General features: G+C 37.1%; 2 protein-coding genes and 1 pseudogene across 2 annotated transcripts; all 3 read right to left on the reverse strand.

Moving 5' to 3' along the window:
* Positions 1 to 8,399: 8,399 nt before the first annotated feature.
* On the reverse strand, positions 8,400 to 10,134 carry LOC114539741 (calcium-responsive transcription factor-like). Its single transcript, XM_028560349.1, has 5 exons — positions 9,565 to 10,134; positions 9,346 to 9,459; positions 9,092 to 9,244; positions 8,612 to 8,935; positions 8,400 to 8,417 (listed from the first exon to the last, which is right to left on the reverse strand). The coding sequence occupies exons 1-5, from the start codon at positions 9,637 to 9,639 to the stop codon at positions 8,400 to 8,402; spliced, it is 684 nt and encodes a 227-aa protein (XP_028416150.1). The 5' UTR covers positions 9,640 to 10,134.
* A 1,681-nt stretch (positions 10,135 to 11,815) lies between these two features.
* Positions 11,816 to 12,711, reverse strand: LOC114539742 (annotated as a pseudogene).
* A 28,900-nt stretch (positions 12,712 to 41,611) lies between these two features.
* Positions 41,612 to 42,208, reverse strand: LOC114539743 (probable GH family 25 lysozyme 3). The gene has a single exon (XM_028560350.1). It carries the CDS (start codon positions 42,206 to 42,208, stop codon positions 41,612 to 41,614), a length of 597 nt encoding a protein of 198 aa, XP_028416151.1.
* Positions 42,209 to 72,089: the final 29,881 nt, after the last annotated feature.

Consider the following 72,089-nt stretch of genomic DNA (forward strand, 5'->3'; position numbering starts at 1 on the left):
CGGAATACTTCGATAGTTCGTTTGAACGAAAAACTTAAATGAAAAAAAAACACAAAAGAGCGCGAAAAGTCAGGTTGGGAGCTTATTCGTATAAACTCCTCGGTTTTCATTGGCTTGTACTTACGGGGATTAGGAACGTATACCCGAAGAAAATTTCCTCCACTACGGCATTTACCCATTACGTCATTTAATCTGTTTTAATTTGGTTTGGCACAGTCAAACAAAATGAACCTAAAATACTATATATGTGTACTAGTATACGTAAAGAACGCTCGATATTATATCGAATGTAAAGGTATGATTTTAATCGCCAGATATTAAAAATCGATAAAAAACGACATCGCACATGCAAGGATTTAGTCGACTGACTAAAATCGTACGACGAAAATTGTGTCGTGTGCGGCCCGGCTTTAGAGGGATATATAAAAGTTCTGTGCATCGGTTCCACTCATAACAATGGGTAGGCTACTCATTTTAAAATTGCTGAAATTTAGTATGCTTCTAATTTTTATGAACATAAACGCTAACTCATATTCATTTAAATCTATAGTGAACCAAAGTAGTGTTAATCAGTTAATTTTTTGTTTACATTTAGAAGGTCTGGATATATCCAAATGGGAAGAATTAAGGGGTGGGGCTTTATAATTTTTAGGGATATTTTAAAGGTATGGTACAGTCCCTAACTTAAATAAATGCTTTGTTTGCATTTTAAAGTACTCAATGTCTTGAAATATCAATAACAGTCAGAATATTTAACACTATTTTGATTTTGCTTTTGTTCTAAATGAACATAAGTTAGAGTTTATGCTCAGAAAATAAGAAACATGCTAAATTTCAGCCATTTTAAATCAAGTAACCTACAAATTGTCTGGGCTGTAGCTAGAAGCTTTATTGGGGTACATGTGTATATTAATTCAAACATTCATCTTATGGAGACTGATTTATTTTGTAGGCTATTGTTCCTGTGGTAGATAAACATGAATATGACTATACTCCCCTTCCCCTGCCCCTATGAAGCAGCCCAGCTAAGCCCTGCCTATTGTTATGGGAAGAGTCATTTCCACAAGTCTAAGGCAAGACCATATAGGGGGGGATGACAAAGGGGGGCATGTAAATTTTAAAATACAGAAAATTCAGCACTCTTTAAACTGGGTAAGAGGTCTTTTTTCAAATCATTTAGTGACTGTGAAAAATAACAAGGACAGGAGCAGTTAGGAAAATATTTCAAGGCGGGAAAATATTTCTTAATTGTTGTAATTAATGCTTAGTAAATATAAAAAGGCAAGTTCTCGTCTACAATTGATGCAAAGTATGAAATCTTATCTCACACCGTCAACCTGTGTTAAGGGCTTTGCTAGACAGTGATAGTTCCATTGTTAACCTATAGCTGCACTACTCACTCAGCATATACTAGAACACAGATTTCCTAATTGGAATGTCTACAAAACAGAATGAAGGGGATGATCATAATCATAATTTTATTTTTTTATTATGTATGTAAAAACCTAACAAGGTTGAATCAAATAATAACAATGTATTTACCCATGCAGTTATGTTGAATAATTTACATACGATGTAAACATTCAAATTATATGGTCAGACTAAAATAAGAAGGACCAGTAAGCACCAATACTCTGTTATCAAGGTAAATTGTCTGACATTTATATGAACACAGAAATTTTCTCATATGCATAGCGTGGCAAAATTGTCGGGCTATAGCTTCGCCACTTCACCCTGAGTGTATTAAAACCTGCACTCCACTCACTTCATTTATCGGACAAACAACGTCATTATTGACCATAAAAATCTCTTACCCAAACAAAGTAGTATCGTTCGCTTCGCTTTATACGACTCCGATTGTCTTTTTATCTTGTTCGTGCCAAAACAGACATACTACAGCCAGTTGAAAAAACAAAAATCGCCAAAAATGCGACGCCATTTTTTTTTGTTTTTGATGAAGGTATTCTTCCTTTAAAGTCTCCTGGTTAAAACAAATTAACCAGGAAACGGGTTACAAGTATTCCTGGTTTAAAAACATGAAATAACCAGGAATTTCAACCAGGATTACCGAGTTTAACCCAAATAGGGTTATTTCCACATCAACCAGGAAATTTTAACCAGGATGTTTTTAGAGTGTATATTTTTACCTGGCTTGGGGCTTCGTGGAGGTTTCAATCCCTTGCTTATTTCATAAAACATCAGAATATCAATTTCCTCAACAAGCCGATCAACGCATTCACTAATGCATGAACTGGATGCGGCCAGTAGAATTGACATTCAATGACCGTCGAACTTCTTCTATAATCTATCGATGTAATTGAATTTAAGGTGGCTCCCTACAGTTTTACGAATATTGAAAACTAATGATTTAGATTGAAATTTTTGGCAGGAAATTTCTTGCTAAGCGAAGTGAAATTTTCCAGATATATTAATCAACATTCTAACAGTCGAAAATTGTCTTTGAGTATCACGTCATTACCGTTGTTATGGTAACAATGGCGATTCAATATGGCCGTCATTTTACCTATTTACGCATTTTACTCGAAAACAAGTTTGGTTACCCCAATTTTTTATTTTATAAAAAGTTTTCTAACAACAAGTTTTTCTTGAGCAAGTTTAAAAAAATTCTATAGAGCCAAAAAATTTCTATAACGAAAAATCACGTTTTTTAATTTTTAATAATTTTGGCTCTATAGAATTTTTTAACTGCTTCAAATTTTCCATTTTTTTGTAAGAAAACTTTTTGTAAAATAAAAAATTGGGGTAACCGAACTTGTTTTCGAGTAAAATGCGTGAATAGGTAAAATGTCGGCTATATTGAATTGCCATTGTTACCATAACAACGGTAATGACGTCATGTTTATGCGCAATTTCTGACTGTTAGAATGTTGTTTAATATATCTGGGAAATTTCTTTTCCTTAGCAAGAAATCTCGTGCTAAAATTTTAAATGAAAACCACAAGTTTCAATATTTTAAAAAATTGTAAGGAGCCACCTTAAATTACTGTTTTATTTTTATGCAGTCACATGATGAGTCCTTTGTTTTTCCTTGCTCGTGAAAAGTGCTGGATACTCATGCCTAATTTCAGCTAAAGGCCTCTTCTCATTAATAAACCTCCTCCGGTGGGGAAATGTAAGGTCCATCGTTGAGTGAATTTTCTCTAAATTGGGGTTTCTCTTGCGAAATTCCTTCTTCATGAAAGTGACATGTGCTTTCATTGATGCCTTATCTTCTCCCTCAGAGGATATGCTGGCTCCCAATTTATTCCTCCTCTTCTGAGAGACTTTTTAACAACTTTAGTGTTGGAGTCCACTGACTTTCTTTTTCGTTGAAGAACCAACAGGTCCTGTGCGTGCTTTCTTTCATTCCTAAATTTCTCATAAATTTGAGAATACGAAGAATCCTGCAAATGTATAAAGGAATTTGAATCAGTGCATGGGGCCATTTCACTATCTATATCTTTCCTCTTTTTCTCTCGTTCTCTTTTTTTAACACACCTTTGCGTTACGATGCATTCACTTCTGAAAGATTTCCAATTGATCATTTAACTGGGCAGTATTAACGTATATGTGACCCTCCACGGGAAACATACATTAACGCTTTTCCGTTAAATGGGCAAAAAAATGGATTAGATTAAAAAATGGATTACCAAACGAATGCCGTAAAACGTTTTCACGCTTCGTTAAGGCGTTTAAACGGTTCGATAAAATTGTTTAATGCTTTGAAGAAAGCGTTTTACGCTTTAGAGAAACCGTTTGCACGGATACGAATAACCGTTTTTATGGGCCATTATCTGTGTAAATGGATAGAGGAATTTACCCGTTTTCACGGATGAAGCCGCACTATTCTCGGGAACCGCTTGCTAGACATACACTGGGTTTTGAATCATGCGTCGGTAAAATGTCAACTCTCTATAATAATAATAATAATAATAAATGTCATTTTATATAGGGCCATTAGAGTTCAATAGCGCTTTACAGAGGTAAAAGCGATAAAACACCAATTAACAATATATACAAATAAAACCAGACAAATCAAACCTAATTACTAAAACTAAGATTAAAAAGCCATGTCTTAAGGTGTTTCTTAAAAGCACTATATGAGTCTATCTTCCTCGAATCAGAAGGCATTGAGTTCCATAAGGTAGGTGCAGAGATGGAAAAAGAACGTGCTCCAAACGTCTTGAGATTAAACTTCGTTTGACAAAGAAAACCTTGGTCCGCTGAGCGAAGGGTCCTGGTGGGAGCATAGGGTGTAACTAGCTCACAAATATAAGGTGGCATCAGTCCCTTAAGAGCTTTAAATGTTATAATCAAAAGTTTAAATTTGATTCTTTGTTCAACTGGGAGCCAATGTAAACCCTTGAGTAGAGGGGTCACATGCTCAAAATTTCTACATTGAAAAACTCTGTTGTTTTGTTTACTGCACGGGGAACACGATTTTACAGTAACGAGTGGATGTAAACATACGAGGTTTATGTTTAATATATAGTAAGCTATGAGAGAGAGAGCTTCGCTATGCACACCCCGTTTTGATGTTGAGGTACATCGCATATTTGGAACTAGCTAGCTATAGCAACAATAAAGAACAATTGTGTGAATAGCAAAACACCTACACATGCCACTACATAGATATGATACGTGCGATCCAACAGCTTTAGGGCTAATTACACGTCCTTAGTATATGTCATAAATATACTTATGCATGATCGATCAATGTCATACCTTGTTGTGGCAAGCCAAACTGGACAAAAGTTTGTCGAGATCGACGAGATGTGTACGCGATAAACCTGGTCAATGCATGACTCGCAAGGAGGGAAAACAAAAAGTTGTCTTACTGAGTAAAGTCTATATCTATTAGCTGTTGGTTCATTTGACGATCTTGAAGTTGAAGGTCTTGAAGTAGATGGCCGACGGGATTTGTGCGTCTTTCTCTGCTCGCATTACTGCTCGTAAAAGTACGTCTCACCTTCGATTCGTTGTCGACTTGATTCGGTCGTCCTGATATCGCATCAGACAGTTCCCCGATTCTTGAAATCGATTGATATCGTTTGATAACGTTTGATTCGAGATTTTGCCGTTCACGATTACCGTCCAGATTCCCGTCTGCCATATTTGAATGGAGATCGCTAGATAGTATACTCCAAAATAAGGTTTCCGCGCGGAGGTCTGGAAATGAGTTTGTCAAAATTGTCAATATCTTCGGAAATTAACGAAAGCAGCAGCAAAAAGGGCGATCGTGATATATATGTGTGATTTTTATATACGAGCGAAGACTACGTGGTTCAAGTTCCCTTTAAACTGGAACTGGATTTTTTATACGTCTCCCGCTTAGTATTTCAGGCAAGAAAGTGTTTAGTTGTTAGTATATGTTACAACTACAGTCTACTGTGATTGTTTTGTTTAAACGAAATTTTTACAACAATGACAATGTGCATAATACAGTCTATATAAATGTAGATATGTATAAACAGCTATTGAAATAGGGTGTAGAAATTGGTGTAGAAAGAAAAACTCAACACTAAATATTCATGATATTCGCTTTTATTCAATATGAAAAGATCGTAAATATCAAAAGATATATTTATATATATATATTATATATATATATATATATATTATATAATATATATATATATATATATAGTTTTAAAATATATTACATTTATAAGTTATACCATTATATAAAATTAAGTTAAACATTACATAACTTATGGGTCCACCCTCTGGTATGAAATATGAACAATATCATGATTAAAAAATACAGCCCCTAGCAGATTGTCAATAGCTTAACAAGTTAGCCTTAGGTTAACAGGTTCACCCTAAAATATACCTCTAATATATGGAAAGCAAACACTGCCATTTATATTTGTGAAGATGTTCTATCAACATTTCATCAGGATTGATCTTTCTCGAATATGACATGGCTGATTCTTTATATCATGTGGAAACATGGTTAGTTCTTGTTGCTCCAAACATTGTTGTAGGTGTTGACGCATCTCACTTTGTTTAAAGGTGATTGCTCCAGGATATATCCTTTAGCAAGAGCTAGTGCATTTGCTATTGCAAACAAACCACAGTCAACAAAACCTGCTTGCTTTTGACAGCACCTTAGTTCACTTGCAGAAGACCACCTTTTGCCAGACTCTTGTACATATATACCAACTGCTGACTTAAAGGGCGTGTCATTCCAGGATAAAGGGAATCGTAGACAATTCACTGACTGGCCCGATTGTGATACAAGCCAATGTCCAGGAAGGTTTGGATCTGAATTGCATTCAACATTGATGTTATTGATCCTCCCTGGTGAGTTTGCTTGATACTATCAAGGTATCTATTAAGCCATCTACTTTGGTGAATTGGTTTTCAATAGAATCTGGACTGCATTGATGTGATTATCATTTAGAAGGTTGCCTGAAGTCAGTTCATGTTTATCAGCCTGATACAAATTCAAACTAGGCAAACATACCCAGAGCTTTCTTTCTAGATGAAAACAGGACTTCTTACTGGTGAGCTGAGATCAACTACATCTGGCTTTGTAGAGCATCTCTTCTTTGGTCTATCTGAGGCAAGTGGCACATGCACTTTGAAATTTTCTTCATTACTTCAGCATGCCCCAACTCGGCCTGTGTAGGGGTGTTTTTGGGCGACCATATTTTCTGGTTGTAATGTTTTTATCTTTCCCTTTTTCTTTTGACCATTTTTTGTGATGTGTTTTCTCCCTCTTGTGGTTACTGGATTTCTTAACTTGGGTTTTTATGAAATTCCTGCTTCCTGGGGTGCTGTACTTCGTGCCTTCTCTAAAATCCCCTCCAACTCACTGGCAAGACTGGAAAGTTGTTGTTTGTCATCCATTAGAAATGTAAGGTTTGAAAGTTCCTTCATCAAATTGCGGCACTTGAGACGAAGAGCATTTTTGCCACTTGTTCTTTTAGGTGGAAGTGATTTATAATCTTTATTGACCAGTTCAGGGGGTGAAGGTGGTATGAAATCATCATTGTCTCTTTTTTCTGTTGGAGGTTGATCATTGGTTACATTTCCTTGCTGTTTAACAATGTGTTTATTTTCAGGATAACTGTTATCTGGTGGAACAATTTTCTGATCTAATGAAAACAGTGGATTTCCTATGTATTTGGCACTCAGGTTTTCCCATCTCCATTCTGGAAAAGCTTTCATGCAAGCACAAAAGTGTTTGCAAAGAAGCTTGTTGTGTCTCCAGTCCAAGCATGTGCAGTTTGGGAGAGTTTCTTCATCACCAAAGAATAATCTGTATATGTTCCCTCCTGTTGAACTCTTTACATCAAAGACCCCAGGAGACACCATTTGGACCATGTCATTTGTGATGTCACTTTCCCAGCGCTTTATTATATGAGATACCATTTTTGCTGGTCTATTGTGCAAAAATTTGGGAAGATCCTTATGGTATGCACGATAACCATCATGGCATTTCACATTTAACTCAACATACCTATATGGTAAAAAATACAACAATTCTTTACATACTTCACATTTGTGAAATTTAAACAATATTCCTGAGAAATTCCATTAGTGCTGCAATTTTACAAGTAGGCAACTCTTACTTTCTGAACGTTTTTGGAAGAAACTGATCCACAAGGACTTTTAGCATGTCTGTTAAAGAGCATCCTTTGTTCCCAAGCAGATATTCATATTTAAATGCCTTATTTTGTCTCTCAATCCCATTGTTTGTGTTGACTGCACAAATAAAATCTTCAGCCCGGTATGCTTGGCACCATCTCTGAAAATCAAAATTTATGGTTTTTAGTATTTCTCATGTTTGCTGGTTTGACAAGCACTATTAAATAGTTCAGTCATTAGTCATTGATTGACTGGACTTTCTAAGCTTTCCTATAATATGTTGGCTTTGTACCTTTATGTTTGGCAGCCACTTGTTACCAAACCAATTCCTTAGTTTCGGATTACTTTTCCAAAGTCTGCTCTCAGTAAGGCATGTGGTTGATTTTCGACACTCTTCAGATGTGGCTGCATGTGCGATGCTCCGTAATAGATTTAGCAGATGTTGTTTGTCATGAGCAACACCATTGTCTAATTTAGATGTCCATTCTTGCCATGACTTCTCCCGATGAAAATCACAAAGAAGTACTTCTGCATCTGAATAATAAAATGACATTGAGGTGCATCAGGTATATCTACAAGCAGATGTAAGGTATCTGTTCAATTCCGAAATTGGTTTTGAACAGCTGTTTATCTGTTTTTCCTTACCTTCAAAGACTGTTTCGAGAGCTTGAATTTCTTCCTCAGCAAAATCTACCATAAAACGCGAAGGGGTCCATGTGTTAATATTCCACTCCTTGAAAACCATTAATGCTTCCTTTATACATTGTGTGTTCTCGTACTGTATGACAAATGAGCCGACAACTTCATAACAAACATTCGTTCTTACACACAGGAAGTACAATGGAAGGTCATATTTTGTTGTTCTGTAGGTTGCATCCAGCAGACACATTTGGTTACCATACTTTGCGAGGAGATGTCGTTGATCACTGGTCTGATGACAGAACAGTAATGTTTGGGTGGAGTATTCGTCGGAGGTGACGCAGTCATCTTCATCCTGAACACAATCATCTGGTACTGGCTTAGCACAATGGGGACGATAGAGAAATGAGTCTTCTGGATGCTCATTCTTCCATTTTTCGACCAGTCTCTTCAAATTTTCTTGGTCAATTGTGGAGAAATTGTCTGGTTTTCCTTTGTACAAATGATTATAAATGTCCTTGTTAGTAGGATAATATCGCCTACTAGTTTTGTCTGGCGGTTTACATCCCTTGAAGAGGTCACATTGCACGAAAAGCTCGAGGTACCTGCGTGCCTCACTTACTGAGTGGACACCTTCTTGGGCTAGCTCTGAAAGTTTTTCCACTATAACCGGGTCCAGTGGCTCTCTTATTCCAGCAGCCTGTAATATAAAAAATAACCATTACATTAATAATTTTAACAATCGCGCGTGTTTTATAAGTAAATTACAGTACTTTTAAATTCTAATATGTGCCAATCCTGTCGCAATGTTATGTAGGTTTATATATTTTCGGTTTTTGTGGCAATAAAATTTTACCTTTCCCATTATGTGATATTTATGTTCAGATACAGGTGGTAACTTCACGATATAATTCATTTGAACGTCGGCAGCTGCGATTGTGCTTGCCGTCAACCCTTCGTGCAATATCTTTGCTGCTCTTCGTCTGAAGAATAAGCTGTCTTTTTCAATCTAAAGCGTACATTTAAAGAGTGCATTATGGCATCCCAGTGGTTATAAGTGATTATAATTATTTTATCTTTTACGGCCTAAGTAATAGTATAAATTCGGACCTTCATATTTGGAAATTTTGCAATTTGAGTGATGAATATTGCAGCTGGGCATTGCTTCTTTTTTGACGTTTGAGCAAAGGTTCTTTTTTTAGAACTATAACAGTGGTCAGCATTCTGTAAGTGTGTAAAAATAAATTTTCTCAAAGGTGGTAACACAGTTTACCTACACAACGTTAATTATAAATTAGCTTATATATCCATTCAGTTTTGAAATGTTACCTGGCACTCCTGAGCTTTCTCCTTATTTTTTTGTTTAGCCTTTTCATTCTTATCTTTTCCTTGATGGCACCACATCACTTTCTCCCCAACGTGTACAAACGGTATTCCGTCGTATAAAATGCTTGGTCCTTGCTGATTCCCATCCTTTCTCTCCCAGTAGACCTTACGTTTATCTTTTCTTAGTTCTAAACATATCAACTACACGTTCCTGCCCGGGAAATATATTTTTACCACACCTTTACTTCATTTTCATACGTATGTTTACCCCCTCGTAATAACGTTTTGGCTACAAGTTTACCCCCAGGGTCACACAGAGAATTTTAGGGGTCCCAATTCCATAGCAAAAACGCCAAAAAAATAGCAGTTAAAAAAATACCAAAAAAGCTTTTATTTGTGGGTATTTCGTACCAAACGCTTAAATGGTGCTCTCGGCGTTTTATTTTTGGTGTATATTTTCACTCTGAAGGGGCATCACCCCTTGTATTTTTACCTGACCTGCCAAAAACACCAAACTTATCATGATAACTTTTGGAAAGGGACTTTAAGAGAGCTATATACTCCTGTGGTATTCTGCCCCCCCTTAAGCAGCCTTTGTATACACCTCCACCTCCTTCCTTTATCCGGCCTGTTTCACGATAGAACAGCTTTTAAAATGCGTATAATCTACGTACTTTTAAAGCTTAGCTTACCGTTTGATCCAAAGCTTTTGTCGCTGTAATAGACGATGCTGCTGCTCGTCTCCACCTCGTATTTTTAATGAGCGCCTTTACATCGGACTCGCTATGTACAACAGCCGTGTTTTGAACGCTAGTGTCCTCCGAATATTCAAAGGACGACATGCTTTTCGCGCAAATATATTTACATATCAAGGAACGATATTTGCTATGAATATTTATACTCGTGGTAAGTTCCCGCAAAATTTAAAAATCGCGCGACAAAAAAAAGGATCATCCAGAAGTATATTGTCCTTCGTAAGTTGTTCGCCGTCATTTCACGAAGATTTTGACAAACTCATTTCCAGACCTCCGCGCGGAAACCTTATTTTAAAGTATACTATCTAGCGATCTCCATATTTGAATATGTAAATACTTAATCAGCTTTTTTTAATATTTTTGTGCTATATATAGCTATAGAGTCTATAAAGAGTACTGCGGTCAAAATGGCGAACGTAAAGCCAAATCAAGCCATAGGTAAAACGTATGCACGAGTTGTAATATATATAAACTTGCAAACTGGCACCTAGCTTGACATTCGATGTTCAGGACTTTTCCGCTCCTCGATTATCTAAAGAATGCATTATTACATAAATATTATGCAAAATGACATAACACAACATTAAATATTGTCTTGGGGATTCAGTATATAAAACAGGGATGGATAAAAGAACGTTTTCCCCATATTTTTTTTTCTTTTATTCATTAAAAGAAAAAAAACCCTAATCCTGAAGAACGAGTAATTTTGAATGAAGTAGGGCGTCTCAGAGTAGCTGTAGCTCAGGCTTTGAAGGCTCCTCGTACTCGACAAAAAATAGTATACTATTCACACCGGTCCCTCCACGCTCGTCCAAATTAGAATGGGAATAATAACGATCGCGTTTGGTGACAGGAAAGGAAAAGAAACAGGGAGGGTGAGATAAAAATGGGGAGGGTAAACAAACGCGACCGCCGGTAGACGACCGCGGGAGGATAAAACCAGGAAAATCTTCGTGACACCTCTCGGCCCTGAGATGCCTTCTGACGCGAAGAGTTTGAGAAACCGGCGAGAGCACTCTCATTTATACTCGCTTAGAAGGGACTGGTGCGAATAGTATACTATTCACACCGGTCCCTCCACGCTCGTCTAAATTAGAATGGGAATAATAACGATCGCCGAAATACCCTGCCAGGTGGAACAATGCGACCCCACAGTAGGTTTCCCAACCCCGGACCCCCAAACTGCCCATTCTAAAACAAAACTCAACCTGAAACAATACCAAATAACGACAGATTACAAACACACTTGTTGAATACTATTCATAAAAGTAAAATAACTAAAGTTTCTTTACTGAAGGAAACGCAAGAACAAAATCATGTAGGACATTAAGGTCGCTATATTCAGAAGTAGATAGTCGAACAGACGTTTCCTCGGACGACAAGGTCAGATGGACCACCGGGGCGCAAAACATTAGCTAATTTAAGATAATATGATGCAGTTGAAGAGGTCTTCCAGCCCACGTGAGACATGATATCCCCCAATTGAGCTCCTGAAAGAGCTAGCGTGATAGCGGCCCCAGCTCTAAAACTATGAAGGGTTTCGCCTGCGTAGATGGACGCCTCTTTAAGATACAGTTGAAGACGGGATTGCATGGTGGAAGAGGACAGCTGTTTGTTCTGGATGCCACCGCGAGGAGAAGTAGGACGAAAGAGGAAACCGTTCGAGAGATCCAACCCAAGCTCTGAGCAAGACGCCATGTAGGTTCGATAGCCTTTACTGGACAGAGAGACGGATTCTGATGACGACGAACACCAAATAGGTTCGAGGATCCATCCCTGAGAGTTTTCCCCCAAACGTGGTTAAACAAGAGACCATCATCTTGCGGAAACCTCAAAATCTCTTGCGTCTTGACTGTGTTGAGATCATTTGCCCTGTCGCCACTAAAGAAGAGCGTTTTGAAAAAGGCGGAATCCCGAGCAAAGGTGAAAAGTGAGATCGGGGAAACGTTCATAGCGCTCATTTTCCGTTCGAGGTGACGGGATAGGAGCAGGAGCTTGTTCACAAATAACGGAGTAGCTTGCTGCTGAGTGACAGCTGCCTGAAGTTGTTCCGATGTGAAGGCCTTGAGATAACGCTTGACTTCTATAGAGGCGGCGGGATTTCCCAAGTCTAAAGCTATATCCCAGTCCCCTTCGCGGCCAACGGATTTAAAAATAGCACGTAACTTCCCGATAAAAGAATCACAGTTTTGTACGATAGCCGAACTGGACAACCGCAAGGTTTTATCCCATGAAGGCCAAGGTGTGGACAGTTGGATTGGTGCACTTGTGTTTTACCACCGTTATCCTTCCAGACTAAAAACCGCCGAGTAACGTCTAGGGGAACAGCTGTAAACAACGTCTTCCTCGATGGGAGAGCGGACAGGAAACTTTTGAACTCGCTTTCGAGTGACATCTTTTGTTTCTCGTACGCGGTTGAGGTGGAAATATTGTGTAGAACTCCTAGGCGCGCGTCGATTGCCGAAAGGTCGACTTCGGTCAAGACAGGATGCGATACAGGGGCAAGAGATTTTCGACGATAACCACACAATTGACAGAACATAAAATTGTAATCATTAGAATGATGGCACGTTGGACAAGATACTGCTGGTAGAAAGAGGCGTGCGACAGGAGGTAAACCCTAGAGCAAAAACATAAAAATAGGAAACAAACATGACAATCTTTATTGAAGTTATAATGGAAAAAAAAAATTGATCAGTACAAAAAATGAAATCATTTTCAGACCAAGACAAAGTTTGTTCAGGTAGATTTAATGTCAAAACGAAAAGCCCATAGATCCCAAGGCAGAGGCCAATTCGAAGTGAAACCTGTCTTTGAAGGGACAAGGAGAGGACCGGACTGGCCCCTGTAACCAAGAAGGATGCTGGATTGAGAGGCAAAACAGATAACAGACCACCAAGAGCGTCGGGGTAAAATATCGGGAACGACGATGGTGAAAGATACCCCAATGGAACGAAGATACCGTAGGACTCTGGGTATCAAGACTATAGGTGGAAAAACATAGGGGTTGGAAAAAACATCTTCGGGATATTGCGAAGCACATTGGGCAAAAATATTCACCCCGAGACAAGCTGGCGTTGGAAAAGGCGAAAAAAATGGCAGCGGCAACTGATGGCTGTCAACCATAACATTTGAAGGTAGCGCCATAAGGTCAATTGAATGGCCTCGAGCTCCACCGAATTTTTTCCCACGTCTCTGCTGCTAACATGGCATCCTGAAGAGACAAAACACGAGAAGGAGGATCCGCAACGTTTTGGTGGGATGGGATGTGAATGAGGTTGAGGTGAAAATTCGCAGATGAGGCGACCATAAAAAAGTGTCTCTTTGGTAACGATATCTTTCGCTAAATCGTTGTCCCGCCAGTAGTCAGAAATAGCAACGGAAATTTCACCAGGGTTGAGCACACCTCCCCAAGCGTAGGGAGATGCATCCGAGGGAAGTTTGATCTGATAATGTGTCTCTGTTCGCCATGGGAGAGAACCTGTCCACGTTTCGAGAAATAACCAATGCTCAATCTCCCGACGAAGATCTTGCGATATCCGAAGTGCGGATAAGCCTTGGAAATTGCCATGTTAATCTCGTTAGTAAAAAGCCGAGCAGCTGGAACAGCTGCGGAGAGCGATACACATTTTCCAGACAGCTTCTGAAGGAGATGCAAAGAAACGTGCTTACGAGAAAGAATGTCATGTACAAGTAACAAAAACTTTTCTTCTTTGGCAACAAGGCGAAATGTTTGATGTAGAGAATCGCTATCAAAACCAAGGTACGGCACGGACTGCGAGGGAACAAGGATAGATTTATCTAAACCGATAGTATATCCCAAAGTGATGAGAATATAACACACCACGAAAATGGCTACATTTGCCAAAGTGAAATTGCACTGGTCAATCGATGTAGCGGCACGGACGATAGGCGGCGGTGAAGACGCTGAAAAGCGAATGTGGGAGGAATGTCGATCGTCAATATACAGTGAACACGGAATGCCGACGGTGCGAAAATACTGTGAAGCTAGGGAACCGGTGGTATGGTAGACATACGCAGATAACTTCCATCCAAAAGGAATGGTACTAGATGTAAAGTACCAGCCAGCCCACTCGAAGCCAAAATACGGTTTACTGGATTCTGTAATCAGAATATGGTCATAACCAGATTTATCATCACAAACGGTTTGGTATGAACCAGGAGAAACATATAACGTGAGATCGTGGAGATGATCTAAGCGAAAAGGACGGTCCACCATCCAGAGGTTGAGGAAGCGATTATCATTACATAAACGCGGCTTTGATGGCTCAACATGCAGTTAAAGGCATGACAAGGTGCGGCGGCTGTAGTTCGCCCACTTTCCCCCAAAGAGAGATGGCGCCAGAGGCAAGTCGCTGCAGGATAGTATCGGATATAAATTGAGCAAAAGGAATACAAGAGGGATTATTCGGAAAAATTCTTGCAGGCGGCGTGTCCGTATCAAACCATTCACCCTTAAAACCACCTTTGAAGTGGGCAAAATAACGGTTCACATCTACTTTATTGTAAACCCAATCTAAAATTTCAACAGATTGATCTGGTGGGAGGAAGGAGGCCAATTTAGACCATGCGTGCGGATGATCATGTAAACCACCAGCAACAAAAAGGGAAGGGTCGCGGAATGCAAGCAAACCCACGTCAGCGGAACGTTCACCAGCCAGGACGGAATTAAAGAATGCTTCACTCAAGTGAGAGTTATTCGCTGCCATGCCCCGGGGCGGAAGTGCAGTTCCATCAGATCGTACCCAGCTCTCCTGAACACGTGTGACTGATTTCGGAAAAAATAACGGTGTGATCTCCCATGCTGGAAATGAGAGAACCTGGGATAGAGGAAATAAAGATTTAAACTAAAGGAAAAGACAGTACTGAAAACCCCCCAGGGGATGGCAGCTTGAGCGTCAGATAAACCGACAGAGAATTAGGCTCCCTTTCAAACTGCCAAAAAGGAAGAGATGTGACAAGAAAAGGTCTCTTGTCAGGTCAGATCGACTAGATGTGTAAATGCTACTTAGAAGATCAAAGGCTTACAATACAAATTAAATACAACAATACCAGGACTAGCATAAATAATAATTTAATCAGGATGATTACTAAATACAGTCAAGTAATAGTAAAGTCAAAAGTGACGCTAATAACATGTAACCACAAATCATACACGAGGTTTGCATAACGTAATTATAAAGCAATTAAATATAATCAAATAATGAATACAATTAAAGCCAACTGAAATTGATCGAAATTAATAGTTCGTATCATGACGATTTCGAAGAATTATTATCACACGGTGGTCTGGGACGCCGAGGATCATCATACGTGTAAGGTCGATAACGAGACGCAGCGGAACGAGCTCGCCGAAAACAAGTCGATGAAATATGGCCAGGCTGTCCACAGGAGAAACAAGTGATCTGTGAGCGAGGGGGAGCTTGTCGCCGCATAAACGGAGACGGCCGTGATTGCGGGCGCCCATTATCGGGTCTAAAGGCTTTATCCACTCTGTGTACTGCGTCCAAAATTCTACCGTATTCTTTGTCAGCCAACAAGGCGGTAAAATGAGCCTTAAATTGAGTAACCGGGGTCGAAAGCTTCTGACGTAAGGTAGAGGCAATGGCGTCATATGCGGAGGCTTTAGAATGCGACGAGAGCCTGGCGCTGACAGCAAGTTGCTCGGAAAGACGTAGTGCCTCATATTTATCAAAATCCTCCTGACGGCGAAAACCATAGTTTGTAATTTTCGTAAGGAGTGTGGACAAAGATGGAACGGTTTGGGCGTCTTCTAACACTTTAATACGCTCAAGGAGTATCTGGAGCGTGGGGGCCTATGAAATTGAAGTAAACTCAAGTAAATAGAGACCTTTAGCAGGATGTCCAAGGCAGACCGCCAACCGCGGCCCAACGTCAGCCGCTTGACGTAACCGTAATAAAAAGTTTAGCATTAGCTAGAAGTATTTTAGCGAGGAAACTTTCGAAAGGGAAATAAACAGAGTGAGACAAGCGGCAAATACAACAAAGTGAGTCAACGGGCAAAACCTCTTCACAAAATCAATTAAATAAAAGCACTCAAACGTCTCGACTTATAAAATATGCGAGGTAAAACGTTGTAAGACAAATACAACAGAGTGCATCAACCGGCAAAAACATCTCCACAAATTTATTGCATAGGATCACTCAAACGTCTCGACTTATACAAATGCGAGGTAAAACTTTATGAGGCAAGTACAACAGAGTGAATCAACCGGCAAAACATCGTCACAAACAATTCACTAAAAGCACCCAAACGTCTCGACTTATAAAATATGTGAGGTAAACTTTTTAAGACAAATGCAACAGAGTGAATCAACCGGCAAAAACATCTTCACAAAATCAATTCAAAAATCACTGAAACGTCCCGATCTATACAAGATGCGAGGTAAAACTTTATGAGGCAAGTACAACCGAGTGAATCAACCGGCAAAAAACATCTTCACAAATCAATTCAATAAGATCACTCAAACATCTCGACTTATAAAAAATGCGAGGTAAAACTTTTAAAGCAAATGCAACAGAGTAAATCAACCGGCAAACATCTTCACAAAATCAATTCAATAAGATTACTCAAACGTCTCGACTTATACAAAATGCGAGGTAAACTTTTTGAGGCAAATGCAACAGAGTGAATCAACCGGCAAAAACATCTTCACAAAATTAATTCAATAAAGCACTCAAACATCTCGACTTATACAAATGCGAGGTAAAAACTTTGAGAGGGAAATACAACGGAGTGAATGAATCGGCAAAAACATCTTTACAAATCAATTCAATAAAACACTCAAACGTGTCTACTTCTAAAAAACGCGAGGAAATACTTAAATGTAAAAGCAAACCAACCGAACAAAATGGACCGGCAAACATTGCACAAATTCAATTCAATGAAAACTGCACAAAACTACTTATCACAACAACGAAGTAATACATTGTGAGGCAAATACAAATACGAGGTAGCAAGACAAACTCGAAGGAAGGCAACGGCACAAATTTTCTCACACAATTAATTCGGAATAGGGCTCATAAACATAGTGCGACGCGATAAGAATCCAAAAGCTTAATAACGCACCCGTGTAGTTAAAATAGTGGTATTAGGAATTAGGCAAACAAAACAAAAGGGGGTTCGTTTACCCAAACTATGAACTAACATGCAACACCAGGCCCAAACATACCTCAAGTTCGGCAGCCGGTTGAGGAGCCGGAGGCGCTTGATTGTGAATTGGAGGATCGCCCGCCTCTGCCGCTGGAGCTGGTTGTACTTGTGCCACATCTAACAGAGCTTGAGCAGGGCCAACATTATTCTGCGGAATTTGCTCTTGTTCATCCATGAGTGTAACTTGAAGGAGACAGTGTGCCTTCTGACGCGAAGAGTTTGAGAAACCGGCGAGAGCACTCTCATTTATACTCGCTTAGAAGGGACTGGTGCGAATAGTTGTGGAGTTTAGACAGGATGTTTTTCAACATCTTTTTGGGAGCAAAGTCAATGTCCTAAGGCAGTGGAAAATTTTAGAAGAAAAAGATTTCCCAGAAAAGTATTTTTTGTGCCCACTCCATGGGATATTTTGCTTGATCTTCATGGTCAAGGTACCAAATTGCACTATCCAGTGAAAGCAAGACATTTCATCTCTTGGTTTCCGAAAGGATTTACCAGGCTAGATAATTCCATTGTGGAAATACCAAGGGCTCACCAGGAAAAGTTATCTCTTGATATTGTTAAAGTAGCTGCTTGAATTGAAGCCTTGAACTATTTTTTTGTTCTTTTTTTACTTTGTTTGCCAGTCTTACTCTTCTTCCGTTTGACTTTTGAATTTTCATTTGCACTTTCTTGCCTTTCAATTGGCTGGTTGCTACCTTCAGCATAATCTTCCATTTCTTCCTGCTGTCTGCTGACACATTTATCTTTTGTGTGCTTGATAAGTGCTCCCTTTCCCTTTGACCAGAATTCCTCGTTTACTTTAGTGTATCCTCTCTTTTTTTCTTTCTCTACCTTTCAATGCCATCATTCTGTGCTCTTTCCTTAAAACCTCTGCTGGACTATCCCAGTTGTTGGACTTACGGAGTACCGTTGTTCTGGCCACATCGTTGTTCTTTTCAACACCTTAATATCCCATAAAGTTGTTATTAAAGACACGTAAACTGTAGATCTAATGCTAATTAATTTTTTTTTACCACCTTGTCCACTGAATTGCTTTACATTCCCGTACTTGTCCACGGCAGCTTGGATGTGATATGCGGCACAGTGCATATAAGGGGTAACATTTTTCTGTCCATATCCTTTGCGAACATTGCCCAAGGTCAAAAACAGTTTTATCCAATCACGTATCTAAAAATTGCAAGATTATAAGTTTTTCTATCACTTTATTTCACATCGATACGCATTACAGTTTAAAGAAAATTATTATTATTACTGTAGCTTGATGCGCATACATTTGATCCCAAGCTCTCTTTCATTTTTGGCTCACATGAGGAGATTTGGTCGAAGTATATTTGAGAAAAGTCCTACAAAATACAAACTTATATGAATAACTAGACTTTTCCTCCACTTGCACTGCATACATTTGTTGTGAAACAAGGGTGGGAATTGCTCTCTTGGGATATGTGCATTTACGTTGTAAAACTGGCTTTCGGCCACGAAAAGCTAGTAGAAGGTATGGTACAGTACTGTTAGTGCCACTCCTATATGGCGTTTATTAAAATAATACCTTCCATATTTGGATGACTATCCGTGACGAGTCTGGCTGGATTGCCTCACTCGCCTCTTCTAACTTTAGTGGAAGCAGTTTCAGAAGGTTTTTTTTCTCGGCTCCCATAAGTGACGTCCAGTCCATTTTTCCGGCCCCTGTTCACTTGCATCCTTTTTTTCCCATATGTTAAACGTGACCCCGCAACTATTAATGGTTTGGACCAACGTGCGGAGATGGACTTCCTTTTCCTCTCCTCTCTTCTTGAGAAAATCACTCTTGTCATCCCACTCCATTGCGTCTTCAATGAGATTGGCGAGGAGGACATCGGTGATTCTCAAAGAAAGATGAGAGTTCATCCAAAATGATGTGGTCAAAGGGTATATTGAGTAGTGGGGTCTCTACAAAGCCAAATTTACGTGATGCTACAAACGGATGTATATCATCAAGAGTGAACGCCATTGGTGTGGTGTATTCAGTCTCTGGCTTTGACATATCCCACCTAAAATGAAATTATTGTCTTCGTTAATCATTTTTAATTTACGCTAGTGAATTAATTTTTGGTTTCATGCATTCTCTTTATGAATGAGTATTCAACGTTTCTCCTGGCATTCTTGTGCACCTTACACCACAAACATGCATGGTCTGATGTTGAATTCAGACTGCCTGAAGTGTCCCGGAACATTCGTTGGAATGGTCGGGAAAAAGTTCCATTTTTCCGCCAAACTAGACATGCAACGAGTAAACAAGTCACGGTTGCACTCTCCTCTGCATTTCACTCTCTGACCTATAATTTCACTTGTTTCCAAAAACCAAAATTACATGGCATAGTTATTGGCACGGTTATGCGAGATTGGGGTTAGGATAATATTGTAGAACTCTGGGTTATAGTAAGGACCGCTCCTTGGTTAGGGCATTTTTAATGCAAAAAAAACTAAAGATTATTTAGTCGAAGGAAAATGATGTCATATTTGTGGTTGGAAACATGTGACAACCTAATTCTTTTTGGCAATTTTCTCACATCTATACTTGTAGTTAAGGAGGGTGGTAGCCGGTAGGGGGAAATTGCTTCTCTCTTCCATTTCTGTCTTCCCACCTTTCCAAGCGGGCTTGCCAATCGTCCAAATCGATAAAGCGGAGTTTTTTGGTTCATCAAACTGTGCGTGGAGGTGCAAATTGGTGACTGATGAGTGATGTAACAATTTGGTACGTACATCGGTTTTCTATAAACTGATATGTATTTTGTTTTGATTCCTAACGAAAGGATAAATTGGGGTCAGGGTACCTTGTAATCACCACCAAAAAACATTTCAATTGGAACGGTTTTACCAGTTTCGATTTTCAGTGCTCCCTCAGCGATAACTTCGTTTATCTCTGCCCAGCAGTCTCGGAGATTGATTTTCAGGGAATGATAACATTCTTTTCCACACATGACAGCAATTGTATTTGTGCCTGTATTAAAATATAATTATGCATAAATCTGGGAGTTATATACCAATGGTTATTATATTACACTCACTTCTGTATCTAAATTTTTATTTCTTATGGATAACATAAAACCAGGGGTAAATCTTTCCCAAACTAATCTGTCTCCATTTAGAATAACAACAGACTGATAACTTTTTTTACCTATTAGGTCTCTTTAGAAGTATAGTAACTACCTTTAGCAGAGAAAACATCTTCATTATTGTCTAAGAGACAATAACTTAGGATGACATAACTGGTATGTCTTGTCATTCTTGCTCCATCCCCACTAAGTTTAACATTTACACAGTTTGGAAGCTTCCCCTCAGCATCCTATATAATAATGTATGAGCTGCTTTAATTTATTTTCAATTTTTCTAATAGTATACAAATAATACATGTTTATTCAATGGGGCTGGTAGGGAAGTTTCTGCTTCTGGAGTACTGGACAATGACTTTAGTGGGGATTTGGGAGCCTGTGGTGGTGCCGTTTGTGGTGTCTGAGGAACTGTGGTTTGAGAGGTAGTGGGCTCTGGGATAAATGGTTTTAATGAATTGGATTCTGTAGCTGGTGAAGGCTTTACAAGATACTTTTTACCACTTTTGTCACAGAATTGCATGCTGTCAAGCTCAAGTCCAAAATGTGATGCAAACCATAGTGCCTTTTCTGCCCTGGTTCCCAAAGCTTGCATTCGTCTTTTTTGTTGTCTTTGTGAAAGGTCGGCAAAGTCTTTAACATTGTGTGGTAGTTCACTGTTCTTTTCTAGCTGTCGAATATAGTTTTGCATGTTTTCTTTGTCATTTTCCAGGTTACTTTTTTCATTTTCCATTGCTTCTTTCTGTTTAGAATGTTGTACCATAATATCTTCAAATAGAACTCTTTTCTCTTCCTCAAGGTTTTCATATTTTTTCTTCCAGTCTTCCATGCTTGCATTTAAACCCATGAACTCTTTTTCCATTTTTTCCTTTTCCTGTTCATACTCACATGCAGTAATAACATCACTAACCAAAATTGACAATTTTGAAAAATCTTCCAAAAATTCATTTCTTTGGGTTTTAGATCCAGATTTGCTAAGCTTTTTTACTTTTTCCTTGGTTTTCCAGCATAAAATTCTTGCTTTCTCATGAATGTGCTGCGAATCTGCTTTAATCTTAATGACACTTCCAGGGATCAGAGAATTAATTATATCTATGTAATTTTCCTTTGCTGGCTCACCTGGCTGATTGAAAAATGTTGAGCAATAAGGAATTTTTTATTGAGAAGGTATACATTACTTCATATCCTGCAGTTGCTTGATTGCGGACATAACGAAGCTTGTTCTGCAGAGTTTCACCATGAATTTAGTTCCTGGTCAGTAACTGGTAATTCAGACATTACGGAGTTTGTAAGAGTAACAAAATTTAGAAGTAAGAAAAAGTGTTTTTTCATATGAAATTCATATTTCGCGCCTTTTTACGCAGGAATGCCTGGCATCCTGGCCGATGCGATTTACATAAATTATGTGAGCATATATTGAACATATTTTACAAATTGTTCTAATTTATTCTAACGAATCACAAGCGAAATACACACGATATATCACATTCTAAATACCCTAAAATGCGACAAAAAATGTTCGAATATGCCTTAAAACCATGGCAACAAGTCAAGGTTGCCTAGCAAATATGGACGATGAAAAACAATTTCAGTTATTTTTTGAAGAGTTTTTGGGGAAAAAGGACAGTTTTGATGAAAATATAACGTTGAAATTTGCTGATTTTGAAGCTAAAAACCGCAAGAGATATATATTCTTCACATTTTTGCACTGATGGGTGTTCAAAATCATCGCTCGGAGTTTAGAATACCGATAGAACATTTTGGTTATCGTGGCCCGATCGCGCGAAAATCTTACAAGTTCAACGGTCAAAACAACTTTCGACGCTATAAATGGTGTTTTTCTATACTTTAATAGCCGTTGGCTATTTCCTGCAAAACCGCAAGAAGTATTAACATCTAAATATCATCCATGATATCAAAATATCAAGTTTTACGTCTAAAAACAGAATCAGATAGAACATTTTCACATTTTTAAAAAGTTTAGAGGTAAGGCCACATTTTTAATATAACCCTAATAAAGCTGTGTGATTTCGCGTGGCCATATTGTTTCGAATCTCCCGAAGTCTGTGTATCTACCGCGCGTGCGTGTCCAAAATTTCTCGCAATGATTTGGAAACTTGTAAATAAAGTCTTCAATTTCATTTCGGAGTGTGCGTGACATCCCATACAAATCAAGCAAATAACACACGCCATGCGCATCGCGATATATAAAATCGAATCTTTTACGCACAAGTTGGGCCAAATACGCCTTCTTCTCAGCAGAGACGGCATTTCCTAGCTTACTCATCTCACTCTCCAGCTCTAAAAAGGCCTTATAAACATCAGAGCAGGGCACTGCATCACTCTGAAATATCTTCAGAAACTTTTCAATTGGTGCAAGGATCTGGATAGACTCTTCACGCTTAACCACAAAATCAGCATCTGTGATAATTGATTTGACAGCTACACGCTTCTCCTTTTGTTTGGAAGTTCCTTTTAAAACAAAATCACGCTCGGAGACAAGACCATTCAGGATGTCATCTGCTGCCCGCAATGATTTAAAACATCCGTACAAAGTTCCCCAACGCGTTGGTGCAGGCTGAACAAGACCACTTAGCTTGGCCGCTGCAAGTGCCTTTTTCAGCTTAGCCTTAGGTACATGGTGGTTGTAAAAAAATGCAACGACATCTTTGCAATCAATGGCAAACAGCAGTAGATCTTCAAATGGGTATCCATCAGGGTATGCTGCAGGACCTCCACCAGCAGGCTCTTTATTTTTGGCCGCAAATACGTCTTTCACCAGCAGATTCAGGCAATGCGAAACACATCTATGAAAGAACTTGGTTGGATATTTTGCTTCTAGTGTGGTCCACATCTTCTTGTTGGCAGCCGTATTGTCCGTAACTGCACCAACAACATTTTCACCCACGCTGTCTATCACACGGCTTAGGTCTTTTGCTAGCCACTCGGCATCATGAGCTTGTTCCTCAGTATGGACTGCCTCTAAAAATAATGATCTAGCGGGGCATACAGCCATGTAATTGACTACTGGCTCATTGGCTATGTTGGACCAGGCATCGGTTGCAATGCAGACAAAATTAGTATCACTTGACAGCAACTTGTTAACCTCAACCTTTACTTTCTGATAGCACTCTTGGAGAAGTCCCCCTGCAGAATCGTCTGCTAGTTGTTTTCTTGTTGGTACTTTTGCACCAGGTCGTGCCATTTGGATAGCGCGAAGAGGAAAAGTGTTTTCGATTCTCTGAAAACTCTTGCCTGAACAATAAAAGTACATGGCAATCTCGTGGTTAAACTTTTTCTGCTCTGAGGGAGTAAATGCTGGTATGGCGAATGATCTCATTAAAGGCTGAATTATGTGACTAGAACTTGATGAGCTGGAAAATGTAGACTGGGTTGATTTCTTGGCAGAATTTATCAGTTCAGTCCACCAGTCTGGCCGATCACTAACAGCTGTGTCCAACATTATCTTTCTAAACTCCTTGCATTTTCTGAGGTGCGTTTTGCCAGACTTTGTTTTGTGGTGGTGACGTATACTTTGCTTGCAATGTTTGCATAATGCATTATTTAGACTGGTTTTGGAGTGTGCATTGGGTTTGTCAAATGCAAATCCCCAAACAGAGTGAATTGGATGGCCACGTTTTTGTTTACTGAGAGGGGCATCTTCAGTTTTTCATTCGCTTGCTCAGTAGTTGTAGCTCTAAGCTCTAGCTCTAGTGCACTCACTTCACTGTCACTCATGATGGGCTTGATGGCATCTAAAGATGAAAAATATTACATTGAAATACTGCATCTTTGAGATTTTTTATATTCTGCTTTGATGTGGCAAGTGTGGTTTTTATTCTCCCATGTTAGAGACTTTTATATTAATCCTATTATATACTGTTCAATTTATAGTGGAAAAGTTCAATTTGTCACAAATAATTTCACAAATCACAATGTGTTACAATTGCTAAGTGTAGATTGCATTGGGAATCATTTTTTCATTGAAAAGTATTAGGTATTTCTACTTTTTAAAATTTTAAATATAAATCATTACTACTTTAAGTCTTAAACTTTCACTATTTATGACTTAATTTATAAAAGTGTTGTCAAATGTGAAATGTCAAGTCTGTGAGACTGTGACGAAGTTTGAACTTCTTAAAACAATTTAAGTGATATAATATCGGTAGGCTATCAGTAAGTAATATCATAAATACGAATTCACGTACGTTGTCTACAGTAATTTTTTATTTAAATATGTAAATTTTTCCTTGCTCATGTAAACTGTAAGTGTAAAGGATCAGCCATCTTGGATCAGCTAAAATGCTAAGGTAGCTAAAAAGTTTTGTTAGTCACCAGGCTCTCGACAGACAACGTAATTCTCGTGAGAAAATTCTTGCATCTCCTCTTTAATTTTTGAGATGATGCTTTCGAGACTTCAAGTTTGTTAAATATTTTGTTAAAAAGAATAAAAGACAATTTTAAGTCTCAATAGAAATCTTCTTTTATTAATAAAAGACAATAAAAGACAATAAAAGACAAATTAATAAAAGAACAAATGCCATCCCTGATATAAAACCTACCTCCACATGATCAGCAAAACATGAATACATCGCTAAGAGCAGTTGACACCTGAGCTCAGCAGCAATGTTCTCCAGCCAGTCTCTCCTAGCTTGATACTCCTTGTTCAAATACATATTCACAACAGTGGGATTAGGGTTTTTTTCTTGAATTCCTTCTCTAGTGATTTTTAGTGTCTCTGGAGAATCTCATTGTTGTCATTAATACTAACGCCATCCAAAACTTTATTATCTATAAACCATAAACATTAGATGCTAAGAATCAACATCTACAACCCTTATGATCTACACGGCTCCTCATAATTTATGCAGTGATAGAATATTGCAAATAAATGGGTTGAAAACCCATCAGGTTGATGTGAACATCATATATAAGTAGTAAAACAGCCTTTACACTCCATGCTACAAATATACAAAGTCACAGATGAATTAGAATAGTGTACCACCCAACCAATATGATCAAGGAAAACCTACCCTCAATATGCACATGTAAATATACGCAGGTAAAATGCACAATGGTCAATGCATGCACAGTAAAAATAAACAAGAACGTTTTTTATATAATAAATAATATATAATAATTTTAAAAATTATAAATACTTAATGATGACTTCACTTCATGAAAATTACACCAAAATGGTAGCAAAAGTTGCAAGTGTAAACTGCCTTTTACAGATCATAATGGTAAAATTAGAACAAAATAATATCACTCTGCAAGAACGAATTCTCATTCGCAAGGAAGAGCTCAGCCATACGCTGATGTATTATTATGATTATTAAAATCTGCCCTAGTCATAATATATCAGTGTCTTCACTGATGTGCTCATTCCAACAAAACAATTGCGTATCCAATATTGTTCGTTATTCAAAAAACGGTTTTTAAAAGTTCAAAATGATTAGAATAATTCCAAAATCATCCTGACAATAATTCCAAAATTATCCTAAACTATCCTAATTTTAATGTTACACTTAATTTATCCTGGCAATTAGTCTCTCGTTTACAATTTATTTTACGTTATGAGATGCCATTGACGCAGATTTCGTTTATTAAAACAATTTATTTATAAAGATAACCTTTCAAAATTTCAACTCGAAGACTTCCCAAGAGTTCCCAATTTCAAGCTAGTTATATACTTTCTTTAAACGTATTTTGTAATTGACTCAAGTGCGGCCAAGGTAATTGACTCAAGTGCGGCCATTAACTAACAATATGAACAATAACGATATTGTGTTCTCATGTACAGTATTGTACATTGTCCTTGGGTCATGCCGACATATTGTCTAAGATGTGCCTTGTGAATCTCAAGCGGATGTGGTTTAACTTGGAGTGGGATAGTCGCCCATAAAAGTTATAGATTGTTTCTTCACTACACACGATTGTCATCAATGAAAATATACATTTGCCATTTTGCTATGGGAAGGATGAATAGCGGGGAAGGTTGGGGGGATGTCGCATGAAAAACGGAAAAAGGTGGCCTGGTTTGCCACACTTAAACTTTTTTTTCTGTAAAATTCATACAAGAGTTCAACTGCATGTAACTGCATGTCTTTTATTTTATGTATAATAAATACTTGTATTAGTCAAGCCTGTGGACAATACTCTTCCACTGATAAATTTAAGTTGACAATCAGAGTTCAAGACTGGGGCACTGGTTTATTAGTAATAGTAATAATGACTAATAAGTAATTAGTAAAAACTTTTTCTATTGGTTGACTTTGTTAATCAGTGGAAGAGTTCTGTCAGGGAAACTACAGATTCACTAGCATTTCGTATAACAGCACATATTTCTTACTTTTGCGGTTGTTTCTATCAAATTCTGAAACAAAGCAATCTTTTGATTGTACGAGCAAATACATATATGACAGGTGAGGTTTATCCTATCTCCCCTCAATGCTTGTGTTTTATTATATCAAACAACTTTGAAAACGCATACTTTTTCTGCATGTGGCAGCTTTGTGGCCATAGTTCTAGCATTTTCCTAAATAAAAATTATTTTGGTGAATTTTTTATTCCTGATGACTTGTTATCAGGAAGCAATAAATTTTAAATGGATTTATGTTCGGAAATGTCTTCTTTCATTATCGTCTGTTTAAAAGATTGGCCATTTCCCATCTGCCAACCTCATGCATCTCCATTAGGCCCTTCAAATAAAACTTTACGATTTACAGAAATTTAAATTACCCAATTAGCCTTTTTCAAAAGGCATCCTAAACTTTTTTAAGGGTCTTCTAAGCTTTACATGCATTTGAAATACTTATATCGAGAAACACTTATGTACCGTTCATACTTTCTTGCAACTTTTTTTCTCTGTTAAAAATTGAAATGTTGAAAATAATAAACTGATAAAACTTTATAATTTTATATTTAATAACCTCGTTTCTTATTACTTATTTGCTATGGCTTCCACAGTGTGTGGTATATTTTCATGGTAGTTGTATCATCACACAGCAGAGATTGACAGAGGCTCGACTCGCAGTTCCACGCGTCCATACTCGCGGGCGCTAGTAAGCGTTTACACCCGATTCTCTTCTGGTAAGCTCCGAGCACATTTTTAATAAGAAAAAATGGAATTTTTGGCAGTAAAAATGCAATTTAAAAAAATTTGACTGCTTTGGCTAAAATGTTCCAAACGTTTTTTGTAGTGTTATGTAAGAGCTAAAATATATTTTCTTTAGAAAGCCCCGGGAGTTTAAAAATTATATACAGTTTATAGATTATATAGATCGAGTTCTTTAAACTATACTTTCGTTATATTGATCAATCGCATAGACCAAAGGACTATTTTTAAAACGATCTGTTCTACAAGTAGAATTATAAATTATGTCATTATTTGCTCTTGTTTGCCTGTTTTTGATACTGGAATGTTTATCAGGAAGCAGTTTGTGTAATTTATGGCTCGGCTGGATTTATATGGATGGCTCATATTCTTTATGAGATCAATGCATAATTGTTTTCTTCGTTCTTTTAGCGACTTCAATTTACTTTCTATTAGAGCTTCGTTATATTCTTTTCCGGGGTAGATGATCCTAAGTGCTCTTTTTTGGATTCTTTCGATATTGCTACTTTGTTCTTGAGTCAGGTTTCCATGCCACACCTGTGCTCCATACTCAAGAGTGGACCTTATGATAGCACAATAGAAGGATTTTAGATCTTCTTTGCACGCCCCGTAATTCTTGAGGATTTTTAAAAAGTAGAGCCGCTTGGAGGCTTTTTTAATTATAAATTCAGTATTTGTCTCCCATTTCAAATCATTATCCAGCCAGATTCCCAGCGACTTATATAATTTTACCCGAGCAATTGGTTGGTCGCCAATATTAATTGGTGGAATACTTGTTTTTTTCTTTCTGATGTCGAGGATCATCTCTTTACATTTGTTCCCATTTAGTTCCATTTTTTCAGTCTTTGCAAAGTCAACTACACCATTCACGTTTTCTTGGGTTTTTCCAACTGATGTGCCAGATATATGATTTGATACATCGATCACCTCAGATAAGGACGTATCATCCATAAACATTACTGTCTGCCCCTCGTCTGTATCGTTTTGGTTGGTTGTTTCAATCGTTTCCCATTTTGTGATTGAGGGAAGTTGGTTTATTTTAATGATGAACGCGATCGGTCCCAATCTACTTCCCTGGGGTACCCCTTCCAGCCTAGTCCCTAGGCCTCTTAACGTTCCTTATGCACGGCGAGGCGGGAACTGAGAGGCCTAGAACAAAATGTTTTGTATTTTGGCTAAAGTGGGGACTTTTTGTCCCCACTTTCTGTATTGAGGTCAGTTTACGATCTACGACGCGGTTAACTGGCCTTGTTCGACGTCGCTAGTCAAATATTTGCTTGAAATAAGCTACGGGATACTAATTATACTGCCAGGACTTCGAAATATTCATACAAACGTTTCAATGTCATTCCCTGTCAACGCTATCGACTATCAAGTAAACTCGAGTCCGTAGTCCGTACGTACATGTTTATGATTATAATAAGCTTCAATCCGCCAATTTAAATTATTTTCGCTTCCTTTATAACGGTTATTGTTGTAAATTGCAAACATTTACTTTGTAATAACAATTCTTATTTCAAGTTGACAACATTAAACGGGCCGTTAAGATTTGAAAACATTTTGTGCTAGGCCTCTCGCGCGCGTTTCATTCGGTGACGTCACGGAAATATAAAACACGCGCAATGAGAGGCCTGGGACTAGGCTGTACCCCTCCATTAATTTCCATTCGTTCTGATTCTGTACCCTGATATGAAGTCGTTTGTGTTCGACCTTGTAAGTACGATGCTACCCATCCAATCAAGCCAGGGCGTATACCGATATCACGGAAGTTTTCCAAGAGGCGGTTATGATCAATTAGATCAAAGGCTTTACGAAAATCGAGAAATGTAATTCGAATAATTTTGTTGTTATTTTCCATCGCAAGATACCACTTGTGGAATTGAAAAATTAGTGCATATACAGCAGACATTCCTGCTAGTCCTCCAAATTGGGATTCGCTAATTTTGCTATTAGTATCCTTTAGTATCCACTCAACAGCATATGACCCTTGAAGTTTGGAAAGGGTGCTAGTCAGGGCAATTGGCCTTAAATCTTCTACTGATGAAACTGGATTAGATTTAGGAACACTGCATACCTTAGAAATTTTCCATACATCCGGAAACGTTTGGCTTCTAAACGACTGATTAAAGATATCTGCTAGTGGCACAGCAAAGTGTTCAGCAAACGTCTTTATTACCTTCATGTTTGGATCAAAAGGGCCAGGGGCTTTATTAGTTTCTATTTTTGACAGCTTCGTTGCAACACTTTTACTTGTGACTTGTGGCAGGGAACCTTGTTTTCCAAATAACAACCATTCGTTTTTTACTGTTTGGTACTCCTTGGTCAAACTCGTAAAGAACGTATTGATATGATCAGCAGTTTGTTTATCGCTCATTGGTGCATCCGTTAGAGGGTCCGTTAGATCAAAGTTCTGTTTTTTATTCCCAACAATCCGTTTCACATTTTGCCACCATTTCTTTGGGTTTTGGTTATGAAAGGGTTTTATATTTTGTGCATAAAATTTGTGCTTGGCTTTTCGAATCTCTGCTACAATTAAATTCCGTAGTACCTTGGATCGGGAGAATCTTCCAAGTTGGTATGCTTTATCTCGTTTCTGCATTAGTTGTTTAATTCTACCATTTATAAAAGGTTTATCGTCTCCTTGGATTTTAACTGACTTTGACGGAAAAAAGTTTTCGATCATCTCTAATGTTATTTCTAAAAATTTATTAACCTTGTCGTTTACACAAGGGATATCCAATACAGGCGACCAATTGTACTCACTGATATACTGCTCAAATGCTTGAAGCGACGAGGATTTCAAAGGTCGGACCTTATCCGCTTTGGCTTTTGTTCCTTTTTGTTTCCTTCTTTAGATGACCATATGATTGTACTGTGGTCAGAGTTTCCAATTGGAGCTAAGATGTGTGGTGTTTGATAGAGATTCATAATATCTGTGAATATAAGGTCAAGTATTGCGGACTTTCTAGTAGGTTTTTTAATTAGTTGTTTTAGGTGGCATTGTCTGGTTATAGTTTTAATGTTAAAGCCATTACTTGCAGGATTAAAATCACCAGCAGCGATAATTGATGTGCTTGGGCTTTCTGCTTTTAGTGTGTCGTAACAATAGCAAAAGTATTCATAGAACTTAATCAAATTTTCTTGGTCAATATATGGTGGAATATAGACACATGCGACAGCAATTCTTGATATTACTCGAGGTAACCACTTAGGTCGCAGAGTAACCCATATACACTCGAAGTTTTCGTTCCCAAGGTCATAACGGACTTTTAATGGTAAACCTTCATTGATGTAAAGTGCAACGCCTCCACCTCTACCTATGGTTCTGTCCTTCCGTATTAGATTAAAGCCAGAGATATTCATTGCTTGGTCAGGTATATTCTGACCACGTACCGCTGACCAAAGGCACAGGCGAAAATCTCGAGTATCGTTTGCATTTTCTCAACTATCGCACACAGCAGCAAAACTCTCGACAGTCGTATACGCACTGTTATTTTCAGGGTGTTATTTTAACTCTAAAAGTGGTGTTAAAGAATCGGTTCAAAATAAGAAACTTTTTGGAGTTGAAAGTAACTCCTGTTTAGGAGTTAAAATAATGTAACACCAAATACAGAGTTGAATTGACACCGCTTTTGGAGTTAAATCAACTCCGACTACGGTGTTAACAATTTTAACACCATTTCAGGTGTTAAAATGAAATAAAAACAAATTTATAATTATGTAGTTGATCGATAAAGAACTAACCTTAGCTTTTTTGCAAAATGGCCCATTTCGTTGTTAATTCCACCAGTTTCTTTCAAACCTTCGTCTGGCAGACGAAGTCCACTCGAAGTTTCGCCGGCAGTGGCGTAGCTAGATTTACGTCTTTACACATCTTTATAACAATTAGTATGTCATTTGTAATTGGTGAATCAAAAGTGACCAGGTGGGCACCTTTGGCACGACAAATATATTCACATGCGTTTATTTTTTTCGTCATTCGTTGAGCAGGACCTATTATTTTGAAGCAATGGATCGTTTCCTGCTCCCCCTGCACTGGTTCAATCACATGATCACGTCGCATGAAAATGCATTGAAAATTAGAAGGAAATGACGCCAAAAATTGCATTTAAAAATCAAGCAAATTCGTCTTGAACATAAAAACAAAATATTTTATTTTTAATGATTGGAATAAAATAACAGGTTCAGTAAAGTGAGCCAATCATCCAATTTCAATGAAGTAAAGAAAAACCAAAGCGTACTTTGTCCATGACAAAATTCAGGTATGGTCATTACTTAATATACCATAACAAAACTAGAAACTTTTCACAAAGCCACTCGTCTAATGTGATCTGGAACATTGCTAATTTGAACTCTTATAGTAGTTGAAATCTAACACTGGAACTATTTTTAATTTCACTCCTTTAGTTCAAGTTTGTCAGTTTACTGTACACTGGTTGAAGATTTTCTGCTCAGGCAGGGTAAGTTAGCACCCAATAAGCAATAAGAAATTTTCTGCTTGATGACTAAAGGCCATCTTGCACGGTGAAATTTTTCTTGCAACTTGCAATGCAATTCTACTCTTGATAGATGTAATTGCCAAGTACGACTTCGCCGCTGATGTTTTCTCAACATATCGAATATTCTCACTGTCTTCACTCATTAACATCTCTCAAGAGTAGAATTGCATTGCAAGTTGCAAGAAAAATTGCACCGTGTAACAGGGCCTTTAGGTTTCATGCACTGTCATATAGACGGACTAAAGAGGGTCAACCAAGTTAAGAAGCCTTAATGCACATATGGCATCTTTTGAACAATGTTTATTATTTAATGTTGCTTCACGATGCAAACACATCGCAAAAGGTGCTAGTCTGTGCTTCTAAATAATGAGTGTACTTTCAAATATTCCTACAGAAATACATATACTGTTTTCAGTTAAACCTTCTCCATGTCTTGAAGAAGGCGGTTAATGGACACCCTTTTTCGTGCTTCTGCCTGGTTATTGAGTAGGGTTACCTCAATAAACTCATAAATATTTTTTCCACTGTTGGGGTACTGGATGTTGAAGACATAGTAAACACTGGTTAGCAAAGCCAACGCAGGCAACAACTGGGTGCTCACCAGTTTAACAATAGAGACCTTTAGTTTGACGTTTACGGCAAACGCCAAACCGCTAACAAAGTTTCTGTTTTTAACTCCAATATCTTTAAGTGTGCGGCAATTTCGCTAAATTGCAAACGTTCTGCATAAAACTTGTGATGTTCAGCAGTAATGTAAGAAAGCAATGGGCTATTTCTAATGTATTTAGAAAAGCAGCAAATTCAGCTTTGCCGTATGTGTTTCACGTTCGCCGTATAAAATTTAATGCTTGAACGACTGCATACACCCTCAGCCGTTCAAGCATAATAGATTTTATACGGCGAACGTGAAACATATACGGCAACGCTGAATTTGCTGCTTTTCTAAATTCATCAGAGATAGCCTATTGCTTTCTTACATTACTGCTGAACATCACAAGTTTTATGTAGAACGTTTGTAATTTAGCGAAATTGCCGCACACTTAAAGAGAGTGAAGTTAAAACACAAACTTTGCTAGCGGTTTGGCGTTTGCCGTAAACGTCAAACTAAAGGTCTCTAATGATATTCCCCTCAGCGGCAACGTACAATGGCGAAATTGACCCACATTGTCCACCTCCAATCAACATTGATGCCACTGAACTTGAAATTGCATCAATTGATTCATCATCCTAGATTAAAGAGAAGGAGCAGTTTGGTCAAATTTCATGGTCTTGTTAGACTATACACTTAACGGAAGTTAGATATACTCCACACTATACGATTGGTACCAAAAAGGAATTGGTTTAAATGTTTTTTTTTCACTTTTGGCAGTAGTTAATAAAGGTAAAGTAACTATACTAGACAGTAATTGCCATTAATAAGATATACATTGCATAAGGACATATGGAATAGCTATGCCGAACATTGTTAATTTTGGAGCTCCATAAAGAGTGTTTTTTTTAAAGCTACAATATAATCCACAATATGGTCCACAGTAATTGGCGATTATCTTACGATTGTCCTACCGTCTATACTCTTCACATTTAGTGCTGTAAACATTGGTGGTTAAATTAATCAATAAAAATACAACTAATAATTTCATCTGTTTGCATTACCGAGCAGATTTTAATGACAGCCTCAGCTGAGCTTCCTGCTTTGTCTTTAAGATAGGCTTGCAAAAGCAGGACAGACCCATCTTCTTCAATTTCTAAACATAACAAAAGGTCCAAATTTAAGACCACGCATTAATTGATATATTTAATCCGAAACCAAGGGAATGGCCTATGTTCACTAATGGCCTATGTACTCGAAAACAATGCGTAAAAACACTCGCGCTGCGCGCTCGTGTTTTCACGCATTGTTTCTTCGTGTTTGGATATCCCGGTGAAACACTCGCTCTCGTTGTTCAAATATTACATCAAGATGCGATTTTTTATTCGGGTCCAGACAGTGAAAAGAGAATTTATTTGTATTCGCACGATAACCATTATGATGTAATCACAAGTATGTCGGCTTTTCTTGTTCGAAAAAAGTATTGTAATACGTGTAAAAAAGGGTACCATAAGAATTTCGATCATCCTTGTCCTGGGGCATGTAAATTGTGTTATTGTCAAACTTGCCCTATTGTGTCGTGGCTTCCTTGTGCGAGCTGTATGCGCATTTTCAAAACTCAGGCATGTTTCGATAGGCATAAACAATTTTACGATTTTACGTGCCCCCAGAAGATCATCAATGTTACATGCAACCTGTGAAGAAATTGAGTGAAGACCACGGTGACGACGATGATACGAGTTTGCTCGATACTGACGCCGATGATAATGATAACTATTCACCTGAGAGCGCATACGATCAACTCCTCTTTTTCGATTTTCAGTGCCGTCAAGAAAACGTGACGCATGAACCCAACTTGTGCATCGTACAAAACGAGACGGGGAACGAATGGGTATTTCAAGGAGATAAGACCGAGAGACGAGTTTTGCGAATGGCTCTTTACGAATGAACACGCAAACTGTATCGTGATGGCGCACAATTTCCAAGGTTATGATGGATACTTTATTCAAAAGTACCTGCACGAGCACGGTGTTGTTCCTGAAGTGATCATGCGTGGGGCGAAGATGCTCACGTTAATAGATGTTTCCGTCTTCAAGATCAAATTTATCAATTCGTTGAATTTTTTACCGATGCGACTTGCCGATTTTCCCAAAACGTATTGTCGTCGTCGTTGTCGCCGTTCCAATGAATATGTGTTTGAGGCTGTTCCAACGAGTAGTTTTTCTATCGTTTCCATCTCATCGTCGCCTGCTAGTGAAACTGAGTTGTTTTCTTGTGAGACTGACATATAATTATTTTTAGTATTGTGAAACGTTATTATTATTATTACTACAAATTACTGACTTTGTAACCCTTAAGGTTAAATTACACCAGTAAATACTAAAATTAATTATATACAAATTAATAAAAAATGAAAAAATTAACCTACTTATTATTGGTTCTTAAAATACTTTGGCGAATGAACGAATTCCTAAAACGTTCAGTTCTACATAAATAATTACGATATTTACATATTGGTCGTAGTTCGTATCCATATACAATTGTCGGTGGTATAAGGTCTCTGAGTTTTTCATTGTGTATGTTCTTCTCAAAGAAACGTTCACATAATTTTTCTCGGCGATCCTTTAGCGACGTCATATTCGTTATAATCTGATGTGTGTGGGAAGGATGATGTTTAGAGCGCGTTTTTGAATGTATTCAATGTTATCATTATCAATGTTATCACCAAGGAGATCGTTAATCACAATTAGAAAAAGAATCGGACCCAAAACAGTTCCTTTGGGTACTCCACCATTAAGGGTTTGTCTGCACGCATTACCGGTAGAAAGGTGAACAATAATAGCATTAACTGGTTACATTCGGCAACGGGAGATTCTTTTCGGAGAGGATTGATATTGGCGTGTTTTTACAAAAACGAAACATATTGACATTCTAATGAGAGAACTTTGTGACAACTGGAGCTAAATATATCGCATATTCCTTCCATAACAAGTACGGAAGACCGTCAGGGACTAGCGAAGTTCGTTTCTGTGTTTGTCAGTATCTTCGAACAGTATAGATACATCCGCAGTTAATATAGCGGTATATGCCCAAAGAGACTCTACCACACACAACGATTGTTTTGATTTGGAGGCATCGATGCGAACAGTCGGTACTAAAGTTCAAGTCAAATGGAATAAAGAAGAAATACGTTGTAGTCGTTGTACTGGATGGAAAATAGGTATGGAACACCCCATCCGTATGTCACATGTGATGGCATGCAAGCTACAAAACATGAATTGGGCCGAAATAATTTAATAGATATATCAGTTGGTTCAATATAATTTACTTTTATTTGCACGTATGAAGATATGTACGTTTATTACTAAAATGATGTTCAGGCCGAGTGATTAACCAGCTGTCGTATTAAAAGCTTTTTTAATCATTCGGTTGGTGTAAATGGCATTAAATGTAATACATTTGAACTTGTTTCTTCCAGGTTGGTATACTGGCAAAGTATTAACTTACGCCAAGCCCAAGGAATAAGACGTTGTTGACATAGAGTTTGACACAGAAAAAGGAGTTTCGTATCGCTATCATGTATTGTCTGACTTTAAAGACATGCAATAAGATTAAACTGACTTGCACGGTTTGTAAAAGAGAACCTGCAAAACTATGCCGAGGTATGTGAAATCGGAGCTCTGGTAGAAATGAATTAGACGGCAGAAGTCAACACCTTGCCAAGACTGAATGGCAACCAGGTCGTTAACATGCATTATACTGAAATAAATTGCTTATTTTGATAGAAAACAAATGCACATACATCAACATCAATTACATCATTCATTGCAACATGTACGATTATAGAGAATTAAATATTGGCAATTTACGTTCACGCTAATTCAACTTAATCTCTATTATTTAAAAAGGTTGGTGCGAAACTGATGTTCTATACGATTAGACAATAACAACAGCTGAAGTACAGTTGATTTGGTGTTTTTAGATGAAGCTCAATGTGTTTATAAAATTCCATTACTCCCTAACCTTAATCCAGGCTCGTTTCGCTTCAAAGAGACTTTTGTAAGGTCTTGGTCAGTTTCGATTTTCCAGATTTTCCATCTTGGTCAGAATAAGTTGCAACCGAACCAATTATCTTCTATGAAGAAGTATTTTTATGGTGTTATCTTGAACTATTGCTTATATCATATCTTGAACTATTATGCTTCCTTTTAATTAAAACAGACAGGCAGGAGTGATTACTTCCTAACAATAAGAACTTTCGTTTAAATAGTATTTTTCAAAACTGCAAGGATTCTAACCAAAATTACATATTACTTATACGTAAAAATGCTTATAAATAATTTCTTTGGAATTAAAATGTTCATGTAGTATACCTAAAAGCTGTCAGGCTTCAACACATTTGCGCTCAAAACATTTTCGAAACATTTGCCGATTTGCGCTCAAATTGTTCTGAGTTTTCAAGGCAGTAGGGTTACTATACCTGTTGCCAAGAAAAACTAGAGCGGACCAATGATGTTCTATTTTGGTTAAGCTGTGTTTGTACAGCTCATTTCGAGCGATGCGTTTTTATAGTATAATCAGTCACGTGACAATAAGCACGTTGAATGAAAATTTCATGTTGAAGTCAGAGCTCGAGGGACTTCACGAGTAATACGACTTCGCATTGGTATTGAATATTAGAAATGTTTATGTAAATTATGTTTGCTAACCTGTTAAATGTAATGCCTCTTTGCTAACCGGCTGTCGGCTGAAGACGTCTTGGAAACTCGTTACAAAGTAAGGCTACATACCCTAATTTATTGCTTTAAACTTATAATTATATTGTAAATTTATTAACTTTTAGATGGAATAAAAAAGGTTTAAAAACCATCATTGATATCCGATTTGCATGTTTGCTAACCTGTTATATCAGACTGTGTAAACAAGGGAATTCAAAACGACCGTTAAAGGGAAGCAATATGTTTGTTTTACTACTCAAGACCATCGTTATTTCCCAAGGCAAAGCACTGAAAGCAGAGTGAAATTTCGATTGTCAAGGGTCGACCATTTTCACAAATTTTCTTTCAACATTTCCAAGCGATTTTGATCTAAAATAATTTTTTTGAAGGGGTATAGGATAAAACCTACAAAAGTTTCTGAAGGGCCTAGGAAAAATGGACCTCATCTGTAAGAGGGGGGGGGGGTCTTTCAAGTACAGCCATTGCCATGGATGGTGTCATAAATAAATACAATTTAACAATGGGTTTGCAAGTTTACCTTTTAATATCTTCTGTATTCAAATCAGTTATTGATGACTTAAATTCACACTCATAGGAATATTTTAGTACATCAACCATCACATGTTTACAACAATTACACTAAATGAAAACCAGCTGCAGTAATTATGCAACTTGCAATCACCCTATTTTTGCTCAGAAATGAAGAAAAAATGTTGAACATGATCTGCATTGTTAATATAGTTTACTTTTAGTTGATTTACACTAGTGTTTAAGAATTGGGAATCCATTGTATTATTTTTGAATAGGAAAAGGTTTATTGGAATTCCAGATTCTTAAAACAAGATACTTATAGGATTGCATGCTGAGATTATTCTGAATTCTTTGACCTTGAAAATTTGTCTGAAGTATTTTTTGGTATGCAAAACAAGAGAATTGACACTCATTCTTAAAGATTTTGTTGCGTAATCATGCATTTTATATTCTTAGGAATTAGGATTCTCTGGTAAGTCTACCCAAGTTCAACAATGCTGAAATATTGTATGGAATATAATAAATATTTTACTATGTATTTTTTATATTCTATTTCTATCATGGGACTGAGAATTAAGTTGCATCACAACATTAACTTATAATAATGATAATTAATGAAGGCTATTTCTACCGAAGAAAATATAGAACATATGAGAGCTTCAAACTTTAAAGCAAATGTCCTTCAACTGAAAGTTTATAGCTTAGCTCGTGAAAAATAAGTGTGCTTTTAAACTTTAAAGTTAGTATATGTTTTAAAAATAAATCAATAGGATGCATTGAATTTGTGAGATTGGTGAACAAGGTTTGAAAATTATACTACAAAATATTAGAAGGTAAAATTTCTTAACCTCAGAATATTTATGTGCTGAGTACATAAAAAAATATTTGAAGCAACTGCCAATTAGACATTTCTGTAACAGCTGCTAATCAGCCTAATGAGACATGCAAGAAAAATGTGTTTTTTCAGTAAAACAGACCTGGTAATGTCTTTTAAAATCAGTAAATCAGCCTACATGTAAATGATGTAATGAGATCAAGTTGTCTTTTTGCCTTATGAAAGGAACTCTAAATTTTGAACAATATTTTGCTACATATCTCTAAATTATCTTACATGCAGAATAACTATGAATTTTGTAGTGCTGCAAAATGGACCTATAAGGCACAAAACAACAGTTGCAATCACATTCTTGTGGCTAGTGGATGTCCATCCTCGGCCAGAGGGGAATATGTAAGAACCATTGTTGAGGTTATTCATTTGCCTCAAAAAGATTTAGGGGGTTTCCATTAGAATTTTAGATTAATTTAATGGTGAGGGAAGGGGTTAGGGGTACTGAATATTTTGGTATCCTGGTGGGAAAACGGACACTTTCAAACCCGTCCAAAGTCAAAAGCCATGTTGTAGTTAAAATTATGCTGATTATCCTACTCTATTTTTAACCCGATTTTTTAAAAATGCTTTTTCAGACTTCGGTATTTCAATCTTGCAATTTTTGAGTATTTTTGTCCGGGGGCTGGACCCGACTTGGTCACTGGTTGTATTTGCGCTCAGTTGTTGTTAGATCACGTTACGAACTTACGAAGAGCAGCATGCCTTGATCAATTGAGCATGTTTTGAGCAATTTATCGCGATATTTTTCTCCTATTTCCATGTTTAAAACCGAGATATTATCAAGTGCGTCAAACGTAGACGGTTCAAATATGTTACTAAGCGAATTTAAGGAGAAAGTTCGAACAATATGGAAAGCCATGGCGCTCTGAACAAAGTCAAAGATTATAAGAATTTATAAACCACAACGTCTTTAAACCATTTCAAGGTGTGTTATTATCAATTTATTATCATCAGACTGGGCTCCTTTACAGGCGTAGCATGCAAAATATTATGGCTAATCTTTAGAAGAACAAAACAGTTCTATTCAGTCTTTGATAGATTTAACTGCTGCCGGCCCACACGCGTGGAAAATTGATATGTTGTCATTTCGCATGTGTTATTAACGTCTGTCAGTTAAGTGTATTAGGTGTCAGTATATTATAAGTCGAACCTAGCAAGAGCGCTAAACAAACTTCAGTAAATATTTGCAAGCAAATTCTATCCTATTTAGCTATGTTTGGTACGCGCTAACCAAAGTAAGTTGCAGTTTGTTGTTGTGTTAATCTGTTGTTTTTCTAGAGCCTGGTCTTCAATCGTGTAAATTGTATTCATGATTATGTGAGGTGCGCGCTTGCCATAATCTATGTAATTATTTTACAAATTATGCAGTTCGAACCCGTAATCGGTTAATATCTTGTGCCGCAACCATACCACAATTTATCTGCCGAACCTGAACTTCAATCAACCACAGAACATTGTATCATTTAACTCGTATGAAGGAGTAAACAAACAGTATTTAAACGCATAAATACAAAGAAAAAACAAATTCCGAAGAGACACAGGTTGAAACTGTAAATTTTCGACTTTATTTCAAAGTCATCTTCAGACAGAATGAAATACAATACTTTACAACGCATATATATATGAAACACAGAGAGAGAGGGCACGTGTCAATCCAGCATGTGGGCGGAAGGCCGGTGTCACGGTCTCAGAGCTCCCCCAGTCTCAACGCTCCCCTTGTACCTAATGCGCATGTGCATTGTAGGGGGATGACTGAGCACGTAGCAGTGCGGGCTCAGTTCTCCCCCAGTCTCAACAATCCCCCAGTATGGCTGGTTGCAGAATCGAAGCAAAAAACCGTCATATAAAACTTCATTCGCGTTAGTTTGATGCAAACTTATGTTTACGATCAACTGAACGTATACTAAAGGATATCTGTTGTGGATTTTGAATGGTCAATATACAGTATGTCGCGAATTTAGACTAAATCTCTAAATCATATGATAATGATAATATAAATATAAATAAATCATCAATGATGATAATAATTTATCAACAAAACACCGACTGACAGAGTGAGAGTATTTTTAAATGGCCACATTAATAAATTACATATTTTTTCTTTCTGCTTCTTACAGTCACTAGTATTTATTTATAAACTTCCATAATATTGATAAATTTAAAAAAGGGATTCTTTTATTTATTTATTTATAATTACTGTAATATCAGTCATTGTCAACCCCTTTAACTTTTTATATCTCTTTGGATTTTAGTATCTATCAGTCTCAGTCATCCCCTTCGCACTATCAGTCTCAGTCATCCCTTTGTACTACCAGTCTCAGTCATCCCCTTCATACTATCAGTCTGAGTCATCCCCTTCATACTATCAGTCTGAGTCATCCCCTTCGCACTATCAGTCTCAGTCATCCCCTTTGTACTACCAGTCTCAGTCCCCTTCATACTATCAGTCTGAGTCATCCCCCTCATACTATCAGTCTGAGTCATCCCCTTCATACTATCAGTCTGAGTCATCCCTCTTGTACTACCAGTCTCAGTCATCCCCTTTGTACTACCAGTCTCAGTCATCCCCTTCATACTATCAGTCTGAGTCATCCCCTTCATACTACCAGTCTGAGTCATCCCCTTCATACTATCAGTCTCAGTCATCCCTTTGTACTATCAGTCTCAGTCATCCCTTTGTACTACCAGTCTCAGTCATCCCCTTCATACTATCAGTCTGAGTCATCCCCTTCATACTATCAGTCTGAGTCATCCCCTTCGCACTATCAGTCTCAGTCATCCCCTTTGTACTACCAGTCTCAGTCATCCCCTTCATACTATCAGTCTGAGTCATCCCCCTCATACTATCAGTCTGAGTCATCCCCTTCATACTATCAGTCTGAGTCATCCCTCTTGTACTACCAGTCTCAGTCATCCCCTTTGTACTACCAGTCTCAGTCATCCCCTTCATACTATCAGTCTGAGTCATCCCCTTCATACTACCAGTCTGAGTCATCCCCTTCATACTATCAGTCTCAGTCATCCCCTTTGTACTATCAGTCTCAGTCATCCCCTTTGTACTATCAGTCTCAGTCATCCCCTTCATACTATCAGTCTCAGTCATCCCCTTTGTACTATCAGTCTCAGTCATCCCCTTTGTACTATCAGTCTCAGTCATCCCCTTCATACTATCAGTCTGAATCATCCCCTTCATACTATCAGTCTCAGTCATCCCCTTCATACTATCAGTCTCAGTCATCTCTTTTGCACTAACAGTCTCAGTCATCCCCTTCGCACATAGTGTCAGTACTATTCACTATTCATTCACCAAAATTTATTTTATTTACAAAATCAGCTTACTACTTATATACACTATAAACTCACTGCTTATTTACACTATGAACTTACTACTTATATACACTATAAACTTACTGCTTATTTACACTATAATACTACTTACAGTTGATACAATTAAACACTGTATTTGCATTAACAGTTTTTGGGACCTTATCACACGAACGATGAAACCAGCCCAAACATGTTGAGCATTCGATCATAAACTGACCTTCGACATATGGCATCCTGCAGTGGCACAATAGTTCAACAGTCTCTTTTGAACGACCATGTTCCAAATGACCAGACTGGCTTAATGGGAACAATGACAGTTGGTCGCACATGAAGCACATGCACAGGTGTACCCTCATCAGGCTTCTTCACTTGGGTCACGTCCACTGCATAAACTAATTGCAACTGCTGCAGCAAAAAGACCACAGTCAGACACACCTTCTTGCCTTTGCATTTTGGGCCACTCAATCACCATGTTTGGCAAGGTGGTGTTTAACAATGATGCCAATCTGCTTTTATCATGCCCAGACATTGTTCGATAAAGTGAGTCATAGACCTTTACAGTGTTCTTCCCACATCCAATATTTGTTACTGTCACCCAATGGCTTCCTCCTACATTCATTATTTGGACAAAGTTCTCTAGTCCTTTCTCCACTTTAGGGGTCTTGCTTTCAAAGGCCAACACTGAATGCAGGCCCTTTACTGCTGGAAAGTTCTTTGAAATTAAGTATTGGGTGTGGTCGATGTGCTCATCAGTGAGCCAGTACCCCTGCTGCATCATTGTTGATGCCAGATCTTCTGGATTTGCATTTGGAGTGCAATGTAGCACATTCTGGCTTGGAGACTTTTTTTTTCTGGACTTTGCCTTAACATTCCTCCTCCTGACTTCTTGATTTGCTGGCATGTCGGATGGTGGAGCTGGTGAGTCGGGTGGTGGAACTGGCATGTTGGACGGTGGAGCTGGTGAGTTGGGTGGTGGAACTGGCATGTCCGACAGTGGAGCAGGTGAGTCGGGTGGTGGAACTGACATGTCGGACGGTGGAGCTGGTGAGTCGGGTGGTGGAACTGACATGTCGGACGGTGGAGCTGGTGAGTCGGGTGGTGAAGACATCTCGGATGGTAGAGCAGATATCTTGTCTTGTAAGCTGATATCATGAAGCTCACTTGTCAGATAAGGTCGGAGCTGGTCATATGGCACCTTGTTCTTCAGTGGCTGTGCATTGTCTTCCCAAGATGAAATTGTAACCCTTTGATGGTTATCAATGTGCAGGACCCTTTATGAGAAAGAAGTATGACATAGCCAAATTACTTACAGTATTTGCCATGAAGAGTTAGGGGAGGGGCATTGAAGAAAACCACATTGAATTATTAGACATATGGTTGAAATTGTAAATAAAACAAGAAATCCATAGTATTGGCTAGGCAAGTTGTTCTTAATTATGTGCAACTTCTTCAAATTTGCACACAAAACTCACACATATTCAACAACATTTTTCTTACTTGTATGGACCTCTCCAAGTAGGTTCCATCTTGCCACCTTTTCTGGACTCATTCTTCATATACTTTTTGAAAACACCATCACCAACCTTGATATCAAAGGTTTTAACACCTTTTGCCTTTCGTTTTTCATACTGTTTTTTCTGCTTTTCTTGAGCAATTTCAACATTGCCAAGCACCTACATGCCAAAAACAAACACCAGATTATTTTTAACAAATTAGAATTTTTTGGAAGAAGAAATAAGTTGGTACACTACTGGATTATATTTTGTATTTGCCAGTCCATTGTATTACATACTTGTTTGCGTGTGTCTTCAGCAAGAGTAATTGCCTCATCAACCTGTTTCTCAAGTTCTTCTTCATCAAGGTCAGGTGGGGATGAACTGTCTGCCACAACTGTCATCTACAAAAATTATTACCAATTGTCAATAACTTATTGGTTATGGTCATGAAAGGTTTTATTTTTGTCTTTTACTAAATTGCCTTTTATTTAAGAGGGAAATTCACCCTGAAAACAAGACCACTTCACCATGGTGCATACTGCCTTCTTGTTGTTTTCTCAAACTCACATCTCATTAACAAAGTATGTTGCAGATACTCTACAGGTGCCCTGAAGGGGTTATTATCTTTCTTATAATTATTATAAAATAAATTTACCATTTGGGGTGAATTTGGATTTCGACCAAACATCAAAAAATACGGAGTGTATTTCGTTGTTGCCTGCTTTTGTGTTCTAATGGAATAGGCAATATCCTCTAGGTATTTGCTCCAGTCGTTTTGGTGGTTGTTGACCAATTTGGACAAACGTTGCTTCAATGTTTGATTTGTTCTTTCATCTAAGCCATTGGTCTGGGGGTGATAGGCACTGGTCACAGATCTTTTGATGCCAAACTCTTTGCAAACCTCATCATTCACTTTTGCAACAAATTCTCTACCTTGGTCGGAGAGAAGTCGAGCTGGTGCACCCCATCTAAATTTGCAATAATTCCAGAATTAATGGCACATCTCTTTAGTAGATACAGTAGCTGGTGCTGCACCAGCATTATGTTGAAAATTAATAAAAAAACTAGTCAATAACTTATACTACAATTTTGCTAATCTTCCTTTGAATATAGATTTTTTGGACTTGTTATAAAGATTGCCATTTAAAACCCAAAATATGACGAATGTCGTGTTAATATATTTTACTCTGTCTAACACCAGACTATTTTACTCTGTCAAGAGGGGAGATCCAGGGGTTAACCTTCAAGCACTGATGCAATATAACAGCATGCAAATGAGCATTACCTGCATGTAAATGTCTTGATGCATTTGGCAACACCATCTGCAGACTTTGTCAAAAGTGGGTAGAAATCTACAAACTTTGTGTAGTAATCCGTGAAGGTGCAGACATATTTAAAACCTTCCTCTGTTGTTGGTAATGGTCCTGGTGAGAAAGGAGAAATATATTAATATTTTATAGTCAAAGAAGTTTTGATAAGTTTTGCTGCTGGTTCATCAATGTTGTTGAATCATATTTTTGCACGTGTAACCATCTGTCTGACATAAGCGAGCTTTAGATCGACGACAAGTACGAAATCTAGTACGACTATGAGCTCTGGGCAGACACCAATGGGTATTCTGAAATTACTCTCAATTTAGATTCAGTGGTGGCACATATTATTTTAGTTGTTGTCGCTATGCTCTTATTCAAACTTACCAATCAGGTCTATTCCAACCAACTCTAATGCTTTGCTAACTTTGATTGGAATTAGCTCTGGGGCTTGGGTCTTAATTTTATTAAACGTCTGGCACCGATGACATGACATAATCTGTGTAAAAGAATAAACACTGATTTGTTATGACAAATAAAATACAACATTACAAAGCAATATCCTTCAATGACGTATTTAAATCTTGACTGCAACTCTGTCTTGCAAGACAATTTTACTGTCTAATGCCAGATAATTTACTCAGTCTATCACCAGATGATTTACTCTATCTTATGCCAGACATATCTACTCTGCTTAATTGCCAATCAATTTTACTCTTACTGTCTAATCCACAGAATTCTTAGGGAATTCTTAGGGAATTCATAATGAAACTTACATATTCTTGGACATCCTCTTTCATCCCATACCAATAATAATAATTGGATATTTTGTCCAAGGTGGCATTCACACCACTGTGTCCTCCCATGGCATTGCTATGGTGATGATGCAATACTTCAGAAATCTCTTCCATGGTAAGGAGAACTTTTTTTTTGGAAGCACCATCTTTCCCACCAGTGTACAGCTCATTATCTGAAATTTTCCGCTTCACTGTTAGTATTATTGCATTTATCAATTTTATGGGTGATTACTAGTAATACTATTTGTTGATATAAGTTGCCATGATGATGTCGATGATGATGATGAGTAATGCACTCGTACCACTGCACTGTTTATTAGATAAACAGGTATTTTACTACTGTTTAAGTGGAACAGTATCATCCTGTGGATAAATATAAAAATCTCGAAACATCGTAGTGAAATTTTATGTGTCTGATTATTATATGTGATGGCTGATGCATGCCTTGATCATGGCAGGATGAGAATCGATAAAAATATACAGTATTTAACACTCAACTTTTGCCTAGAATCTGATAATCACAGTGAATTATCTGCAAAATGTATTTACTTACTTTTTTCATCCAGAACATGGTTTTTAGCTTGTCCACGAACCACACGTTGCTCATTCTTCGTCAACCCAGGCAGATGTTTTCCATGCCGAAGGTAGTGAATAATTCGCTCACATTTCTTGCTCTGTGTAGCTAAACGATCAGTTCTGCTAGGTTTACACGCTCTTTCAGGCTGTGCATCAACAACATCTTGCTGTGGTGCCATTTTAACGTTAGAATTTCGGTTTATTTGCGAAAGAATACAGTTGTGTTGTGCTGTCGAAAGCTTGCCAAAGAGGGGATAACTCAGACCGCATGGATTTCTTGTTATGCAACTCCGCTGACCCGCGCATGCGCATTACAAAAGGGGAGCATTGAGACTGGGGGAGCGCTGAGACTGTCACACCGGTTGATCCAAGCAACGAGAAACTTGATAAGGTTACCAATAAAACGAAATATGTATGCTATATTTACAACAATGTTAAATAGTCTATAGATTATTAAAGGAGGGGAAAGAAAGGGGAAAGAAAGAAAGACCCGTCAATTACAAATTATAGTAAGTCGAAAATTTTCAGTTTCAACGTGTGGCTTGCTTGATTGATATTTTGACCCTCAAGAATCAAGATTTCTTGTTTATTCGGTCATGGTTTTTAGCATAAATACAAGCATGCGGTTATGTCATAGTTCGGTTATGAGATGTTCGATTACTCCACGTTATATAGCTATACTATATGCAGATACGATTTATAATTCAATAATATTACTACTTCATTCTAACCATTTTTCTCAATTAAAATTCTGACAAACCGTAATAATTTTGCGACACAACAGATCAAGTCCAGAGTATACAAATAGTGACGTCACGATCGCGCACTTCTGGGACAGGTTACAAATACCCAACTTTTAGGATTCATCATTCCACTTTAGAACATCGTTTTGAAAACCAAAACTATGCAAATTATATGTTATTATCACTATTCACTTCTTTAGAAATTTATTGTTTTTACAGTCAATGAACACGAAAATATTAGCATAGCATGTGACTAAATAATACATCATCATAGTCTAAAATATGGGTTGTTAAGGGCCACTGTCTATGAAACTATGGCTATTTTGCCCAATCATGGGCAAAAACCCTATACGAGTTGCCCGATGAGACAGAAATTTTGAAGGTATAACTCGAATACGTTACCCGGTACTAAAAATTCCCTTTTATAGGTAAAACGGATCAACAAGTGGACACAACACGCTGAGATATTTACGACAATGCGTCTGGCGGCACAGATAAGTTAACTTGTTTTTTGTTTCTTGCCCAATCGTATAGCTTCCTTCCAGTAGCTTGAGCAAGATTATCTAGTTATGAATTTTCTATGGCCCTAATATTTTGGGGCAGGTGTGGCGATCTAAGATCGTCAGCATGCTAGATTGTATTGAAACCACCGCATCTGAAAAATTCGACGTCATAAAACAGGGCTAACCAACCTCGAACAAAAACCTAATATTTTACATTATTTTACACCTTGTTGCAAGGGACTACTGAAACAAAAAATTTATATAACTCGTCACAAATAAGTTTAATTGCCTAAAAATAATCTTATGAATAGTTTTTTAAATGTACCTACTTGGCGTTGTAGATGATATGTCTTCAACAACAAGGCTCCTTCTTGCCTTTTGTTTTTCTATTGCCAACTCTCCCTGCTCTTTGCTTTCGAACATTGTGTTTATCGGCTCCGGTGTCATCAGTTCGGTTTTCAACTTTATTTAGTTATTAAAAAAATCCTACATTTACAGTTTTGATCACACACCCTTCATCTATCTATGGGCAACTAACCACTACAAAATGGCTACATCTTTACACTTTACTTTGAAGCATATCCTGAGGTGTCAGTTTCAATCATGCTCGCCTCCATGAGCACGTCACAAATATAACCAAAGGACTTTGCTAATTAGCTACATTTATGTAATTGAACGTGAATAGTTTCTTAAGAGTCCTAAGAGAAGAAATGGATCGTTCACATTCGCATGACGTAATAGGTAGCGCTCCTAAAATGCGACGAATGACTTTGATGTTTTCAAAGCCCGCTAAATTAAAGTTGTAGCGATATTATCAGGGTGGGGAGCCATTAGTGGTATCCCAATAGGGATACCACAATCTATGTTTGGCATCTATAACGTTAAAGGATTTGGCAAATCGTCGTGATAAAAGTTATAGCAAAAGTTTTAAACTGCGTCTTGTTGGAACAATTCTAAATCATTTATGTACCAACCTTCGCTGCTAACGCTGAGGATTCCTTATACCAGGTGTCATGATAAAAATCAGAAGAATTCCTCATATTTACCTCATCCGCTTTCAAAACTGCAATTAAATGAATTCCATCCATTATGTCAATGGTTTTACCCTGCAATAACTGTGGCACTGGAAGAGTCGAATCAATAATATTCCAGCACCAAAATCGAATCTGTCAATAAGTTGAAACAAATTAAGATGAGGCATCAGACTGAAGGGAAGGTTTAAACTCATCTACGTACCCATCTTGTTTGGCAAACGTCCACTTTCAACTTTGAACTATATGTTATGGACGTATGCGCAATGAATCATAAAGAGATAAATTCAATCTATGACTATAACAGTATGTGGTTAGGCCTTAAAATGTGTGTAGCTAAGCCATTGGTACAACCTGCCACAGCAGAAGCCCCATCATACCCTTGTTCTCGGCAATCCTCTATGGGTAAAGTTAATTCTTTCAAGGCCTCTAAGCAATTTGGCGGGTTGAGAACCGCCGAATTCCCACTTAATATGAAGAAATGAAATGAATTTCCCCCTAATATTATAGTATAATATAAATACTAGCATAACATAATATAGTATAACATAATATATATAAGTATCAATAAAACGCAAACCAAGAGACATTTGCTCGTTGTGCGAAGAATCAGATGCTTCATCTGCAATGATAGAAAAAACCTTTTTATATCATTAATGATTTGATTGCTGATTACCTGACCACAGCATTTAAATAATGATTTTGTTGTGGCTTTTTTAGAGATATAACTTGTTACCACATGTTCTTACCACAGTTCTTCAAATGGTTTTGTCCTCTTTTATCTCCTCTCTGTACTCCACAATTAAGAGTTTTAATAAAATTACCAACCCTCTCAGAAGAATAGCAACCAACCGATGGGTGATACTTATAAAATCATCTCGATGCCCACCAAGAGGTAAACGTAGACGACCACAAAAAATGACAGAATCAATAATGGAAGAGAGTATTTCTCTATTTTGCACTTTTTCTTTCTTAATACCAGTATCCAAGGTCATTTCAATTGGCCACAGAATACCTGATATTTGGAACAGTAAAGCAGTTAAATTGGAAATTTAGATGCTTGCAACCCTATTTCCTTCCCTTTTTTATAAAGCTTGATACTCGTTCCCTTTTTGATCATGTAATTTTAAAGCCCACAGAAAAACTATAACAATAATATTTACAACACATATATTTATGCCCTAAAAGTCACGTGACTGACTTGCGTCATCTAAGTTAATATTATACTGGTTAAGAGTTCAGTCTCTAATGTCAACAAAACATATAAAATAATATCCCAACATGTTGACCAACATGTTCATTAAAAGAGTAAGTAGCAATTTTCCAATCATGAGGAGGTTCTGAAAGAGGTTCCTGCATTACGTTGCATGCAATTTATAGACTTTCAAGGTTTAACTGACAGTTTATACATTACTAGTTCACTATGACTAAATCTTCAAAACATCAACGTCGGAAGTTTTTTCCGATTATCGAATTCATGCAGTGATTGAATTCACACAAATTCACACACTTCTATGATAAAATTAAACTTACCCCGAATGGCGTATTGTAAAAATGATTCACTTTCCAAACGGTTGAGTTGGGCATCATCCAGGCTTTCCAACCAATCGCCTTCCGTTAAATTTTGAAAGGGATCGCCTTCAAAACGCAATAAAGTTAAGGATTTATTCCATGCCCGAATAACAAATTTACGCTCGTTTATGCTGTTAAATCAACTTACCTCGAATGGAGGCTTGTAAAAAGGCTTCAGTTTCCAAACGATTCAGCTGTGAATCATTCAAACCGTCCAAAACGCTTTCGTCGTTTTCCATTAAGACGCAGTGTTTGCCGGCATCAAGACACAGCCTAGCTGGAGAAAAGCCTATCTGGTGCATCCTTCCAACATGGTCATACACAAGGTGTATGAACTCTCTATATACCACACTTCTCATAAACCTAGGATTATAAAAATTTGGATAAGTATGTGGTCTACAGCGTAATTAAAGTAATGTTCAAAAACTACACATTTTGGTAAAGTTAAATATGTCTAATACTCTATTTTATACTTACGCTTCATCGGACCCAGTTTGTTGATAAGACTTCCTATTAATTGTTACTGTACTTTGATGCAGACAACCTCAAAGACCATCGGTCGAGGCAAACTGTTGCAAATGCCGGATGCAGTGTGATACATTCGGGCGGTGTTTGCATCTCTTGAAGAACCCATTCATCTGACAGAGACTCTATACATCTTTCAAAGTCCCTACAGCACACACATTCGTTTTCGTTTTGCAGCAACTCTGTGGAACAATTTTCACACGAAAAACACCTGAAAATTATAAACAATCACTACTGCTCTTACTTCGCAGATAGATGACAGATTATACATGGAGGCATACCATTTGCTAAGGCTTTCCTTTCCAGATAGACGGTCTTTTAAACCTGATATCCATCGCTCCTTCTCCTCCTGCCGCTTTCTGTAATCATCGAGTCATTCTTTGTCAGCTATAGGGCTCGTTCGCGGAAGGACAAACCTCAGGAAGATTGACCTCTTCGTCCCCATCGTCGTTAGATGCCCCCATGATCTCTTGATCGTTTCAATAATAGAAAAAATAAAAAAAAATGGATGATATGCACTTTAAGAATATCGCCATTCTCTGCTTTTGTAAAAATATTGCTGACGCGTAGTATATATATCCTTCCAGGATACCCAATAGCGGTGTCCAAGAACATCAGATTTTATCCAACCACAGTTTGCATGGTTAAACTGTAACGGTGATGGCGGTCAAAATAATTGAATGGTTCGTCGGGTGCAATGATTTCGATGTGGCTCCAAGAGCTTTCGGAATTTTGCACTCATCCTGAAAAAGTGCAATTGCTCTGGCTGTTTCTTCGCGATTCTTCATTTAGTCGCCCACGAAACGGTTTAACGCTTTGCAAAACGTTTTTGCGATTGCCACGCACGATGATTTCCCAACATCGAAGTGAAACGCGGTGGAAAGTTTGGACTTAATTCCAGTCTGGCGCCAAAGAGCAATAGCTACTCGTTTTGCAGGAGAAATGGCATCTCGAAAAACAGTGTTTCTTTTTAAAATTTTTTCATTTAACTCTCGGTCTTGGAATAACCCAAAACTCACGATCAAGCCAAGGCAGGGGCGGATCTAGGATTTTTTTACGTTTGTCAAAAATTAATAATATTCCGATCAATTCTCGCCTGTAAAAAAGAATGAATATGGTCAACAATAGAAATAGTAAAAGTACGCTTAAAATATTCTGAAATAGATTGATACGGAAGATTGGCCGTGGTTGTCTGCTTTTCCACTGTTCGTGGTTTTTCTCTTCTAAACCCACTTGCTCTGCCAAAGATAGAGCACTTTGATACCGCATGTTATGGAAAAAATGAATGGAGCTTCTAAATTTAAAAATTGTTCTTTAAAGTTGTTTTCCATGGAATTCCGTCCATTATATTTATACTATTCCCCTGTAAAAATATCTGGGTGACAGGAAGACGTTCATCAAGGATATGCGTAGAAAGTACAAAAGTGGCAACAAACTCAAACTTAACAATTAGTTTGTAAAAGTGCGAAGCGTCAGTGACAAGGGAAGGATTATTATTATGATCTCTATTGTCACGCATGTCCTTCAATGTTGCGCACAATGGGACAAAAAGCTTCAAATGTGTTCAAACCGTCTTTCCGCTCAACCCAACGAGTTCTGCAACCATCAAAAAGGCTGGTTTTCTTTGACTCAGTTTCGGAGCTACTGCGGATGTGTTCTTCAAAAGGCATGTTACTGGTTTGGGATACATTGGTAAACTTGGACTCATCCTTCACATATTTCATCATTGTATTGACTTCAACTAAATTTAAAGAATCACAAACAGCTAGGTTAAGTCTATATGGCTATAATATAATATAAAATAAGATTTAAACGTAAAATATTAGCAGATAAGCTAATATTTAGTTTGCAACAGCACCTCCTTACCAATTTGATCGTAATGACCTGACCACAGCATGAGATTAGGCTGGTTTTGGAAATATAAGTTTGGTTCTTGCCACGTGTTTTGAGATGTTCTTCTAAGATTTTATCACCTGCTCGAACCCTAAAATTGAGAGATTCTACAAAGTTACCCACTTGACCAGTTGGTATTTAAAATCATCACAATGGCTACGCAGAGGTAAACAAAGGCGGTCGTCTTTTTCCTGTTTTCTTCTATCTCCTTTTTAAGTTTTGTATCTGTAATCACTTCAATGGGTTGTACTGCCCCGAGTTAGTATTGGTAATGTACATGCATGCAGACCCTTTTCTTCCCCCAATACTTTTTCCAACATGCATTTAAATGCGTAAGCAGCACCAGTCCAACGACGAAAAGGTTCAGTCCCACGTTTTGATTCATTTGATGAAGCAAAAGGTGCATGCGTTTTCGTCTTCGATTAAGCGCCCTTCGCTTTCTATCATTACGAAGTCGTTGGCACATAAAGTGTGAAGTATTAAGAGCAAAGAATCCCTGTCCATCTTTAGGTTTGTATTGATATTTCAGAATATTCTAAAATGGCGCGTAATTTGAACTTAGAAAGAATACCAAAGATAATTTATCTGTGATTACAATCTTTTAAGCAAGCATAAGTACTTTTTCAGTGTGACCGCGACGTGCTTGCTTAACATTCTAGAACTTGTTGGAATGGCGTCAGAAGCATGCATGCACGCTAATCCTTTGCTAATCCGCAAGCAGAAGCGCTAGTGTGGCCGCAACCTAAGATCCTATAGGCTCCTTCAACATCTTACAGGATCTTTAATAAGATCTTAAAAATTCTTATAGGATTTTAATAACACCTTAACGTATCCTTAATAAGACCTTACATAAATCTTATAGAAATCTATAATGAATCTTAAATAGGTCTTACATATAACTTATAAGATCCTATAAGATCTTAAAGATTTTAACATAAATGTTATAAGATCGTAATAAAATCTTAAATAATCCTATGTAGAATCTTTTATAAGTTTTACAAGATCCTAATAAGATCTTAAAGACCCTAATGAGATCCTAAAGGATCTTCAACAAGTTTTATATCAATCTTAATATAAGGATCTTAATATGATCTCATCATACATCTTGGATGACGAAAATAATAACACACACAGAAATATTTTAAATTAACGATAAATATTATTACTTGCCAAATACAGCTCTTTTTTAACAAAATACAAAACATGTAGGTGGTCCATATATCTTTATATAGACCTGAATATCATCAGATCATATGTCCTGATGATCATCCTGATGATCATCCATCATTCTCCTCTTCTAATGCTGCATGCCTTTTTCTGGTACCTACTGTTTTTTCTTGTCTAAACACTTTTGATTCAGACAATGGCGTATTTCTTTCTTGCCAATTCTTCTGTATAATACAAAAGCACCCATTCTCCGTGCAGAGAACAAATGGGAATCAGCTTTTCGCGTTTTGGCGATATTACGGTCGATCACCTGGTACACCCCAATGACGCGAACGCGAAATTCGTCGCGAAGCAGGCGAGCGAGCTCTTCAACCCTCGATCCTACAACCTCAGAAGCGTGAGCGGTCAGATCATTTGTACCCAACTCGAGAATTATAATATCAGCTTTGGAAGTTCACACGTAGGAAAGATCGAATTGAATCACTTTTTCAGCTGTATGGCCACCTGTACCCAGCATAGTGACATAACCCGATTCGGGAATATGAAATTTTGTGATGCGCGGGAATCGAAATTTTCCTTTAAATCATCCCGGAAGCGACGGGCAAAAGAATGACCCAAAATTAGAATATTTGGAATGCCAAAAGGCATTCTAATAAGAATAGAGATTAAAATTTAAATATAATAGAATAAAAATTGAAATTTCAAAAAATCGAATTTCATCTGCAATTAACAGCGCATTCTGCTCTTGATATATACAGACCCTCATCTACGCCCCCCATGCACGCGTTACCTACGCGTCATCAGAATTCCAGAGAAAATACTCATGCGTCAAACTAAACTATTTAAACTTTTTTAATTCTCAAGTGCAGGAAGCAATAAATTCTTTATTGGTATTTGGTATGCTACGACGTTCAAAGTCGAAAAGATCACACATTTAAAATCTGTCAAGTCAATTTTCATATTAAATTGCAAAGTAATGGAGTTTTGGAGTTTTAACTAAAAAATTCAACATACTGTTTACTATGTTCATTTTCTCCAAGACTTTCTTCTTTTCTTTGCGTCTCTTGGTTCCACACAACATTTCGAATCTCTCCTCAGTGAACAAGATCGAAAGCAGCTGGGTAGCATATAAATTCGGCTTTTTGACTTCACACCACATCACCTTATAATTTAATTGTATAATAATATTGTACATTATAAATACATCTTATTGTACAAATAAGATTCACTATAAGACCTCCAGAAGGGTGTGAGTGCAGGGTGTTATATAAGCGTCCTCGTCAGAAGTTTCCATAAACATTGATTTTCGCCAGCAATGATACTTGGAGTAGTGTCGTTATCAGGAGACCAAACCAACACAAGCTTGAACGCCAGCACTTTGTCTTTGAATACTGATTGGACATGGCCGCTGAAAGATATCTGGAATAATTTCCTGATGATTAATTTCCTAATTTCCATTTAAGCAGTCTTTGATCATTGTTGAACGTTTGTGGACCTTGAGGATACTAAGTGCGGGAATACTTCGCCCAATTCACATCACGTAATTGTTTGTGTGCCTGAAACCCCCAAAACAAGTAAATTTTAAAGTACTAGTTATAATATTCGGTAGTGGGCCAGAATAGGATTCCCATGCCTCCCACAATTGTAACTTTCCATCTAACGCTAAGGGAACTGGTGCGTCGTTGGAGTAAATCTTGTTTGTCTTGATTTCTGTTTCCAATCAATGTCCTTGCTTTTATGAGAAATCATCGTCAATCGCACTATGTTTAAACCTTTGTATACATTAACACTATCCAGATCAATCTCGGCTGTAACGCAGAAAGGGATGTGGTGAACCAGAGGAATATAGTAACCATATACGCTGTTTTCCAGTTTTACTTTTTTTGTTTTCTTCTAAACTAACTTGCTTTGCCAAAAAACAGCACTTTCATACCGCATGTTATGGAAGAATCAACAGAGTTTCTAAATTTAACAATATTCTTGTTACCAGAAAAAAATTTATATATTAATATATATATATATATATATATATATATATATATATATATATATATATATATATGATAATTTAATATAAAATAAGTATAAAATATAGTGAGTTATTAAAGCAAATGCGTGGTCAATCATGAAGTAAGCGTGTTCGTCGAGGGCATGCATGCATGTTACGAGTTTGGGATACAGATCGATGAACTTGGACACATCCTTCACATGCGTCACCACTGTATATTGACGGCTAAATTCAAAGAAGCACAAACAGCTAAGTTAAGTCTATAACATGCAGTGTCCATGTGCAAAGCGCTTTACATTCATCAATAGACATTAGAGAAAATCACATGGCATCTAAAATTGTAACTTGGGCAATTCTTCCTAACTATAAAACCCTCTTTGAACTGTAAAAAAGTAAGGAGCTCTTCTCGAATATTCCTGTCAGAATCAACAAACTTTAAACAAAGTAGCTACATTTGTTCTTTGGAGATGTGTCTGAAGCTTAATCTGCAGTAATTGAAAAAATCTTGCAGCCTTGACATCCTTAATAATTTGATCAGTGAAGACCTTACCGCAGCACGAAATTAGTTCATTCTGGTCAGTTTTTGAAAATATAAGTCTGATTCTTGCCACATATTTTGAGGTGATCTTCTATCTGCTAAGACTATCACCTGCTTGAACCCTAAAATTGAGTAATTTTACAAGTCACCCATTTGACCATGCAGTTCGTTGAACAGCTTGTAACACGAGGAAGGTATTTAGAATCAACACAATGGCCACGCAGAAGTAAAAGGCGGCCGCTAAAAATCACTGGACCTACATTGCATGGGAGCAAGCTTTTTCCTGTTTCCTGTATTTCCATTTTGAATTTTTTTTATCTATAATTATTTCAAAAAAGTTTTTATCTATAATTATGAGTCAAAAATAAGTTTGTATTCGAGATATAGCTGCTTTTCCAACGTGCTTTTTAAACAAATAGCTTTCCCAACATGCTTTTTAAACGGGTAAAAAGCAACACTCGAACGACGAAAAAGTTCGGAAAACAATTACAACACTTTGGAGAATTTACCATGAAATCGTTGTCCAAGCAATGCACAAGGCAATATAAATCATGCGTATGTTGTACTCGGAGAGTTTGAGACGTACAGTACCACCGCAACAGACACTGATTCTATTTCAACAAATTTCTTCCTCCAACGTTCATTTCTTCATCGTTTTCATCATCTTTTCCGTCTGTCTCATTTCTTTGATTAAATCTGACAAGTCTGCTAATGGTGTTTCATAGCCTTCTTTTAAGAAGATAAGCCCTTGACCATGGTGTACGTTATGTTTACGACATCTAGTTTCTCTCCAGCATTTGTTCCATCAACTTTTATGCCAACCAATTTCTAAACGTTAGTATACCATTACTTTTTAGTCTTAATTTGTTCCCGAACACTTTAGCAAAGCTGATTTGAATTACTTCTACAACAACAACACAACAACAACGATAATAATTTATTTACGTACTCATACATGCATTGATTTCTTTCTGCATCTCCATCCTGGATGATAGACATTAGTAGTGTCCCCAAAAATACAAAGCGGTTTCACATTGATCTTTTAATTGTTTCCTTTTCCTATTTCTAACCTAATCTCACAATTTTTGCATTGAATTAAGGAACATGGGATTATTACCGGATTATTACTAGATATAGCCGTATTTCATTCTCAGGCGAAAAGATGCCCTCAAATCATTTTTGAGATAAAAATGCACGTTTATTTATTTTGCATGAAACATCGTTTTATTTAAATTGCTATAACATTGTCGAGGTATTTGTTTACGTTTGTAAAAATGCATTTTAATTGTACCTTTGTAATTGTGCTAAAAAACATATTCAGCGATATTCACCTCGCCTTCGGGGGGCAACATAACCGTTTTTCAACGATATTTTCTATATCATATGTTGTAAAAAGTATCTATATTTTTAACAAATGTGGATTCTTTCAAGCAGGATTCCTAAATTTGACAAACAATTTGAGTTCATTCCTTTTAAAATGGGTTGGTAAGAGAAACCGGCATATTTTGTAGTATTTAATAAATACTTATTTCAACAGCCTTTAAATAGAAATTTTGAAAGAATATTTCGCACAGTGCATTGTTTACATGAATAATATCCGTAAACTGAGCGCGTTTCGAGAAAAACAGTCCTAAAATATAAATTCCTACTTCTCCATGTACTTCTTTAAAACAAAAGAATTTTGGTTGCATGGGACATGTTTGGTCTTTGCTTGGATATTTATTAAGAATTCAAACTTCCTGCATAACTTTCTCTTCGCATGTATGTCTTGTACTTTGTTTTCTCTACAGATATGTAATGTGCGTCGTTGTATCCTCTCTTGAAATTTGTCTTTTAATAATTAATATTTGTACTGTATTGTGTGCATGACCTTTCTGTTTACGTTTTCAATTAGGCCAGTTAATTGTTCTTTTTGTTATTATTGAAGATTCCTCCTTTACTCGAATCTCTTTCTCTCTTGTCTTGTAACAAGTGTGGCGAAAGCAAGGAACTGAACAAAATATTTTCAACCTGAATGCCATTGGAGGACATTCTCAATGCTTCCATGGTCCTGGTACAACTTTTCATAACGGCGTTTGGGCTTATAAAAGAAAAGTGTAATGTATTTTTTGGAGAGAAAAAGTGTATATATGGTAACGTCGACTGAAGATGAAGTTCCTAATAACATTGTCTTGAGAAACGAGGGGAAATTACGGAATATCCGCACGGAGCAACAGGATTGCAAGGAGTTAAATAGCCAAAACGATTTTGCGACCATGTATCGCGATCCTCACGAAAACGCTATTAAGAACTTCTAAAACTCTCAACAAAACCGTCGAAACGTCTATGCAAAGTATAAAAGACCGCGGATTTAAACACTATATAAACTAATTGGACTAGTCCAGAGACATGAAGACACTCCCTCCTGGACAAGTGTTGAAGTTTATTTCTTTACGTGAAGTTTATCTTCCTTCATCAATCACCATTATCATCATCCTATATTCCATTGGCAGTTGGTGAACATTTGAAGAAAATATCGCATTCATCATTTTGTACGAAAGATAATTGCAAGACTGGGACTTGTATTTATATCAATGACAAGTGCTGGTTTTCACACTCTGTCAGGCATAATCCGTAGTAAATTTCATGAACGTATTCGAAACATTCAATCGCTTGCCTATATAATCAAACGTTTTTCAACCCGTGCAAGAAATACGTTCACCGTCATACAAAAACAACATCGAAATGCTTGAAATGCTTTTGAACTCTAATCAATACAAAGTTCTGAAATTGTTACAACCACCATCGACAACTATACCTGCTCCTCGAATCATGTCCCATCATTAATCGACTGTGAAAGAAACTGTGTCCAGGCATACGGACAGATCCTGAATTGATTATTTAACATTCAACCACTATTCCCATTCCCATTTTTTCAGTTCCTTGCGAACACTTGTACATTCCATAAAATAATCGATGTCCTAAATCAGACTAATACATCAAGACAGCTTAAACAACTACTATTTTAATCCAGGCTATCTTAGAAGTGCTTCCTCTGTCTCTCGAGACTCTCGGCATTTGGCCTCAGGTCACACTGGAGAACGTGTCCCTATCTTAATGATAAATTGGCGCGTTCTTGTGATTTCAAATCCTTATGCTGCACTGTGAGCAATTATAAGATTGGTGTGACGTCCCCACATTTAGTGGGTCATTCATGTCAAATACGAGGCTCCTGGCTCTCTTCATTATTTGTTTTTCTTTACATCTTATAAATCTTTTTCGTTTGCTTCCAAATTTCTCCGAATTATTGCTATTGAACCAATTTCAAATGACAATGTGATAAAATAAAATCTATTTAATGTACTTTGGTGAAAGAATCTACATTTGTTAAGCAGTTTTATATACTAGTGTATATTTTTATCGCGTTCACATAATTCATAAAATTCGTGTTGAGAAAAAAGGTGATTACGGGAATGAACAAAGAAACTTAAGAAGAAATGTTATTTGCTTTATATTAGCTTTCTTTCTAACGTTCATACAGCTAGAACAGTTTATTTTTATTGGAAAAGTTATAGGAGTAAGACTAATATATAACATATCTGCCAATATCTGCTGATATGGGTGATTTTATAATTACGAAGGTTAAGAGGGGGCGAAATAGTTCCAATCCAGTCGTCATCCCCCCTAAAAACAGGGCCCTCAAAATGAATTCCTAGGTGACGGCTTAGTTGAAAGGAGCTACTTTTCTTTCAATGTGTACGAAGCCATGCATACATTGCTAAATTAAATCTCGTTGTGCAAGTTCGATTATTTTATACACAAATTATAATTTTTTTAAAACATTTAATTTATTATTTATATTTCCAGGTAAATCCTCTAAAAGTTTCGAGGTAATGAAGATTAGCAGGTCTTCATTTCCGGTTTCCGCAGACTTGGTCTCCGACGTGGCTGAGTGTTTCTGTATTTCCTTTCCCGTCGCATTCCTCTAAAATAGCCCTATATTTTTTTTCTAAATAGCGAAATAGCTCGTGCTTGTTTTTTTCTTTCACTTAATATAAGATGTCTGTTCTTTTCGAGAAGAGTCATGCACCAGCTTTATCTGCAATCATTGTATAATACCCACATTCCTTGGTCTCATTGATAATATCTTTAGATATCACCTGCCCAATAAATTTTGTTCTGGCTTGTCGTAAATATGTAGCTTCTATTTTTGCCGCAACCTCGAGTTTCCAAAGCACTGTCACCTCCCGCACTCTAAAATTGAGATCGAGATTCAATAAAATTACAAACATCATCATTAAGTAGCATCCAAGCTCGGGATGATACTTTGAGTCACCGAGACGCTGGAGAATAATACCAAGCCTGCCACAAAATAAAACAGAATCTACAATTGGCCTAAAAATTTTCCAGCTCTGCTTAATTTCCTATTTCACATATTGTTTTCAATGGGTTGCGTAACACCTGACATTTGAGATAGCAAAGAAGTTAGCATTGGATGAGTACATGCATGCAGTCCCATCTCCCCTCCAGTATTGTTACAAGCAAAAATACGCGTCATCCGTATAGGAATCTTCAGGTGGTAGACAAATAACGAAATGATACCGCTTAAGTAGTTTTGGTCAAAACGTGGGTGGGTGGTTGATAAAACAAGGCATGCATTCCTAAGATTTTTCCGTAGGAAGTAATCGGTCTGAAACATTCTTTCATGGTTGCATGCATGTAGAAGCTAATTCGGATTTTTTGTTTAACAAATTGGCCTTCTCCTTCTCCTTTAAAATACAGAGATTTTCTTCCAAACATAAATTACATATTTTTTATCCGTTCGTGTACAAAACTGCCCAGTTAATAATTTGCGCAATAAATGTTTTGCGAAACCACGCTTTCATTTCTTTGTGGTTCTTCCTTCGAAACTCTTCTTGCTAAAACTTTGATTACGCGGAATCTGGCGCATAAGCACGTATGGGTTCTCGTTGTTGACGATACGTTCCATTACCTTTGGGTCAACTTCGCGATGTTGCTGGCATGTTATAAGGTGGCAATTGGGTCGCATTTTTTAATAAGTTGAATTTCTTCTCAACTGCATGATTCACGAACTCTTTGCAGGCAATAATTCCCAGTTTGTCGAAATGGCGATATGTTGTAATGTTGGGGATTTTGCTGACGTACTCACCCAAAAATTACGATAATTTTACCATCGTGACTTCCAACAAGCTAGGTTTATTTATTGAACAGCGCGAGATCGGTACTTTTGTAGCTTTTGCAATCAACAGTTTGCTTTAAAAGGGTTGAAACCATAAATCAAAGTACGATTGAAGAAGAACACTTTAATGTTCGGTCGTTTTACTTGTCGAACCATTTGAACTTTCAGTAGCACAGAAACCTATAGTATAGGATACATCGGTGGTATCCGTAGTATCACTATGAACAGCAGAAATGGTAGCATCGGCTCTGTATCGGCAGTATTGCTTTAAAATACCTTAAATATTATTTCAAATTAGTTACAATAGGTGCCATGCGCAGTTTTATTAGTTTTCACGAACTTTTAAATTAAGAGACATCGTACCCTTTGCATCCTTATAAAGTGAAAGCTTTGTAGAAAAATTCTCCTCGTCAATTGCATCAATAAGACTTAAATTAAAATTGAATTTTATATTCTGTGACAATTTTGTTATGACGACATCAAAATCATTACAATTTTTCCACGTATCTCCAACTCGACGACCAAAAATATAGGCCAATAACTCTTTCTGTTCGGTTGCAAGGACGTTACTTGTTCAACTGGGTCTTGCAGCTTGGTGTAAAAGGTGTAAAAAGTAACGAAGGTGGACGGCGTGAGCGAAATTGATGGAAATTGTATTTCAATGCCCGGGAAAGTTCTTCCTCTCCATTGTTCCATAGGTCAAAACATTTCTTGCACATTTGAACAACCCTACCAACTCAAGCAGCAAAAATGAAACATATTGCGATTGGTATGCATTTAACAAAACTCAAATATGGAATATATCATATTCTTAGTATGTAATATACGACGATATTATTACTCAATTAAAGGTTCTTCCATCCTAAAGTTAATGAATAATGCAAGAAGATGGAAAATTTTCTTGTGATAACCTAATACAAAAACTAAATTGAAAGACGTACTGTATACCTTTGAAAAAAAATAGTTAAACGCATCAAACAACTTCGATTGACTGAATAGCGTCGGTCCAATCATGACCTGATTGAAACCAGCTCCTTTGTAACCACTTTTCTATCGGTAATTGGTCACCGGCAGACTAAAACGACCCAAATTGAACGTAGGGCCCACACCCGATGCTCTGAGTATTACTATTTTTTAACTTTTTTATAAAGCATTTCATACAATGTGTGATAGTACAGCATAAGAATGTTTTTCTTGTGTCGGTTGATCCATCTGGTGGCCAACTCTTCCAACACCTCTGACATTCAATTGTCAGCTGACATACCATCATATGTTCTGTGCCTCAAAGCAGATGGCTCATTTCTTCTGGCAACCTCAACAAGTTCTTTGTTTGCCATATCCAATACTTGTTCAGTCTTTAAAAAAATAATATATCATTCATACTATTTAGAAAAATCACAGTTTTTATGATTATATCTCAATTTTTGAAACACTGCAATGTCCTGAAGCAAACCATGGCTCATATTTATATTATGAAACATGAATCTGATTAAAATGCATCATTCATTTAAGTCTATCATTACTCATTATCAACGCAGAATATTCTGTAAGAAACCGCATAGATAAACTTTTAATAAATTTACTTACGAATCCACATTGCCACTGAAGGTGAAATTTCGACACAACGTTTAATACGTGTATCTTCTTGTAACGATCGCCGTGTTTCGGTAACAATATTCTTGAACTGAATAAAGTTATTTAATATCCTAACACACGAGGCGCAAACCAAATGTGGAAGGTTGTTTATATCTTGTCGCAACTCGTTGCCATAAACGACCTTCGGGTTTCGTAAAATGGTCTTATTCTTTTCACGAGAGAGATTTTGTCGATTCCCAGTCATTCCCTTCATTTTGTCTAGAGTTTTTTCGGTGTGCTAGCCGTTGCGGCCGTGGTTGAGACTCGCGATCGAATGAGTGAAATTTGACCGGAATTTTGACTTTTAATTAACTTTTGGCAAAAAAAAACAGAATTTACGCCTACTGCAGTATGTTATTGTTAATTGTATGTTAGTAATCGTTTATACTTACTCATTTTCATGGATTCCACGGCGCTTGTATGACCTTCCATCTTTGTATTTCAAAAGTGGGCCAACATTTTTCACGACTGTTGGATGGGTCATTACCGTATATTCTTCATGAAGGGTGACACAGCTTATTTTTTCAATGCTACCATCGAACACCAGTTGATGCAAAGTAGGCCCTACCTCTCTACAACATCGGTATTCGATAGCATCTGATAGCATTTCTGTTCGACACAAGCTACATGTGCACCTATAAAACAAGAAGAACTAATTTATTTTACAGCGAAATAAGAGAAAAAATTTCAATTTGATAAAGCTTTTGATAACTTACCATTCTTCCAATTGAGCCGTTCCTTCGAATCTCGCTTCCAACGTCCGAGGGTCGATGCCATCTGCGTCGTCTTCGACAGACACGAAATTCTCCTCGGTGTCGTTTGCCAGAGGCTCGTGACCAGCCCCGACCGTGTACGAGGTTGATTTTTGCATTGTCTGACGCCGTCTTCTTCAGGGCGAAATTTGCACAGCTAGGACTAGACGCGCTGCCAATATAACCAATACATGCTGGTTCTTCCGCATTTAAATTATTATGGACCGTAGGATTTTTTTCTGCTTGTTTTGGTCCTGCTGAGCCAACACATTTACAAATCACACAAATTTATATAAATAACATCTAGGTCTGAGTATTTACCTAGTGACGTACCTTTCAAAAAAATCGATCGCGCCTCTGAAAAAATAAACGGTGAAGCCGAGGTTTTGCTGCCTTTACCATATATTAAAAGACATAAATTTTGTACATCATCTAAAAGCGTGGGCCGAGTTGGTATCGACGCGGGCCGATTGTCCTGGGGGGTAGACGAGAACAGACGGGTACGTGCAGAATAAAAAGAATTTAGAATAAGAAGAATTTACGATAACAATGTCATAACTAATTCTGATTATACAATCAGATCATCCCAGATCTTTGAAACCCTTCAATGGTATTCAATTAAGAAACTCCTAGACAAACGGGATCTGACAATGATGTTTAAAATTTCTAATAACCTGCCACCTAATTACATAACAAGGATTTTTAGCAAATGCAACAATTCTAATTAAATCTCGGAGTGTTGGCGCAACAGCGAAACTGGTGTAAAATCTTGCAGCAATATGAACACCAATATGGTGTTTATTTACGCTATATTTTGGGTTAAGTAACACTATTTATGGGTAAAATTTATGCAGCTATGTGTACACGATCAGCAGCTAGTGTAAACTAACACCTCTAGGTTTCCCTACACCTATTTCGCGTAAAAACGCTTGCAGCAATATGAACACCAACTTCGTGTATAAATACACCGTGAGAGTAAACTTACCCCTCCCAAGGTTTTTCTACGCCTATTTAGTGTAAAACGTGCTTGCAGCAATATGTACACCGACCTGGTGTATAAATACACCGTGAGAGTAAACTTACCTTCGAAAGGTTTTTCTACGCCTATTTAGTGTAAACGTGCTTGCAGTAATATGGACACCGACCTGGTGTATAAATACACCGCGAGGGTAAACTTACCCCTCCAAAGGGTTTTCTACGCCTATTTAGTGTAAATATGCTTGCAGTAATATAGATCTGGTGCATTAGTACACCACAAGAATAAAAATACTATTCTAAACAATGGCCTGGTGCCATGAAATTAATTAATTCTAGTGCAGTGTTAACATATTAAACATTTATTTCTATATGACAGAATATATTACATTGTACATAACAAATGTACAAGCTAGCCATATAACATGCACTTATGCCTAATATTTAATGTTCACTGTTCCAGTTCATTTAGGAATAATAAGACTTTGGTTGGCACTCTTACCCGGTCAAAAATATTGAGAACAGTACGTTGTAAAAAAAGGAATGTGTTAAAACACTGTTTCGGGTATTCTAAATTACAAACATAATACAAACATAATGCATATTGATACATGACCTGAGGTGGGAATTTCTTTCTGGACTAGATCTACCATAAGTACAGAATGTAGAAACATTAGCAAAAAAAAAATTTCACATGTTTAATATTTAAAGCAGATTGGCAAAACTAAGTTAAGTCGATGTGCAGCACAGTGAAAGAAAAATGCATAAGGGTAAACCTGTTGTAATATAGCTTGCAGGCCATTCATATGACCACTCATGACAGATGCACCATCATAGGTCTGCATCACAAGTTTGGGTATTATTGAATCCCCATACTAAGCAAGAATACCTTTTACAACCTCACTGATGCCTTGGGCACTTCGGTCAGAACTCACATCTTTAAACTGCAGGAAGCGTTCCACAACTTCACATCCTTTATCAAATCGGATAATGGCACTAAGCTGGGCTTTTGCTGAACCATCTGTGTGGTTTCATCTACTTGAAGACAAAAAACTGGCGTTCTCTAACTTCTAAGTCAATTTGGTCCTGAATCACAGAATCAATACATTCAATCAAATCATTCTGGACATCAGGAGAAACACCAGTGAATACCCCCCCCCCCCCCCCCCCCATGGTCAGGTCTCTCTGCTACCTCAAGCCTGCGATGGTCAAATACTGAATCTAACTTACCAAAACATTTCAGTAACTCTCTATAATTTGCGTGGTTGAGACTCTCACTAGACTCATCATGACCCCTAAATGCCAACTCTTGCTTAGCTAGGTACAAAACAGCCTCCCCAATATTCTTTAGCATCTCTCTATTTTGGCTTACCTTTTCGTTGTATCTTTCCACGGTTTCTCGTCTTGGCCTCGAAAACAACACATCGACACTCTCCCGAGAATCAAAAACTTTCCACTGCTTGTAAGCCTCTAAATGTGCCTTCGTATTCTCGTGCTTCTTACAATCTACAGTATAGCTATGCCTATTATGGTAGCCAGTAAGTGCCCAAGTAGTAGACTTACGTTGTTGAAAGAGAAGACACGGCCAGCAAAACAAGCGATTCTTAGTTGCACTACCACACAACCAATCTCTCTTCCATTGTGATCGAAAGCTTTGGTTTAGGCGGCGAGTTACGAACGATTAGCTTTTGCTCGCTTACATTTCGCGATGAAAACGACCTTTTTAAAAGATCAACTACGATATCTCTATAGCCAGTGCTCTCAGGCTCAGCCAATACGGCTGGTTGAACTTCGTCAACATCCATATTCATTAGACATGTAAAACACTTTGTCTGAACAATGAAGTATGAATACTATGAATACTAAACAGCATGAGCCAACTCATGCGGTCGTGCAAGAGCATGACTTGAGCATGACTTCCGGTGGGCATAAGGCGCAATATCAGCCAATGAGAAGCTTCAAATCTTCGCCCAAGTCATGCTCTCAAGCGTTGAGCATGACTTTGTGCAGGCAGCGCTCCCTGGAGTCATGCTCACATTGCCTGCAATCAGGTTATCCAAATATCCTGTCTACAGGCTTTCAGACGCCTGAAATTCAGGCCCTGAACTAGGTGGTATCGGCAGATCGCTGTTTAAAATGGCCACAAAAGTTTAAGAATACAGGCCCCGCGCTTCCTCGCGCCACAAAGCAATTTGCTAAACTTTAGAATATTTTTTGATTAATGAAAAAAAAAACTAGCTTTAGATTTTTTCTGGTCATGCTGAGCATGACAAGCATGACCGCTAGCTACGTCACTGCACACAACATAATAATTTACTTTTGATAGTAAGAATATATTCATTTAAATGAGTACTATAGCATTACAACATTTATGTGACCAGTCACAAAAATGGGAATTTCTTTATGGATCAGCACATCAATTAACTAATCTGTTTAGCTAAGCTCAATATGACAAATTCAACAAAACAAAAAATATTATAACATATTATTATGAAGAACTTTGTACGCTAGCAATGCTGGTATAAACTTTGGTATGTATATTTATTCATGATTACAGTACTTACCATCTGTCAATCTATTCTCCTCATCTAGTTAATCCTCATTTCTTATGCAAGCTTGAAGTAGTTCTTCAAGTTGAGGGAGTTTCTTCTTGCTGGCAACTTTTAAAATCTTAGGTGCAAGCTCACGTAAGTTTTTAACAACCAAATCTTTAACACTGCTGTCAGACACCAATCGTTCATACTCATCTTGCAACTATAAAAAATCAATATAGAGTTATAAGAGTAAAAAAAAATTAACTTATCAATTATATTACCCAGTGCCGAATTACTTCAGTGTTACCGGCGGTGAAAGTCAATGGTTACAAGTATAAAAAGAATATGATCATAGTCTATCAGCAATTTATTTTTCCTGTCTTTCTTTTTATACATAATGTTTTTTTATGCCAAACATGGATGTTTCTTGCAAGAAAGTAAATACAGTTGCTTTTAGCAGGCACATTCATTGCTGTGAGGTTGAAGTTTTGGACGAATTTGTGCCCTTATTATTTTCTGGCATGCTAGATCATCATCCTCTAAATCTTTATACCATCATTGTAAATAAAGAATCAAAACACTTTGTATATATCACTCTAAATCTCCAAGTGTTTTACAAACACCAAAAAAGGTGTAAATTCCTGCCTCCCTGCAAACACCAAAAGAGGTGCAAATATACACCTTCGCAAGTGTACATTTATCCTATCGGTATAAATTTACACCCAATCAGTGTATATTCGCTTGCCTCTGTATTTACACCAAAAAGGAGTAAATATACACTTGCAGCGTAAATATACACCAGTTAGCGTATTTTCACTCTTATTCGGTGTATATGCTCTTGCCTCTGTACGCACACCAAGAGCGTGTATATTTATACTTGCAGTGTAAATTCACTATTCCGAGTGTACTAAACTAAAGCTAAAAGAAACAGAACACTATGCGCATATATTGGCAGAAACCACAATTTATTTGTAACATTTAAATATATCAGTATTTTCACATGAATATCATAAATATAAAAATATAAATTTAAATATAAAACATATACAATACAAAAAGTCAATTGTTCTTCAGATCCACATGCAGTTATAATTCAGAAAGTTCGGTTAGCAACACCAAAACCTTAGTTGGCACCTTCTGTGTGTCAAAAACCTTCATGATGTTCCGTTGCAGGAAAAAGAAGGTGTTAAAACATTCCTTAGGGTATTGCAAATTGCACACATAGTACAACAAGAGCATTGCCTCTATGGCATCCAACAGCCCCAAGGATTTGAACATAACCCGCTTTTCAGCGATCACATCTGGCTGTGGATCTTCGTAATTGCCTCCCACAACCAGGAATGGGGACATTTGTGCAGTTGCCTCAGCAATGTCGTTTGCTTCTCCAAACTGAAAATATATAAATAACAGTGATTATTAGTCATGCACATGTGTTTAAGCTAGTAAATCAACCACTGCAAAAATAGAAAACAATCCTTTTTGTCTATCTACTGTCTTGTGTAGTGAAATATAAGGCAAATGTTGTGTGGTACCTAATAGAGGAAAGACTCTGGATTTGGGGTCGCCTTTGTCTTCCGCTCTAACAAGTATGGCAGCAAACAGACTGCCAAGTATGCTTGATCCTCTGTTAGAAATACAAAACAAATATATATTTATACAGACACTGCAGTTTTAGTGAAAACAATCTTATTTTAATCATTTACCGGCAGATAGCATATCTTCGTCAGGTTCATCCTCTGCAGGCTCACAAAAAAATAAGAGTTTCTTGCTATCATCTGGAAGTTTTCTCTTTTCTGCCACTGTGATTATCTTGGGAGCTAACTGCAGCAAATTGTCCTGCAGACATTCAGCTGCTGCGTTGTCTGCCATCAGACGGCCATACTCATATCGTAGCTACAGATGTGCAAACAAAAAAGAGTAATTTGTTGAAAGACCAGTAGATAGCCTGTTGTTACAATCTGCTCCATCAAAGTTTGCAAATAGTACATAATTGGTCTCTTTCAAAGAGGAAAGGATATTTCTCCTCAATATCACTTAGTGGATGTTTCTCTCCATTCATCATTTGCCTTCTAGACGAATAGGTCAACTCCATCTTTTTGTTGACAAGACTCTCGTTGCTTTGCCTTTTTTTATATTCCTTCCTCATCCAGGAGATATGTGCTTTACAAGAAATATATATAATATATACTTGCAATATTTCAACACTAGAAAGAAAGATCTACATGTAAGTAAAATTTATCAAGCTAGTTTTAGTGGCATTCACTCTTTATTTAAACGTTCATAAATAGAATCATATATTGTTAAAGCGTTTTGTCTTGTTAAACGTGGCATACTATAATCATTATCATCATCGCATGTGGGATTGCTCTCCAATTCAGGTCTTTCTATGATAATATTCGCATCAGAATCATAGCTCTCATCACAGTTGTCATCATTGTTCTCGATTCTATCTTCTCGCCTGTTTTTTTTTACTTTTTTTCTTTTTTTTGCTTTTGCTTTTTTTGTTCTTTTTGAACTCGTAGGCATAAGATTTGATAATGGATTTTTAATAAAAAGAATTTTAGGCAGAGTTTTAGGCAGATCGTCGTCGTTGCTTTTTGCCTCACATAACCTTTCAGTCTATAACACAAGAAAGGGAAGATATTTCAAGATCTAAAAAAATATTAATTATTCATGAGCAAAAACGCATATTTCTCTCACCCTCGTGTTGTTGTCCGCCCGTTCCGCCATTTTGAGCAACCTCGCACCGAGGGTTTTACTGCATTTTGAGCACGTGAAAGTAACCTGGCCTTTTTTAAGAAAAAAAAACATCCTTGTCTATTTTAGCGCAAGTTGGATTGTTATTAACGGAGTCGAGTACCATAAACGGACAACCCTTGTTCATCAGCATTTATTACTCCCAAGTTTCTTGATGTTAGAAGATATATTCATTATGGCAAATGGAGATGCCTTTTTCTCTTGTAGAAAAATGCACACAAAAAGATATGATAAACACTTGCACTCATATAAAATAGCATTGGTAAATGATGTTATAACAACAAATTATGATGAACTTCTGGACTATCGCCCCTTGGATATTTATCCATTAAAAATAGGTGAAATAACAAGAAAATATGTCAGAATGAGATATGATTTAGCTGATTGTGAAAATTAGGTTCCATTCAAATCCAATTATACAGTTGTAAACATCTGCAATTTCAAAGTACATGTACAGTTTATATATATATATATATATATATATATATATATATATATATATATATATATATATATATATATATATATATAGATCTAGATCTAGATATATATATATATAGATCTAGATCTAGATCTATATATATATATATATATATATATATATATATTATAATATATATATATATATGTATAATATATATATATATATACATATGTATATATATATATATATATATATATATATATACATATGTATATATTATATATATTATATATATATACATATGTATATATATATATAATATATATATATATATATACATATGTATATATATATGTATGTATATATACATATGTATATATATATATATATATATATATATATATATATATATATGTATATATATATATATATATATATATTTATATATATGTATATATATATATGTATATATATAATATATATTATATATATATATATATATAATATATATATATATATATATATATATATATATATGTATATAATGGTGTTTATTTACCGTTATTGTTGAGAATCAATCCGGCTTTCGTCCAAACCATTCGACAGAGACTAGTCTCCTAAATTCAGTAACTAATTTCTTAGACAATATGGACAAAGGGCTGATCAACGGAGTTGTATTTCTATAGACCTCAAAAAGGCACTTGATACAGTTGACCATTCATTACTCCTAGCTAAACTTGAACGCTATGGGGTGAGAGAAACTTCCCTTAATTGGTTCAAATCTTATTTACAAAGAAGGAAACAAATTTGTAAAATCAATAATGCCGAATCGGACATATTTGAAATACTTAGTGGCGTTTCACAGGGTTCTACATTAGGCCCTTTATTATTCAATCTAGACGTTAACGACCTTCCAAAATGTCTTCAAAGTACTAAGGCTTCAATGTTTGCGGACGACACCAACCTTTCTTGTGAGGGGAAATCGTCGGTGGACATTGAATTCAAACTAACCTGTGACTTAAAAAATATCCATAAATAGCTAATAAGTAACAAATTAACATTAATCCTTAAGAAAACCGAGTACATGCTTATTGGATCACCAAATAACCTCCGAAAAATTCTAGAAAGTCCAAAGATAAAATACGGTGAATATAAAATAAAACGGGTAAGGGAAAAAACTGTTCTTGGACTCACCATTGATAACCAACTAAAATGGAACAAGCACAACGAAGAACAATGCAAAAAAATTCAAAAACCATAGCTCTTTTACGAAAATCAAAAGAATTTGTCCCACAACAGGAGTTGGTCAAAATTTACAACTCGCTAGTCTTGGCACATTTTAATTATTGCTCTACTATTTGGCGTGGTAATAACAAAGCTCATATAGATAACTTATGGAAATTA

Source organism: Dendronephthya gigantea, unplaced genomic scaffold, assembly GCF_004324835.1.
Source record: "Dendronephthya gigantea isolate DGI-Jeju-01 unplaced genomic scaffold, DenGig_1.0 000216F, whole genome shotgun sequence".
In the NCBI taxonomy this organism is placed as follows: Eukaryota; Metazoa; Cnidaria; class Anthozoa; order Malacalcyonacea; family Nephtheidae; genus Dendronephthya; species Dendronephthya gigantea.

What these genes read in the sequence shown, in the direction of transcription:
- LOC114539741 (XM_028560349.1), bottom strand. Translation starts at nt 9,639, where the DNA reads ATGTGGTGCCATCAAGGAAAAGATAAGAATGAAAAGGCTAAACAAAAA. An exon ending in AGAAAGCTCAGGAGTGCCAG is followed by an intron (nt 9,460 to 9,564) that starts GTAACATTTCAA and finishes ACACACTTACAG; the next exon opens with AATGCTGACCACTGTTATAG. An exon ending in AATATCACATAATGGGAAAG is followed by an intron (nt 8,936 to 9,091) that starts GTAAAATTTTAT and finishes TTTATATTACAG; the next exon opens with GCTGCTGGAATAAGAGAGCC.
- LOC114539743 (XM_028560350.1), bottom strand. Translation starts at nt 42,208, where the DNA reads ATGACTGAGACTGTTAGTGCAAAAGAGATGACTGAGACTGATAGTATG.